Genomic DNA, 72089 nt, shown 5'->3' on the forward strand with positions numbered 1-72089 from the left:
CTAATTTTCATCAAATAAACATTGAATTCCTCGTGAAATTACATGCTCTTTCATATTTCATAAGAGGTTTCTCATTATCTCACCAAAAAATGTTAGAAACCTAAAATTAGGTCTCAACCAAAACTCTACCATCCCTTTAAGTTCTTGGACAACATGTTTCTACCACAATATATCAGGTGTATGAATGGGTACCTGGCAAGGTTGGCTTATAATAGTAACGGCAGGACTCACTAAGAAAGCAGTGGTTACACTGAAGTTATCACCCCGAGTAAATAGGAAATTAAATGATATATATATATATCATTATCACCCTGAAATTCTTTCCTTCTAAACTAATCTCGCTTGTACATCACCAAAATTTGTGTATAGAAAATAAACTGTTGGCGTAAGCCCCTACTGCGGGATAAGATTTAGGATTTTTTTTAAATTTATGTTTCCCATGCTTTTGCGGACAACAAATTACTTGATATATCTTTCCTCATATCCCACATAATTATCTTATAATGATACATATCTATCTCTCCCTCCCCCCCTCTCTCTCTCTCTCTGTATATAAATACATATTTATATATATACATGATATATATATTGTAGTTGTTCCGCGTATTGGCAGTACTAGAAATAGCAATAATAAAATCACAACAGAGGAATGCAGGGAATGCATTAATAGCCAATCTTGATTTAATGAATAATCCGAATTTTCGAGGATCCTTCCTCTTCTTCAGGGAGTGACAGTGCGAATAGGATCCTCGAAAATTCGGATTATTCATTAAATCAAGATTGGCTATCAATGCATTCCCTGCATTCCTCTGTTGTGATTTCATGATATATATATACATATAAATATATATATATATATATATATATATATATATATATATATATATACATATATATATACATATTTATATATACATATATATATATATATATATATATATATATATATATATACATATATATATATATATATATATTTATATTGTGTGTGTGTGTGTGTGTGTGTGTGTGTGTGTGTGTATTATTTTGGGGGGCAGTTGGCTGCTTCAAAATGTACTTTTACTATTAACGAATGGCAGGTTATACCCAGTCATTTCCAAAAGCTCGATTGAGATGAAAATGAAACACATTTTTTATATCCAAGCCATTTTCGATCTTTTGTCTATCAAAATACCCGCCTGACACAGATTAATCATATATATATTCTAAACCATTTTCTTTTGCTGTCGGGAAATTGAATTAAAGTTATCTGGGTTAATGTATCATGTACATTCTTGCATTTCCCAGCAGCGGGTCGGCAGAGATACACTTACATCACTTAAAAATTAAATTATAAAAACAAGGGGTGGGATGTAGTGACCTTGGTTGCCTCGGGAGATGACGAATGCAGACGATGAAGCTGAAATAATAGTATAAGATATCAGGTTGGGTTTTTTTCAGTCATCAGCTATCTTTGAAATTTGCATCCAAACGCACTTCGTGAGATGGCAAAGCAATCCTCTCTCTGTAGTGTTTTTTTTTTTTTTCTTAAAGGGTGCTCCAGAGCAGACTTAGGGAAAACCCCTTTTCTATTTCGTCACGTCCAATCAGGGAAGTTAGGATGATGAGTTGCCACTGTGGGTCTGCCGGTGACACGACATTCACTCCAGCTGCGACAATTGCTCCGGTGTCGTTTTCTCCAAGGACTTATAGGGTTGGGGTTGTGATAGCGTTTTAGATTTAGTTTGATGTGAGGATTAGGATTAGGGTTAGGATTATGTTTGTAGGAAGAATTCATGTTTGGCCTGGCGTGCAGAATTTTCATGGGAGCAATTGTCGCAGGAGCAAATGATACGTGACTTAGCTGACAAATGGCAAGCTTGTGAATACAGAAAATACATCCTTCAGATGTGCTTTCTTTCTTCTCTTTCTGTCGGGGGAAGGGGATGGGGTTGGAAGGAGGAGGATGAGGTGGGGAGAACTGCCCCCCCCCCCCCCGTGTCACACATAAGAATGCTTTGTCCCTCCACTGTCATTTATGTGAACTCCGCTCCGACTGCGATTTTATTCTTTTATTTGTGTGTTCTCATGCTTTATAATTATAATATTCTTTTTCGTGTTTATAATTAGTAATCACGAAAATTTCAATCCCCAACTGCATAATGTGATACAAATTTAAACAATCATGAATGAGATGTTTTTCCCTTTTTTTAAAGTGCAGGGCAATGACTAAAACATACCCACATCAAACAAAGAAAAAGAGTTAATAAAAAAGTATCTCCTCACTGCAATTCAACAAGATGTTACTGCCTGGAGAGTTTCATGCAAAGGAAAAACAAACAAGAATAACAATGGAAGGTCAGGTCAAATGCAATATACTTTATTAGACTTTGTACTGTTTTGTATATATATCCCAGTATTATTAAAATGCTTAAGATTGATTTGCAATGATTATTACAAATAAAAACAAAGAGTGCATCAACATAGATGAAATTTCACAGTCACTTAACACCTATGAGAATACAATTTCCTGGTCAATTTGAACATATTACTCTGCGAAAAAAAACAACCAGCAAGCCAGCAACACATAATAATTTGTTTTTAAAAAATGGATTTCAAAAATACTTTGCATTTCCATTCATTTTTATTTCTGTGTTTGTCACAACTGGTCCCAATTCTCTCTTGATTTGAAAAAAAAAAGAGAGAAGATATTAAAGAATATTGATGACTTCCTGAATGAGTGCAAACCTCCTGCGAAGAATGTTACTTTGTCATGGAGTCGACTCATTTAAGTAACATGGGAGGAGTATGGATGCATGACATACAATCAGAAGAGCTGTCTCTGCTGGGAAGAACAGTGTCCCACAGTGTGAAACACGATGTAAAACACAGTGTGAACACATTGTGAACACAGTGTGAAATCTCTTCACACTGTGAAATTCGAGCGTGTTAAGATTGTGAATACTTTTTGAATCATCAATTCAAAGCGTCAAACAAAACATTACTATATAAAAAAAAACACCAGTGTGAAATATCTCGTCATGCTCATGTATGTCTGTCTCGTAGGATGACCCCGAATGACTTGGCTATTGATGATAACGCGTGAAAAAACAAACAAACAAAGGAGGCCATTCTTTCTTGTAAAAATACACAGAAAGACAAAAGAATAGAAGAGTGATGAAGGAGGATCAATATCATTGTAAAACGATAAATTTCATGCATCAATATCATGGTTACCAGAATGGAAGTTTGGCTTAATTAAGGCAGGAGGACATGATATTATAATACAACAAATATAGTTACAAATTCAAAAGTAAGTAAGGTGTTAAGCTGCGATTTAAAACACACACATATGACATAACTTAAGCCGCTGTCTAAAAGAGCCAAGTGTACCATGCATTTAGTCTGTAGAGAAGTATCACAGCTCCGACGCTGAGGTTGATAGCGCCGTTTATCCTCTGTCAAATTCTTTTTTTTTTTGCTTATACGCTTAAGAACGGATAAGAGTCCTCTGAGTGCCACAGTAGTTATTTCAACGTGATTAATTTCTCTCTTAACATGCTAAGTGCCGCTAAAAGTAAGCCAAGACATAAAAGGATATTCAAACTTCTTCAATAAATCGTTGTCGCAAACGCACGGCTCAGCAGAAATATTTGTATTACCCTGTCGTAGTACAGTAAACCTCGCATGAGTCGAAGCTCTCGGGACTGACAAAAATGCGTCGACTTAAGTGAAATTCGACTCTCGCGAGAGTCGATTTTTTTTTCGACTCACAGTTATGTACATGTAGTATAGGATATTTGCATGCATGTGTGTGTGTGTGTGTGCGTGCTTGTGTGTGTTTGCATTCAAATTTGTCTGTTCTTGAAGATAATGTTCTTATTTTGTTCTAAATTGAACATGGAATTTGTATCAATACTAGTACCTAGTAGTTAAACGTAGTTCGCTGAGAATGTCTGCGCTAATGTGGCAATGTGCATGTGCTATGTCTATGGTGCAACATAGGTAGCCATCTCTGTCAACCTACCCTGAGACAAACACTCTCCCAGGCCCATCCTACCTCCATTGAACAAAACTGTACAGCCAGCCGGGCACGCACAAACAAGCTCCACCCACTTGGCCTGTCACTAAAATATTAAAGCAGCGATTGGTTGACCAAGGAGTTCTGGCTTGACATGGATAAAGTATGGATGTGCTGTGTGTATGGATAAAGTACATGGATCGATGTGCTGTGTGTATACATACATGTGTATGTATTCGACATGCGTGCAGAGCGGTACGGTGAGTGTGCATGCTTACCTGCAGCAGGCCAGGGACGGGGTTCTGCGACATGCCGATTATTTTGTTCTCCTCTAAATGTAATGAGAATGCCAGACAAATCTTCTTCGGCTCAAGTGATGTAAACTACGTGTATTTTGTACAAAAGGGACTGACTGTTTTACTTCGACACAGCCGAAATTCGACTCTCGTACTTCGGCTTATCCAAATATTTCTTAGAGAAAATACATAGGGAAAAATCGGGACTTTTTATTTTGCTTCGAGTTAAGTGATTTTCGACTCACTCGACGTCGACTTATCCGAGGTTTACTGTATATTGCTCCTGATCCCTGAATTGATAATAGAAACTATAACGCCAGACAGTGACAGCATTTGTAAGATAGGCAAAATATACACATATTCATATTACATATCATTCATATGTCTTCTGTGAAGAAACTTAGCTTGTTCTTACAGAGGCTACATGAAAGTAGATCACATAGAATGACAGATTCGCAGAAGTTTTCTAGAATAGTTCTTCAGTTCAATCTATGATTTGGAGACAGGACACCAAGTGCAAGTAGGAAAGAGGGATTCAGACTATGATAATATTCAACCATCTGTTATTAGTGATATATACTCATTGCGAACATCTAGCTATCACCATATCATAATAAAAGCATATTAGAATGGAGAATCATTAATAAGCTTACTTGATATCATGTACGATTTCAGCACTCCAATATCTTGAGGTTACTACATATTCCTTTCTTCGGGCAAGTATGAACACAGGCGGCTCGTCTTTCTTTTTTTCTTTTCCTCCCCTCGTTTTCTTTTTACAACTTGGAAATCTGCCGCATTGCGCCATTAGGCATTATATTGCAAACTGGTATACGAAAAGACAGAGTACATTTTTGGTCAATAGCTGGCGTTGTGCCGTCAACTTCGTCATCTTTTGATAATCACTCGGTGATGTCATTCGAGTTCTGGTCGTTGTTATTGGCGAATCGTTTCAGACGTGGAATACGAGACGGTCGCCTTTCACGCCGCCACCGCGGTTTCGTCTTTTCCGGGGGTTCCGTTTCCTCTTCGTACATCCTGACGAGGGAGGGAACCAGACCTCCGGAACTTCGGGTGTGTCTCTTTTTCTGCGCATCTTCCTCCTCCTGAATGACTGGGGCTCTCGTCTCCTCTGGTGCTCCGTTCGTCTCTACCGTCTCGACGTGCTCTACTTCCACTTCATCCGTCTGCGTCTCCGACGAGCTCACATTTGTCTCATCCGTCTGAACTCCCTGTCCCGCCAAATCCGCTGCTGGCGTCTGTGTTTCGGCACTTGTAACATCCACATCCGCTGAAGGCGTCTGTGTTTCGGCGCTTGTAACATCCAAATCCGCTGATGGCGTCTGTGTTTCGGCGCTTGTAACATCCAACTCCGGTGCTGGCGCCGGAGTAACGTCCATGATCGCTACTGTGGTCTGTGTTTCGATGGATTTTGTTTCTACAGGGGGAGAGCCGACTTGAGCACCGATGGAGTGGGATTCTGGTCTTGGTGCTTGAACAGTAACTGTTGGTCCCACCTGAGGGACGATTCGTATAAACCATGACTCAAGATCCTCGCTCGTCGGGACGATACCCTAAAAGAAATTGAAACGATTGCCTCCTTAAAGTGATTAATAGACCATTTTGAATAACCAGTTATCTATCAGAGAAAAGCTAATACAACGGAAGCAGTGGCGTAAATGTTTAAAAACATCGTTAGCTTGATAAGAAACCACAACCAAAATATAAATGTGGACTGAGTGAAAGCAGCAATATTAGCCGAACACATCGATGAAAGTTTGAGGGAAATCGGACTATCGATTCAAAGTTCATAAATTGCTAAAGTTTCAGGATCGTCATCGCTTGATATCAGAACTAGCACACTTCATGACGTCATGTGTGGACAACCATAAAAACAAAAAAAACAAAAATAGGAAAATTCCCCAAGATTTCATTTTTTGTGAAACACAGTCCGTCAAATTGTATGATCATTAACATGTTATTGGTAATGAATATATTTGCCTGAATTTTGAAAGAGGTAAATGATGGCGTAAACTGTAGCAGAAGTCGGATGTATCCGCATCACACTATGCACTTGCGGTAATAGCAGCTCAAACAGAAGACAGTGTTTAGAGGTTACCTTAATCATCAAATGATAATTATGATTTTTGTCTACATGACAGGTCTTAAACAGAACACGTAAAAAAAATGAATAGGGCCTACTCTCATAAGTTATGCATAATGCATATTCATGAGGGGACTGCCGCCGCGCTCACCTTGTATTTCTCGACGCTCTCGAAGATGTTGCGCAGCGCCGCCTTGTACTTGTACACCATGTCGTCGATCTCCAGAGTTCGGTCAAAGACCACTTTCGCCTCCCTGCTCTGGCCGAAGATTTGATCTCCTTGTTGGTTGCCCCGGGTGAGGCTCTCTTCCATCTGAGTCAGCTGTTTGGTGATGTCGAACCTGGGATTAGAGTTGCATGAAAGATCAATATTCTAAAGACTATGGGAAAATCGAATGATCATTTCCTTGATCGCACTTGACAGTGGGCGTTTTTTCGTTTATATGTATATGGAAAGAGAGATAGACAAATATGTAGATAGAGAGATAGAGAGATAGATAGATAGATAGAGATGGAGAGGCAGATATACAGACAGAAAGATAAACAGATGGATAGATGGATATGAGTATATGAATATAAGAACGACCCAAGTCCATGGAAGATCATTTCGAGTAAACTAAATAAAACTTCATATCTTTTTTATTTGTCCAATAATATTCTATTTAACTGTGATGGGAAGGCAACATTGTATATACAAATTAGAACATATATTATTATGACAATTAACATTTACATTAATTGTGGAGAGGCAATTTTGTGTGGTGGACTTGGGTCGTTCTTTGATTCATATACATGATATTCTGCTATAGAGATGGGAGAAGGATGAGAGAGGGCGCTATTATATGAATGTAAGAATGACCCAAGTCCTTCATTCATACATTAATATAAGATTTAACTCATTCATTTCAGGCACTTCCGGGGGTAATTAGGATTTATCATTTATACACAAGATGAGTCCATGCATAAGCTACAATTTCCCATGTCAAACTGAATTTGGCCAAAAATTGGACTTGGGTCGTTCTTATATTCATATACTCATATACCTTTACCTTTTATATTGCCCTCTTTTGCCGTATTTGATGGTAAAACATGAACACAATTTACAATTTTTATAACAATGAAGTTGATTCTAATTAGAGAAGGTCGAAGTCCTTTTCTATTCATAAAATGTTATAATCATGAATAGTTTTCTTGTCTTCCGAGGGCATCATGGTTTCTCTTTCAGTCTGATCTCTCTCTTAACTTCCGACAGTAAATAATACCGCTCAATGATTTAAAACTAGCATGTCATAATCATTGTTTCAAGGTCAGGCGACCTCACCGGAGTGACGCAACGTCGTTCCGAAGGTCCCGGATGTCGAGCGGGCTGATATCACCGGTGGCGCTTTGTTCACTCGTCAGTCTGTTGGCAATATACCGATCCATGATCTGTGCGATCACGTTCTATATTACGAAAAATAACAGAAAGGTAATCCAGTTCAGGTAAATTCAACTCAATCAAAGCCATGAAGGGTCTGACAAGTAGTCCTCCAGAATATTTGACCACTGGAACTGATTTTCAAAGAACATTAATAATCAGGTGTGAGTTTCTTCACTATGTTTCCCTCTACAAATTAAATTTGTGAAAAACTGCTGATCTGTAAATTAACATTCACAACATTCATAAATGTAAATTCACAATATTAATAATGTTAATGATTTAGATCATTGCATTAAATCTAACTCTTTGATATCATCACAACACCTTATTCTGGTGTTTGCATTTCAGCTTCCATTTTTCATTGTGTACTGGGAATCTAGTATCAAAGGAATAGGATGGAAACGTTACAAAATCCCTCTATCAGTGCCAGCCAGTACTTTTGGTCAGGTAGATCTTCCACATGGAAGTCACTTCCTAATCGAACAATTTTGAACCAATATCATGTTTCCGTTAAATTTCTCATTCGGGGCATTTCAAAATACTTCTACGTTCCTCGACTTTGACGTTAATGTCAAACAGCTGGAGTGATATATCTATATCATTATTCAATATCATATTCGCATAAATGGTTAAGAAGCACTTTACGACTTTGAAACACTATACGTTCAAACAAAGGGCATAAAAAAATCATTCAAAGTGATAGTCTAAAGCTCGCCGCACACCATCTGCACAGAATATGAATTTAGGTCCCACGACTAAGCGACTTTGGATCTGGAATAAACCAGCATGTTTATTCTGAGGCTGTCGTGATTTCTTTCGGATCCAAAGTCTGTCAGTCGTACGACCGAAAGTCGTATAATGTGCGGCAGGTTTTAGTTTTATATCATTATGTTACCTGATATTCTTCCTGATTTACACTTTGGTACTCGTGTCGCATCTGTAAGAAAGAAAATAATCTCGATTAAGACGAAAATTATTTGAACATGATCATAAGAACCACAGTGACTTTGACTTTAAATAATAAATAGATCATTATCGATGGTTAAATAAAGAAAATAACAATAATAGTAGTTATCATAATATAAGTGGTCATATGGGGATTGATGTGGACAACAGTTGTATTACATATTATATCAATATTGAGTGTGACGATAGTAATAGTCATTTTAGTAACATATAGAAATAACGTGATCATTAATTCGATAGTGATGATAATGATGTCAAAGAAATTAAACTTCCAGTTTGAGTATACAGGTGAACTATTATGAGGCAAGATAATTTGAAATATATTTTTATTTTGAAATATACGATTTGATAAGCAAATATTATTTCAGACTTCTACGGCATCTCAATTATTATTACAATCACATTTCGAAATTTTCTTTTCTGGAAGGTATGAATACAGCTTGACAAAGAAAATGTGTATTCCCCTCATATACCCCTGATGGTTCAATCTCACTGAATTCAAGAAAAGAGAAAATTTCTCAATCGAAAGTGATCATTATTTGTACTATACATTTGTGTCAAAACTTGAGATTGTTATAATTTATAGTGATAATAGTAGTAATAGTGATGATATAATGATACGCTTATCCATTTGCCATATAAACCTTCTCTCACTTATCAAGTCAGATACTTTTCCTGCAAATATGCAGATAGGAGTATTCAAATGAGGATAGAAATGACGAGGGTCACTTCCAAGAAAGGGGGAGTGGTACAACTGGCTATGACCACTGATATAAAAGCAACAGAAAGAGATAAGCAGCAGAGATAGATCGCCGCCTAATAGCCACCTGCAGCACGTCCACGTTTTCTTAAAATGCAGGTCGAGCCAACTGAAGCTCCTGTTGAAAGGAGGGAGGTTTTTATTTTGTGTGACTGTATGTGTGTGCATATAATGTGTGTGTGTGTGTGTGTGTTATCTGCTTATTTCTCTGTGTTGTTTATGCTTTTGCATAAGGTATAGCCTTTTTTACAAGTGAAAATTTTAGTGAGAAATTAGAGTTATATAAACGCCCAGCCTTCTGTGTATAATGATATGATTGACGTGGTCCGCTAGGGCCTGCTTTGCGCTAAACCTTGTGAAAAAAAAAGAACTTTTTTCCAAGAAACTGCATAAATCTTGTCTATGCTGGTATTTTGTGACCACCGGACTCGTGATCAAACACACTGACACAAAAAAGGTATACGAAGACCATGGAGAAATCAGATCCCACAGACGTTGGACGATCACGTTACTAAAAATGTCCACAGACAATGGCACACGAGTGACAACTAGTGGTCGAAAACAATAAATGAATCCATTACAGTTGCAGCAATCTTCATAATCATACCGAAAGACAACAACTGCGACTGAGTACAAGATTGGGTGCGATACACACATTCAGTCGAATGCACATATTAGTGATGAATAAAGGAAAGAGTTACTGAGGTGAAATGCAGAACGACACCTGTAACAATACTGACATAAGATTAGAATCATAATGCATTGATATGAAAACATTACAAAGATTACGATGGTTCTACACCAACGGTGTACAGTTGTTTGGTACTCACGATCTGACAGAATGCACGACAGAATTTGACAAAAAGGGGAAATGACAAAAGGAGGAAAACATTTAATCTGTTATCATGACGTCTGATAGGTTATTTGATAATTGTCTAATAGGTACATAGGATTTATCCATGTCCCTGAGGTACATACGTTTATATGAATTAGCTTAAACAATATTAGGTTTCTTTACTAAGTGTTCTTGTCTGTTCCGGGGTTGGGGTGAGAGGGGTTACCAAATGTTCCTCTATACCATACGAATGTTGATATGGAAATTCGTTATCATCTTTTCTTTAAAGAGAGCAAAATATAATCATAGTATAAAAAGGAGAGTTGATATTTTGTGTTTACAGTAAATGTCAAATATATGGTCATCATATTAAGTGCCGGATACATAGGTTGTACACATACTGGTGAAAGAATGTGAACTTTACTATAGAAAAAGGATGATATTCTTATCTTGCTTTATGATATAACACTTTATATTCTTGATATATTCTGTTCATTTACAGAGATAGATATACCAGGTAGTACAGGCTGTCGTTATGTGTATATTGTATAAATACGTGTATGTTGCCCTTCTCCTGTTGGAGTTACAATGACTATAAAGGACCAAGATACTACGTATAATATTATCCAACCTCGCGTAGTAGGGACGTAAATAAGGTTTTTGGCAATAAGCTTCTTTATAACTCTGTCTATAGTCCCTACTGGCCATTTTCATGTCTCACACACGTATGTTTTTAATCCTTTACTTACCAAAGCCTAGTAGTTACTGTATAAGTGTATGGGAAATTCAGAATCCAGTATGAAACGATCTAGTTAGACAGTAATGACTACCAAAAAGGGGGTGGTGGTGCATAATTACACTCCTCTTTTCAATCGATGTTCACTTCATCTCTGCTTTAATATCTTCCATTATTGTCAATACATAAATGAAGTGGTGAGTAAATATACGAGTGAACATCAATACAAGTCTGTAATATTCTGTCGTGAACATTATTGATTATTAGTGTTATTATCACTATTATGCTATTATTATTATCATTAGTAGTAGTAGTAGTAGTAGTAGTAGTAGTAGTAGTAGAAGTATTAGTAGTAGAAGTAGTAGTAGGTAGTGGTAGAAGTAGAGGTAGTAGTAGCAGTAGTAGTAGTAGTACTACTACTACTACTACTGAGTACTACTACTACTATACTACTACCAGTACTACTTCTGTTATTATTCTATTACTCTAATTATTATTATAATCATCATTATAACACGCAGCAACAGCATCATCAAAATCACACTAACGACCAATATGCAGTCACCCTATAGTATTGCCAAGTATAGGGTGGGTTGTTGGTGTTTTTCTCCATTTTCTTCATCTTGTTCAAGACAGGCATAATCATTGTATAAACACTGGTCTCCTCATGGGGTAGACATCGAGGGACTAAGAGCCCGTGGTCTCTACACTATACGACATTGGCATTACCTAACCCCATTCAATGTAGGTTTCAGCTGTATTAAAATGGCGAAGGTCTGCCAATATTATCGTGATTTCTGTATTTGTGTTTGTTTTTACGGGATGATCTTATCATCACAGTATTCCCGAAACCTTGCCAAGAGGTTTGCATAAAAAGGAAGGAGAATTCCTGTGAGATTACGGTGTCTCTGTCACATTAGACTAATCGTCCACAGACAGACAGTAATCAAAAACCTCTTCATTTAATTGGTCGAATTGGAACAAATTAGGCAATAATTTCCCACACAAACCCGGCAATCACTAAGAACAAAATGAACATTTGAAGCACGTCAAGAAGCGCGGCGCGTGCAAGAAATAAACCAAAAAAAAAAAAATAGCAACAGAAAATACGAAAACAGCGCAGAGTTAACGGGAAAAAAATACACAGACTCACAACAGACATTGTGCAATGCGCTGGCTATAACTGTAATAGGCCAACCGGTGCAAAGCGTGCTCACTATTCAAACACAGTGCAAAACGATGAAATCTTCAATCGACTGATCGAGTCATGCAGTTAGGATGAACGTACGTGTCACAGCGAAATGACAACAGAAAGAAAATACCAACCGAATTTCTTTGTTTTATACTTACGAACTGAAAGAAAGTAAGCAATGGAATGAAGGAGAAAATGAAATACAAAAGACATTATTCTACTTCGACATGATCCGGCTTGTTACTGTAAGTCTGGTGGCTTCATGAGGTAAATTACACCTGCATGAATGAACCAACTTAATAATGCATCTACGTCACTCCTATTTTAGTCCCAGAACTTCAGTTATCGTTGCAATTAATTGATAATCATGTATCGTTCGATATTTTTATTCATATCATATCAAATGATATTATAATTTATATATCATTGCTTGGAATGTGAGTTTTGCATAGTTGTTGTGCGACTTACGGCGTACAAAGCCTTTAGCACACTTCCTAATAGTAACGAACAGATTTTAAAGTGTTCTCATGAATTTGAATATTTGATTTGGCAAACCGGTCCTTCGGATGATGTGATACTTCTCACACACTGGTTTATGTCTTAGTTCCACTTGGTCCCATCTCTGTTTAAGACCAGGAAGGATGTTGGCGAGCTAGCGCAATGATGCGACTGTGTTGTGTGCGTTACTTGGGTACCATACAGACATGCGTCCTCCCTGATTCTCTTGAAAACGCCCGTTTAGGCTACTTATTTCAAAATTAGAATATAATTATATTATATATATATATATATATATATATATATATATACAGTGTATATGAGACAATTTGCCATTATTGCCTTCCATGTCCTCACAACTCTCGCTGCTATTTCATGTGCTGTACATCACGTTTAGCATTTCTATATCTTATTCATCTAAATGCAGTTCATTTTACTCTTTGATATTTAGCGTCTATAGTAAAACGAGATATCAGCACCCCTGAAATCACACATTCACCAGTATACATTTCGGACTTAACTTCCACTCTCGTCCGTTTTCGTTTTAAGGGAATGTTTTCAAGACGCATTTTACCAGATCTCGTTTCGACCCGTTCTCAGACATTCAAGAAGTATATCCAGCCAAACTAGACATTTAACGGCAAAGCGTATTACACTATAGTGGTTACTGAACTAGTCAGTGTTGAGGCCTCGGAACACCGGACACGGTAACGTCAACGATCCAATTTTTTACCATGGTGCGCCAAAAGGAACCATGTCTGGTTCTGTTACAATATCATTTCCCCGCTAATAATCTTGTTACAAAAGAGATCTTCAACTGGTGATTTGTTGCTATTGACTTTGAGATAAGAATAAACTTTGGGTGAGTTTATGCCGAATTATTGATTTTTTTTTTCAAAATAGAAAAAGGCATGGTTCCTTTAGCGCACCATAGCAAAAATCGTTACCGTTGCTGTTACCGTGCTCGGCGTGCCGAAGCCTTTAAACAGGAAATCCAGTCCAAATATGAGTTAATCTGATAAAAGGAGGTAAAATCTTATGAGTTAAAAGGTAAAAATTTGATTGAAATCGGATAAAAAAATAAGGAAGTTAAGGCATTTGCTAATTTCTGCTAAGTTTTGCTAATTTCTGAAAAACAGTTCTTGTACAGTGGATATGAATATTTGATCGTGTACAAAAAATAACGAAAATTAAATGTTGCTGACATTGAAATCTAAAACATAATGTTACTCATCGTTGAATAATTTCAGAATAGCGATCAGTTAGATATACAAGGATTTGAGCCTCAGACATAAATGCGTTTGAATGAAAAAGTGGCAATTTCAAAATTGTATGTACAAACTAGATCTATTATTATGGCAAGTTGTGAGGGGATGACATGCTCACTGTGCCATTTGCATATTCATAATGATTGATCATTTAAGAACTGTTTTGCAAAGATTAGTCATACTTCAACATGTTGTATCTTCCTTATTTTTCACCCGATTTCGATCAAAATTTTACCGCACGGTTGAACTCGTAATATTTTACTCTTTCTCATCAGACCAACTTATACTTGGACTGGATTTTCCCCTTACAGATTGTCTCTACTTTACCATTTCGGAGAGCATGATCGATTCCTGATGTTTCTTTCTTTCAAGGCTTTTAGTCAATCTAGAACATAAGGCGCCGAAATCTGGTACCAGATTGAAAGGAGGCGGAACCGTGAAGCTATCGTCCATGAACGACATCCAGAGCACAGTGCGAGAAAACTTCCATTCCACATCGGCGTTTTCCTGAGGGATGCAAACAGTAAAGAACATTTCAGTCTGAATAATAATGATGATGATGATGATGATATTGATAATAGTGATGATGATGATAATAATAATAATAATAATAATAATAGTAACGATATCAATAATAATAATGATATTAATAATAATAATAATAATAATAAGAATAATAATAATAATAATAATAATAATTATAATAACAATCATCATCATCATCACCACAATATCATGTGCACATAGGGAAAGATGGTGGAAACACACACAAAAGCAGACAAACACATTTTTTAATCCAGGTAAGCAAATACCGGAAGGCTCTTTTGCAAGTAAAATGCTTTTGATTTAAGCCCTTTTTGCAAACAAGCTCTTCAGTTTAGCTCAATGACCTTGGCCATTACACCTACCTCTATGGCGTTGTAGACGTTGCTCATGATGGCAATAAGGGCGTTGAGGAGTACCAGGATGGCAAGGATGTTAAAGAGTGCGAAGAGCGTGAGACCGGCCACGTACAAAGACTGCTGCTCGGCGGGCAGCTGCAAGATGTCCGTACCCATGAAACCGTACATCGACCAATAGAGCGTCACCACCGTCTGAAATATGCTATCGGGAGCGTTGAGCAAGAATTTGTGGCAAAGGTTAATGACACCAGTTTATAAACCTCTTTATTACGATTTCTACGTCAAAGTACGTCATATAAAATAGTGTGTAGGGATTACGAGTCATATATCATGCCACAGACTTTGCAGGACGACGTCGGTTATCAGGCAACCGCGACTCGGATATTGCAGAAGTGGATATTTTCGGGAGAGTACTTGCAATGCAACCTAAAATAATTTGTGATACCAATAATACGTTCATATCTAAACACGAGAAATATATAAGATCAAAACAAAAACCCAATTTCATATAATCGGCAAGTCACCGTGCTTTCACGTTATTTTCCCTGCTTGCTTCTCAATCAATTTGTGCATTTCAAACACAGAGGGATTTTGGAGGCCCATGGGAGCACGACTGCAGAGATAGAAAAAACAGAGGGCGCTGTTGATCTTGCCAACAGACATGCAAACGATATGAATCAGCATCAGTTGCATGCATTGAAACATGGTGCTTGTGAGATAGAAGAAGGGGGAGGGAGGGGGAATTGAGAGAGTGGAGTGTATGTATCTGTGTTTCCGTGCATGTGTGTGCGTGCGCATGCGTTTTCAGTTTTTTCTCCAATAAGAGTTACCGTCTGGAGTTTTTCATAATTTCAAATTACTGCCGTGTGATGTCTACAGTGTGACGACAAGTCTTACACGGACTCTAAGAAAACCGATCAACCATCATTGTTCTTACTTGTTCACGCAAAGCATCCATGTTCACATTGAGATGATCTGATAACAGAATGATACAGCTGACAGCTTCACTTACAAACCGCGACCCTAATGCTTAATTGTTGCTTTTGTTCTTTACAGTTTATCCGGCGCAGTTTATATTTGCGATCCGAAAACAAAACGATAAAATCACGCTCTACTGGATAGGAAGAATAACTCTGCATGATGGCAAATGCGCAAATACTGCAACGGAGTTACAAATGATAGTGAGAAAACTCGTTGCCAAATAGTGAACTAAAAGATCTTGTTTGTCTCGGGTTGAGTCGGCCAAATCACAACAGTTATTGATGTTATTTGTGACCTTTAACAAACAAAACATGGCGCCGGAAGAAACGAATCGAAACTATCTGCTCAAGATTGAGGTAAATGTATAGAGTAGGGTGACTTCAAGCGTATCAGGGCAATAATTCCCCCCCCCCCGACATTTACCCCTCCCCCCCCCCCCCCCCCCCCCCCCCGCTAATTGCTGGCTAGTGATAATTCAAGGTTAGAGTAAAGATTAGGGTCAGGGTTAGGGTTTGGGTTAGGGTTAGTATACTAGGTTCAGGATTAGGATTAGGGCTACAGGGTCAGGGTCAGGGTGTGGGGTAATGGTCCAGAGGGAAATTATCCTTAAACCACTACCAGAAAATCGATAGCCCATCGCCTGGCCTCGAGATCTGATAGTGGGGCACCTACTTGTCAAAGTGAACCTTCAAGTCACTGCAATCGCCCAGCCTGTGCTTACAGGCGAGCGCTCGGGATCCCTCGATGGTGTTTCCGTAGAGGTAGGTCATGCCGGTGGCGAAGGCGACGAAGACGGCGAGGAGAACAACGAAGAAGTGCGAGGTGTTGACGATCATGTCGCCAAGGGAGAGCTGGAAGGCGCCCACGGCGTCGTTGGAGATCAGGTATGGCATGATGCGCAGAAACGCCACGACGACGGCCAGCCCGAACAACGTCTTGGAGATGACAGCGAAATCGTTCCAGGGTAGATTGACGAAATCCTCGTCGGTGTCCATGATTGAGCTCCGCCGAATCTAGGGACGGACAATAACATGACCACGTGATAAGGCATGTCCCCCTTACGAAAAACAAACAAACAAACAAACAAACGGATTTCCGCATTGATAGCTTTCAATATGATTAAACTGTTTGAATGCTATTTCAGGGTCTAAAATGTAACATCACTTAGCAGAAAACCCCGTTCAATTTGGTTCAGTGAACAAAGAATGGGGATCGTTGTAAAACATGTCATGGTCGGGTTTGTTTCTTCCAAGTTAAGCACTTGGACATGTTGGATGCTCTTAGAACTGCCATATGTGTGAGCACAATGGACAGAACTTGGAGGGATGGGATTCCTGACATACTCTACAAAGATCCTCATTTCTCTTAGATGACCACTGAAGCAAATCGGATGGGGTTTTCTGCAAGATGTGGGTAACAAGTCATAGTTTCATACCCTGAAATTGTATTTGGATTGATTCAATATTTTTAAGTTATCGTTTTGGGTGGGGGAGTTCCCGTTGTATTTTTTAAATTTCTATGTACGGTATTTTTTATCCTCAACGTGCTCCCCCTCTTTACTTCCTTTCAACGGCGTAAATCCGTACTGAGGAGTGGGGGGATGATTGGCGATAGTCACCATCACCACAATTACAAGCCCATAACCGGACCGGCGCAGCCCTGGGGGGGGGGGGGGGGGGGAGCTTGCCCCCCCCCCACACACACACACACACTTTACAGGGATCAAATGTCCCACTCTTTTCCATGCAAAGTGGGAGGGAAGTGGCAGCAAAAATATGACGACTTTTTGTTCTTGTTTTTGTTTGTTTGTTTGTTTTTTCTTGTCAGCCGACTTTCGGCGGAGAATCAGACCTTAAAAGTATGAAGAATTTTTTGTTGTTGTTTCTCTTTTCTTTTGATGTTCTTTCTTCTTGACTGACAGGCGATTTTGCGCCCCCCCCCCTTTCAAAAACGTAGCGCAGCCCTGAATGATGCCCAACTAAATTCAATAAAATGATAATAAGGATATCCATTTCTTGAATAACGCAGTAGATATTTTCCTGTAGCTATTAATTGTATTCTTCAATTTTCTTGCTTTAAGTCAGTGAAGCAATCATCACAGGGGCATCGTTCCGTTTTAATGATGGGGGGTAGGGGAGGGACTTTGAGTTTGAATATCTGTGCGAGGGAGCGGAGCGGCCTGGGGGAGGGTGTGGGAAATTTGGCATTTTCAGACCTCAAATTCAGCGATCTGGTGCACACTTTTGGTAAAATTTGGGATCTTTTTCCTATAAAAAAACAAGTAAGAAAAAGAAATATTCATAGATAATTGAATGACTACATCGTGGTATTTCAGCTCTTGCTCCGCCTGTGTGACATCACTGTGAAGACCTACTAAATAGTGGGGCCTATCACCGGCGTAGCCAGGATTTGATCTTAGGGGGAGCGGTTAGATGCGAGGGAGAGATGCGAGCGAGGGGGAGGGTGTGTGAGAACTTTTTGCATATTGATGTTGTAAATGGTGCAATTTGATTCATTTTTTTTTTGCGTGTTCTATCAACTTGAAACAGTCCAACATGTTTAAGGCAGCAGTACATTTTATGTAGATTATTATTGAACAATTTTGCCTATAAAATGGTATCATTTAGAGAAACTTCTTGTCTTAATTCTTACACTGAAGATCATGAACGCGATCATGAAATTTGACATTGTACAGTCCAAAAGCGGCCGTTTGTAGCTATATATTTTTTTCGCTTTGAAGTTGGGCGCACGGGGCGCATTTGCTGGCAATTTAATATCATCAGGAGAATGACATAACGATTAAATGAGAGCGAGCTTGAAAATTTTGACATTTTACAGTCCCCAAACTGCTTTTTGTAGCTACATTTTTTTCGCTTGCAATTACTCGGCAGCAACATCAGGAGAATAGCATAGCGATTAATGCGAGCGAGCGAAGCAAGCGAGCTTGAAAATTTTGACATTGTACAGTCCCAAAACGGCAGTTTGTAGCTATATTTTTTCGCTTAAGAAATTAAGGAGGGTGGGGCGCACCGGGCGCAACTGCTGGCAATTACTGGCAGCAACATCAGGAGAATGACATAAAGATTATATGCGAGCGAGCTTGAAAATTTTGACATTTCACAGTCCAAAAACTGCCGTTTGTAGCTATATCTTTTTCGCTTTGAAAAATAAGGGGGCGCACCGGGCGCAACTGCTTGTAATTACTCGGCAGCAACATTGGGAGAATGGCATGACGATTAAATGCGAGCGAGCGAAGCGAGCGAGCTTGAAAATGTTGACATTTTACAGTCCCAAAACTGCTTTTTGTAGCTACATTTTTTCGCTTTGAAAATTAAGGGGGGGGGCACCGGGAGCAACTGTTGGCAATTACTCGGCAGCAACATCAGGAGAATAGCATAGCGATTAAATGCAAGCGAGCGAAGCAAGCGAGCTTGAAATTTTGACATTGTACAGTCCCAAAACGGCAGCTTGTAGCTATATTTTTTCGCTTAGGAAATTAAGGGGGGGTGGGGGTGCACCGGGCGCAACTGCTGACAATTACTGGCAGCAACATCAGAAGAATGACATAAGGATTAAATGCGAGCGAGCTTGAAAATTTTGACATTTCACAGTCCACAAACTGCCGTTTGTAGCTATATCTTTTTCGCTTTGAAAAATAAGGGGGGGGGGGGCGCACCGGGCGCAACTGCTGGTAATTACTCGGCAGCAACATCGGGAGAATGGCATGACGATTAAATGCGAGCGAGCGAAGCGAACGAGCTTGAAAATTTTGACATTTTACAGTCCAAAAACTGCCGTTTGTAGCTGTACTTTAGGAAATGAAGGGGGTGGGGGCGCACCGGGCGCAACTGCTGACAATTACTGGCAGCAACATCAGGAGAATGACATATCGATTAAATGCGAGCAGGGAGGTGTTTCTCTTCCCACCTCCCTGATTCGAGCGAGCTTGAAAATTTTGACATCTTACAGCCCCCAAACTGCCGTTTGTAGCTATATATTTTTTTCGCTTTGAAAAATAGGGGGGCACCGGGAGCAACTGCTGGCAATTACTCGGCAGCAACATCAGGAGAATAGCATAGCATGGCATGACGATTAAATGCGAGCGAGCGAAGCGACCGAGCTTGAAAATTTTGACATTTTACAGTCCCAAAACTGCTTTTTGTAGCTACATTTTTTCGCTTAGAAAATTAAGGGGGGGGGGCACCGAGAGCAACTGCTGGCAATTACTCGGCAGCAACATCAGGAGAATAGCATAGCGATTAAATGCGAGCGAGCGAAGCAGGCGAGCTTGAAAATTTTGACACTGTACAGTCCAAAAACGGCAGTTTGTAGCTATATTTTTTCGCTTAGGAAATTAAGGGGGTGGGGGTGCACCGGGCGCAACTGCTGACAATTACTGGCAGCAACATCAGAAGAATGACATAAGGATTAAATGCGAGCGAGCTTGAAAATTTTGACATTTCACAGTCCCAAAACTGCCGTTTGTAGCTATATCTTTTTCGCTTTGAAAAATAAGGGAAGGGAGACGCACCGGGCGCAACTGCTGGTAATTACTCGGCAGCAACATTGGGAGAATGGCATGACGATTAAATGCAAGCGAGCTTGAAAATTTTGACATTGTACAGTCCCAAAACGGCAGTTTGTAGCTATATTTTTTCGCTTAGGAAATGAAGGGGATGGGGGCGCACCGGGCGCAACTGCTGGCAATTACTGGCAGCAACATCAGGAGAATGACATATCGATTAAATGCGAGCAGGGAAGTGTTTCTCTTCGCTTTGAAAAATAAGGGGGGGGGGCGCACCGGGCGCAACTGCTGGCAATTACCCGGCAGCAACATCAGGAGAATGGCATGACGATTCAATGCGAGCGAGCGAAGCGAGCGAGCTTGAAATTTTGACATTTTACAGTCCAAAAACTGCCGTTTGTAGCTGTACTTTTTTCGCTTTGGAAATTAAGGGATGGGGGCGCACCGGGCGCAACTGCTGGTAATTACTGGCAGCAACAAATATCTCGTAAACACATTTATGATGTAATCTGGGGAAATTTCAATCCCAGAAGTGTATAAAACTTTTCGTACTATTCTGGCAAACTGTTGATAATATGTCTTGCCTTTTCTGTGAGATTGTTTAATTAGGGATTAAAGAATCCATTTTTCTGTTCGTGAGATGAATGTTGTATATCAGTAAAATTGGCTGCGAATAAACTTGTCTTATTAATCTATTGATGTATGTTTGTCAACAGGTGAACTTTCTAGTGCTTTTTGCACATCTCCCATGAAAACAAAAAGAAATCTGGTTAATAGGTCTGAACCATTAATCTAAAGCAATGTTCATTAGACTAAAGGAGGTACTTGCATATGGCAAAATATGGGAATCGACACGCGTTCCTTTTTTTTCTGGAGGCAAACGAATTATACTAACTGAGCAAAATCACTGCCAATATGGAGAGGGTAAATGTGTTGCAATTCCTACGACTGAAACTCGTACAAGGCTGTTCACGAACTCGTTTGTTATCTAAAATTTTAGATCTTTGGGTAATTCATGCGGAGCTCGACGTGAGTCGTATCGCGCACGGCATGGTGCACTCGTTCACGCCTACGTCGATGGCCCTACAGACTGTGTTGCATCAAGGAGGTGGGAAGAGCACCTCCCTGGTTGCATGCAGCTGCTTGCCATCTGGTTGTGTGGCTACCAGTAGTTCAACATCCGAAGCATGCATTACGGTCGATATTGCTCTACATGCATTGGCGTGCGAGAGAAGTACGCGAGCGCTGCTAGCACTGTTCAGCAGTATGCTCTCGTCACGAGGCGGGCGTGCGAACGTCATGGCTCATGCATTACAGTATATAGCCTATAACCTAGGTGGGGATGCAGCTGGTCTGATGCGACGAGACTACGAACAGTGGATGCGCGCGAATACGCCGCCTATGATCCAGTTGTCTGTCGTTGTTTTCTTTTTTTTTAATCGGTGGCAGTCTTCTTACACGAAAAAAAAAACTGCGATCGTGGCGCCTAGCGGACGCGGTAGATGCGTCCACTGTTCGTAGTCTCGCCCCATCAGATGTATCGCTTGGCAAAGACAATTATCTCGCTGCATCATACGTTTCAGCAAATTACAAGGACAATAACTGCATTCTCCGCCTAGATTATAGGCTATGCAATAATCCATCATGCTGAAATCAACATCACCACATTTCTTTTTGTTTGTTTGTTTTTTTGTTCCTACATCTTTTCTTGGGAGAATTTCAGGGGGGGATATTTGTACAGGCCATCCCCCCCCCCCTCCTTCAAAAGTGGGGGGATATATCCCCCCCCCCATCCCCCCCCCCCGGGATTTACGCCCATGCTTCCTTGTCTTCTTTCATTTTTCTTCATCCTCCCTTCGAATGTTCTGTCAACTCCTTCCCAACCCCTTCCGTCTTTCCCGCTCTATTTTCTCTGATCTAATTTGGGCAAGATTCCCTGACCTCGAACTGAGGCAATATGAAGATATACTTCTGCCCATTTTAATTCTATACGACAAAGAGATTCTATCACCGGTTTGACCAACCACAAAACCTCCAAATCATGTGACCAATTTTTTTTGAATGGTCAGCCCCAGCAATGGCTTGAATGGCCACCCTCTCCTTGACCACCCGTTACAATGTTTCGGAGTTTGCCAGAGCTAAAACATCTTATGACTATCACGTGAATTGGGATTTTGTGCTTCTGGGCAGCTTAAAAGCGATGGTTACATGGCATTTCCTCCTGCGACAATTGCTCCCATGAAATATCTGCATACTAAGCCAAACATAGATTCTACCCAACATAACTCTAACCATAATCCTAATCCTAACATCAAACTAAACTTAACACCCTATCACAACTCTGACCCTAAGTCCTTGAAGAAAACAAGACCGGAGCAACTATCATGTTAGGAGCAATGCCGTGTTACAGAAAGCGATACTAGTCGTGTGCATGGATGGACAGGGCTACGAATTGCAGCCTAAACTTGTGTTTATCTCTTGCTCTCAATCAAAGGGATGAATTTTTTTTTTGTCTTCACGCTAGAACAAAATGCGAATATCTGAAATTAATAATTCTTAGGTTAGATTCACTTCTTTCTAGTGGCCAAGTGGTGGGCGGTGTACGAACTTTTTAAAGATTAATTTTAAAGATTAGCAAAATCAATAAGATGATAACTTGCGCGCCACAAATTAACAACATGGCATGGCACAAATGCTACATGCTACTTCACAATTTTCTTCTTTTTTTTTCAAATCTGCAAAGTAGATGGGAATATAGAAACAGCTCCAGATTATACTGGAAGACAGGAAGGGAATCACTTACCTTATCGATGATGATGACTTCTAGTGCACAGTTGACAAAGAGAAGTGTAGATATGATCATTTCACGGTAGTGCGTGAAATTCGTTAGGAACTTCTTCGGACCGAGCTGAATGAAAAACATCCCTTGTCGTACTGCGATGCCTGCGCGCAAAGCAACCACATAAACATACAAAAATACAAAGAGCATAACATAAACAAATAAAGGACAAAATACAGGTGCTTTTATCCGTCTTCACAATAATGAAGTTGTCTTCACAATAATGAAGTTGTCTTACTCAGTGAAGACAAATCCGAATTGCAAACGCGCCAATGTGAACATGACTAACAACATCCACGCCAGAAGGAACACAGTGTCGAACAGTGTGTTCACTGTGTGTTCAATGTGTGTTCAATGTGTGTTCACAGTGTGTTCACTGAGTGTTCACTGTGTGTTCAATGTGTGTTCACAGTGTGTTCACTCTGTGTTCACTCTGTGAACATTGCGTGTTGAACCCTGGACCTTCTGTTTACACAGTGTGCCCACAAAGTCGACTCCATGAACATACAGTGCTGAACCTGGAGCTTCTGTTTACACAGTGTGTTCACAGAGTCGACTATGTGAACACACTGTTATGACTATGAACCCACTGTGTGACATAGTGTTCACACTGCTGACCGCTCCACAGTTTCACACTGTGTTCTTTCCAGCATGGATCATGTACTACAGACAATGAGATAAGAGTTTTAGATTGCCTATAGATGATAATCAATATTGAGGTAGGATGTAAGGATGAGTAGACTTTATCTGCAATTTAATATTCATCGGAACGAAGTGTTAAAATCGTTAGTAAAAATGTAAAAGCATCAACATCACTCAATAATCACGTCAACTTGTCAACTCGGGAGACTGCATGGTCTGTTGTTTGTATACAACAAAAACAAACATAATTCGAAGATCACCAAAAAAAAAAATCCCACGAGAAATCAAGTAATTCAAATATATTCCAAACAGTACCTAATCATAAACATAATTTGACAAAACCTATACACATCATTTCGATTGTATTGTCTTCATAAGTTGAACTGATCATGTCTTGATACGTTATGCGTCAAAATAACGTGTACTCCCGAAATAAGCAAACATCTTCAAATTCATCTGGATGTCATACATTGGTGATTTCTCGGCTTCTGGGTTCCGTTGCATAAAAGTTACTATCATGGTAACTTTGCCATCCATTGGTAACTTCCATGGAATTCTTGATTTTGATTCGCTGTTGAGTATTGTTGCCATGGTAGTTACCATTGGATGGCAAAGTTACGACAATAGTAACTTTTATGTAACAGGCCCCAGTTCATCACAATCCTCATAAATCATTTGGAATATTAGAAAACATCCGAAGAGGATTTGACGAGAGCGTGATAGGGAAAACTAAGAAGGAAAAAAGAGATGGGACGTTTATGATTTTGCCATATTTGTAAAAGAGTCAACAGAAGAAGGTGGGTGACGGGAAAGTCGAGTGTAAACGCAAGGATGTACTGATACCTCCCTGGTTTACCGCTGTACAACACCCATTATTAATCCGATATATGAGGCATCGCCATGTCTCGGAAGTAACCGCTTTGTGCTTTAGTTTTCGTGTCTGAGGCAACAATCCTATACAACTCTTTGCTGCAGAGTAACGGGGCTTATCATAGTAGGGAATACAGAGTAAGCACAAATCATTTACATATAAATGTATATCATTGCAAAGAGGCAGTTATATTGTGATAAAACTCAATTGGAGTTCTTGTACTCTCGCATTGACTCGGTCACGGCACAGTGAACAAACCTGCAGTGGACTGTGTTTACAAGGTCGCATTGCCTTTTAACACGAGGAAAACAACCAAGAGAAGCCCTGTTTATATTTTTCTTGACAAAGCATTCCTGGATTTCATTCACCAGCGTGCAAGTGTAGGTAAAGTTCACTATAAAAGGGACGGTGATTACGTACAAGGCCGTGCAAATAAGTATACTGGAAAGAATGACAGAGGGAAATGACGCATTTTTGTTCATGCGCGTTTAATGCGCACGACACGACTTCAAGAAAATTTGGCACCGCCTGCCAGAGAACGAGAATCCCGTCCTCGTCACACAATCACGAACACATCAGTGACAAAAAAAGCCGGCAATTATTACACGTCGATAAACTGCTACTACGCCCATTACTTTACGCTGAATCTGATGCTTCACAGCACGCAGGGAAGTGAATGTGTTGATATAGCCTCCTCGATCAACGCTCCAAACTATGCAAATCAATGAAGGAATAGCATATCTATTTCCATGCCAAGACTTTTACACATCCCTTTAACTCTTTCCCTCCATCAAACACCAGCCAACACATAACATTATGAGAGTATTCATCGACATTGTTTATCTTATGACCAGTATTTTGATGCACAATAGCAGGGTAATTCAGTTGTGGAAACTGCCAAAGGGTGTGTGTGGGACTGTGGGTGATGTTTTGGCAGATACGCCGATGCTAAAGGTAAGGCGGAAAAACTTTCCAGGAAACATGCGACGTTGTCTTGTCATGTCGTTCTATGAAATCCCACCCTTAAAGCATAACGTTTTAGACGAAATGCTTTGATGGATTTAAACAAGAGCTGGTGGGCAATCAGCTTTGGAATCTTTTTTTTTTAACATCTGCTGTGGTGATACCATAAATTCAACAGTTTCTGGCGCCAATAGTTGCGGCTGCATGGGTTGATGACTTTACATGCCTACTTAACCCATACAGGACAGACATGCTTACACATTAAAACTGCTTGACGATCTGTTATCCTCAGGGAAGAACGTCAACAAGGGTATCAATGAGGTATAGTTACGTGTATTTGTCTCTCTGAATATTGGCAACCAACAAATCAGACGTGGTTAATTGATACACATTCAACAAGTTGTGAAAATGTTATAAAATCGGCAACACATTTGGTTTTCTAGCGAGCTGCTTACAAGGGCATTGCAGATTTTAGTGCAAAATAAAATAATCTGAATCATAAGCAAGTTCTCAGCAAGCATCATAAGTTTATACAAAGACCAGCCCAACTCATCGCGATAGTTATCAACGTTAGTCTGCCCGCTTCACTGAATTACAAAAGTCCTTTCAAACTCGCGAGAGTGTTAAATCCAATCTCAGGTCATGTGACGAAGGCCAATAGACCTCAACCTTTGGAAGGTTCACTGTACCGTAAACAAAATGACAAAAAAGAAAATACTGTCCTCATAAATCCACATTACCATGAATCATGAACAGCAATGGGTTCGGGGTATCACGTGATATTTCACTGACATGGCGAAGCTATACCATGAGTTCACCATTATATGGCAATATCATTTAAAATCGAGAACGTGCTTATATCACACTTTTTGGGTCCAGTATTGTCCTCGACGACCGCCAGTGGAAACGATTGTGCCACAAACTCTAAGGCCGGCAGATACAATACCAAAAAATCGTTAAGCTTACATACCAGAACGTGTACATGTCTGCAGGCACCATAACGAAAGTAAATAAAAGGTCAAGGTACGCACTGCCTCCCTGGAGTCCCAATTCATGATTTTGAAGTCAAATCGTCATTGTTCAGATTACGAACGAGCAACCAGCAATCTAGCAGAGCACCTTTACAAACCACATTGGCATAAGCAAAATTACATTTCAACAACATGATTATTATTTATAATGGATTTGGAGAAGCTGGTAAATTAAATGACTTGTATTGTAGGCACTGAAACAATACCACTCTTTTAATAGCGGAATACCATATTTTGTTTGTGTCTTGATCTACTGAGTATAATACCAAATCAAAAGATATTCGTGAAATGAAAGCTCACATGGCAAGAATCTACTACGTTTGGCGGTGACATAACATCAATATGCACCAGGTCATATTCTGCAAGCCCTCTACGATAGAACAACAGAAAAATTCAAAGTTGCAATGGTCTCTAAAGGTCGGGATATTAGAACAATAAGCCAGTTCGGAGTTAGCTCATGGACAATCATTAATGAATTATCATTCCATCACAAATGCTGATCTCAGTGACTTTAAAACCAACGCACCTGTTGGTACGAATGACCTTTTTCTGCTCCTGCGAAAAGTGGAACTGCAAACTGGCTTATTCACGTAGAAGATAACGATATCATTTGGAACTGTTTTGTTCATGAGAATATTGATCTGTGATGACGCAATAAATGGCGGCAACAGGTTAAATGATACACACCTGTGGCATATGTGAGGAGTATGAATATCTCTAGAGATTTAATCTCCCACGCGGGATGGTTGATAGAGCTACGGGCCATCATGACAGAAAGAAGGAATATGTCGGAGCCGAACTGCATGACGAACTTGATGAACCTATAGTGAAATGGGGACATAAAGGAAAAAAAAAAAACTCAGAGACAAGCGAAAACAAGCGAAAGAATATTCTTTTGCACATAACAAAGATCATGTCTAGGGGTACTTACACTTAAAAACAACGCACACGCAAACACATAAAACACACACACACACACACGCACACACACACATTATTATTATCATTCCCAGATGCCGACGAGACTGTGTGTGTGTGTGTGTGTGTGTGTGTGTGTGTGTGTGTGTGTGTGTGTGTGTGTGGCGGGGATCATCCCCCCCCCCCACCAATCTCTTTGGCATCTATTCGTCGGAGACGGTGGCGTAGCAATAGGCAAGAAGTTTGTATCTCGTCTCACCTCCCTGATCTCGTTGAGTAGCTGAATAGTCCCACTCTTAAATGATGTTATCTATTATGTTATGTCATTACATGAAACAGATGATTATTATTATCACTATTATAACTATTATTATTGTTATTATTATCCTTATTATCATTACTATTATTATCATCATCATCCTCATTAGTAGAAGTAGTAGCAGTAGTATAGTGATAATAATACTAGTATTCGTTTATTTATTTATTCAGTCATTCATTCATTTATTTATCTATTTGACCAAACAGACAACATAGTATAGCAGTAAAAATTAACACATGTACATATACAATGTACATTACGTCACATTACATTACACATAGGATGGGCACATGTAAATAGATTAAAATGGTTTATGCTGGGTCTGGGCTGGCAAAAGGAATCTCGTATCTCGCAAAAGATGAAGATGATATTATGGAAAGGGAGATGAAACTTACGGTATCTGTATAAAGTCCTTCACATTCCCGCCGATACCAATCTTGTAGCCGATGGCGAAGATCGGATGGAACAGGATGACCCCAACGATTAGAAGGAGCTGCATCCCTTTCGACCAGTCTGTCATGGAAACCAGGTGCCGGTGGAACTGGGTGGATACGGCTTGCTGGCAGTTCGGCGACGCCACAAACTGGCGGGAAAATCGGTAACAGTTCGTTATTCCAAAGGTTCGTTACTCCGAAGATTCCTTAGTCCGACAATGAAGTAAGGTCCGTTATTCCGAAGGTTTGTTATTCCGCAGGTTCGTTTTTCTGAAGGTTCGTTCATCCGAAAATGAAATAAGGTTCATCATCTGAAGGTTCATTTATCCGAAAATGAAAAGGTTCGTTAATCGGAAAACGAAATGTGGTTCGTAATTCCTAAGTGTTTATATTCAAAATAACGAACCTTATTCCATTTTCCGATAAGCGACCCTTAAGAATAACATCACGAATGTCCGGACTTTCATTTTCAGATAAACATATATCTAGCACGAAAGGAATTTCGTGTGTTTCGGAATAACAAACATTACCCGGAAAATGCACAGATTCTTGTGCTCACCGTTAACTATTCGAGATATGGTCAAGTCTTAACATGGTAAATCATTACTGTTTTGTGAGGCCATGATGGTATATAGCTCCATGTTGCAGCCCCACATGCATGATGAGACCTCGGACATAGGAGGCGGGTTAGTTCATTGACTTCATCACAACATTTTCACGTTGCTTTCACTCCCAACTGAGAATGTTTGAGTTCTTGATATATTAGCCTCAGGAAGAAAGCAAAAGTTTTAGCATTGAATTGTCATGGGAGAAATGCACAAATACATCGCTTTCAGCACGAGATATGATAGTGGCTTGAAAAAAAAGAATAGTACAGCAGGTATTGGTGATCCTCATTATCCAGGCACTAAAATCTCAAAAACTGATATATATATATATATATATATATATATATATATATATATATATATATATATGCAAGGTATCGACCGATGCAGAGTGAATCTTGCACCCCTCATCCAGCATACCCATTGACCAAAACATTGGCAGCATCCCCCCCCCCCCCCTCACACACACACATGCACGTTTCCTCCCCCACCCCCCCCCACCCCCAATTACGCGGCGCCCATAAGCCGCAAATGATCACCGAATACATTACTAGTATAGGCCAGTATAACATTGAAGGTTTTTTGCACACTTTCCACATTCTCATTATTGCAATTCATATCTACTGTAATCTTTACACCTAATTTTGCTACATTTAGATTTTCCTTAATTGCTTTGAATACTTGATGAGATTTTCCCCATAAACCTCTCCATGCTTTTTTTTTTCAACTTTTGTCATTTCCATTCGGACAGTTTCTCTCCTATACAAACTTTAAAAGCGAACTTAGAATAAGGACTTGCATGAACACTCTTCAGCATTCGATAGGGACGCAAAAATACTTACCACAACTGCAGTTGCGGTCGTGTTTGGAAGAGAAAAACTTGGATTTATTAGCGCTGCTTTTGTTAGAACTGAAAATGTGTATCGTGAGAAAATATACATTTTCTTCTTTTTTGGCAATGTTACCGTGCAAGCAACGGGGGATATCACTCGAAATAGACAATTCAAAGTTAGCTTGACATTATATTTCTTCGTGTGTAATTTGCACATCTAGATTTCAATGGTCCACCGCCATTATACTCATCCTATATACTAGCAAGGGTTATTTAGCGCTTCCGTGTCGGGTGGGGCATCACTTCTGAAATAAAAGCAACCAACGGAAGTTGTCGGGGAATGAATTGTGAGAAATGGTCCGTTCTCTTTTGTGGTTGTCATAGCTCTTGCGTTTTTCAACCATTGTTGGATATCCAATCAGTAGAAATAATACCGCGGAAATAATTAGCCATACCTTCCTTGCACATCTTTTCGTCGTGCTTCAAAGGCGGAAAAATCACAATACCGTAAATGTACAAGAATACACACAGGTCATGTTCTCAAAAAAACAACAACACAACACAACAACAACAATAGAAACAAAGAAAACATAAAAAAAACAACAAGAAAGAAAAAGAGGATTATACAAGCCTGTCTATTTGGGTTTAAAAAGATATGCATGATAAGCTCGACATGCTCATGGCAGACTGAACAATGTCACCACATCATTGATAGAGTCTCAATCGCGTGATTATTATTGTGAACACGTTGAATACACCTTGCACAAAGCACATTATTCAAGTAGAACTGCATACACAAGGCACATACGATCAAATGTCTGGGTTCAGTGAGGTTACAAGAACTGAATTTTGGGCAAAGCTATGTACTCCGAACATGTGGTTATAATAGGACGACACGTGAACATCTTTGCAGAGGCAGCTGCCTAAAGTATTTGTAGAATAATATGATATCCACACGCATGCAAACGCACTATACGCATTCCTACTGCAAAGAACACAGTGTCCCACAATGTGTTAACAGTATGGTCACAAAGCGACAATGTGAAAAAGTTCGAATTTTAACAGTGTGGAGACTGATGATTTCACACTGTGGTTTGGTTTTCACAGAGTGTTCATTCACATGGCAATGTTCTGTGTCACACTGTGAATTGTTGATTCACAATGTGTTCACACTGCTAAAACGCTCGTATTTAACACTGTAACGAGGTTTCACACTGTGTTCACATTGTGTTCACACTGTGTTTCTCACACTGTGGGACACTGTGTTTTCCCAGCAGGGAAGAACCCACCGTGACAGTATAAACGCACACACCAAATTTTAATGATCTTCCCGACCACAAATACTATGTACGTATAAGGTACATGGATTGATAAAACTTTTACCCTCTTCTGTCCAAACTTGACAGCACGTTCTATCTTGGGTAGAAAAGAGTGTACTCTGTTGACAGACACGCCTTTCTTGTCATCCTTCTCCAAGTACTTGAGGACCGTCAAAATCTGCAAGAAAGATAATGACATTGCATGTATTCCCTCTAACAAGATTAGTGTTACTTCGGACGAGCCGATGGGGGCAGATTTTGTTTATAATCAGTTTCAAAGTGGGGGAGAATCAAGCACCTGTCAAACTTTCAAACTTTCATTGAATCTCACCAATGAGGTACGAGATTATGAGGAGGGGGCGGAGGATCCATTCCATTTAAGGCAAAACTGGGCGGGGCCACTGTTGATCTCGGAGACGTACCTTGGGAAGATACGACTTCACAACTTCGCCAAAAAAAAAAAGATGGAGTACCAGTCCCTTCGCTACAGGAAGGGAGTTGTAAGCTAATTGGCTTCGAAATCCTTATTGACAGTCCTATAATCACAACACACTTTTGAGCAAGACATTCTAAATATAAAACCCTAAAACAATAATCACGATGATGAGACCGCAAATATTTCATGTTTACTTTGCGGTTACGTGGATGAGGGTTTTGTATTCATGAAATTGTGGCTATCCAATCTCTGTCACCACCCTTGAAACTACCTTGGGCATATCATCATTATTACAATAAATATCATTTCTATTATCACATGGAATTACACTGGACTGTATCAATCTTCTTTTCCTCATTTGAAACGTGTATTTATACCCTACAATCGACTGTCTGTAAGAAAAGTAAATGCTACCGCTACCAATTGCTCATATTCAATCTACTCATTCGAAGTGTCTATCCCATGTATATTCATTCTATATAGGCCAAATCTCCATTTCAATTTTGGTCCTAGCACGCTTGGGTGCAATTCAAGAGCAATATTCCACAATATCTCTGAAGTATGAACGCCTATAATCATTATAACGCCATCATACACCATGCCGAATTGTTTACACATAACAAAGAGCGCCCCCCCCCCCCCCACACACACACACACGAATCGGGTCACAAATTTGAGGAATGTAAAATGGCGTATCCGGGCAATAACACCTCCCCCCCCCCCCCCTTCCTCTCCGGGCAATAAATCCCCGCCTACATACTAGTTAGTGATAAGTAAAGATTAGGGTCAGAGTTAGGTTAAGGTGAGAGTTTGGGTTAGGATTAGGATTAGGTTCAGATTCAGGATCAGGGTTAGGGTTAGGTAAAGGGGGTGGATCTGACGGGGTAATTGCCTATGGGGGTAATTGCCCTACACCCGTAAAATGGATGAGCACTGCGCCGGTGAGTATGATAAAAGACTGCGTGGCAAACAGGATCTTTACATAAAAAGCTGTTCAGGTTTTTGAAACGGGAATGCTTCGCTCTGATTCTTGAATACTGGTAGCAGAATTGTTTCCCCAGTCACTGCCAGTCCCTCAACTGATAAAAGAGACCTCATTGACTGTGTTGTTCTTGTTCAAAGCTTGATTGCTGGCGTTGTTAATAATCGTTGACTTTAAAGGGACTGTACAGTACTGGTTGAGGTAGGGATTCATGTTTTGAACATTCCTAAGTGAGATAATAAAAAGCCTCTTATGAAATATGAAAGAGCGTGTAATTTTAAGAAGGATTCAACGTTTATTTGATGAAAATTGGTTTTTCAAATGGCTGAGATATCCCAAAAAGTGCTAATAATAAAAGGCGACATGCCCCAACTTTATTATGATCTCTTTGTTTCACGTTGTTTTTGGATATCTCAGCCATTTCAAAACCGATTTTCATCGAATAAACTTTTGATACCCCTTAGAACTGCATGCTATTTGACATCTCACAGAGTGGTTTCCGAATATCTCGCAAAATATTAAAAGCTAAATCTACACCTCGACCAGAACTGTACACACCCTTTAATCTAGGGCATGCCACGTTTATACTCGAGCAGGTGAGGATATCGAGACCAAACGTCGAATTTCTCGTGCCAATGGTAGTGCTCAACAAGTGTGTAATGTGGATTGATGAAAGAGTCAGGAAATACCTCTAAGCAGTCGTCCCGTCAAAATAGAAAAACTGCTTACAAAAGGTAAGAATGAAAGCCTTCCTTCCCTTTAAGTTAAGGGTAGAGTTTATGAGGGTTTCTGAATGTGCTGAGGGAAACTCATCAGGCATGTTAACATTTCGGTAAAATCTGTTACATTAATAGCGAGCTTTACTTCTGCCACGCGAACACTGTAAAGACAACGCTAACTAGGCAAAAAGTGGTGTTCTGCACAAGCGCGAGACAGCTGTTTCAATTGTCCGACCCTGGAGACTGCGTCGTCTTAGAGTTCGCGTCGCATATCTTAAAGCTCGATAATAATATACATCATTTATCATGGACATTATTATGAACAGTCTCGTCACTACTTTCACTGAAAACACAGAGATCACAAAAGGCTTAATTCTTGCTCAATACACCTCAACTAACTCGACGTCTCTAGCTTGCAATAACGAAGTTTTTCGAGATGTCGTTTTGATAGTCCAATGTATAGGTTCGTAACAGTCCTAGCGTATTCATTTTGAAGGAGGGAAACCTATACATGCTTAACGCAAAATACTTGAACCCGTGCCCATCATTCCGTTAGTGCTTCATGTGCACAGTGTCAGCTGTGATACTACAAAAGTTTACCTCGTTGCTGTTCCTTGCCTCCGAGATCAGATCAGCAGCGAGCTGTTCCATCTTCTTCGCCAAGTCTTGGAATAAAAGCTTATTTTCCACCTACACGATGATAAAAAAGAATATTTCACTTGAAGCCCTTACCTATTATATGTTGGTATCGTCATTTCGTTAAGTGTTTCAGAATGGCACAAAAAGGCTAGCAATAACACAATCTTTCAAGTGAAGAGAGCGCGGTCAATATTGAAGAATGTTCATTCCATATTTTGTCCACATCTTTGTATCCATATACTGATATTTTGATAGGCAAGGCATATATAATTATTATCTCCATTGAAATCAAACAGATGGACTCAGGTGCGTCTCATACATCCTGAAAAAGACGAATCGCTGCTATGCTTCTGTGGATGGCAATTGGAATGAGAGACGATAGAAGAAAGTAATTCGTGAACTTAGCAACTAAATTGTGCACACAAACAAAATCCACATCACAGAGTAAACAAAAGTTAATCTTTCTGGTTCTAACTGTTATTTATGGGTATGAGATACGTTGAGATGTATTGTTTCATCCTTTGAACGGACAATATTTCCTTTTCCATGGTTCAATGCAAAAATGCAAACATTCTGTGGTTTGTCGAAATGCAGCGGAGTTGGTTCACCATGTGATCAAGGCCGTTCTCGTGTTTATAGTAGCACATACAAAATATACACGTGAAATATACAGCTTCTCGTCTATTTTCGTTAATGCAGCTTTAATGGTGGTTGATTGTTCACCTCGACATAGCTGAGCTGGGTGAGTTCCTTGGTAAGTTTAAACGCCTTTTCGATCGGGTCAACGTATGCCTGTGTGACATAGGCCGGGGTGGCGATGGCTTCGAAGCGTTCCACCAGACCGACCGATTGCAGCAAGCTGTCGGTGGTGGATTCCGAGTTTCTCTCATTCTTGCTCTCAGAAATCCGTGCCCCAGCGTCAAGCAGCAGCTAACCAGGAAGTAAAGCAGTCATTGATATTATTATTCATTTTCAGATTCATATATATAGGGCCTATATATTTATTCCTTACTGGAAAGAACACACTGTCTCCCAGTGTTAAACACAATGTAACTATGCTGGAAAGAACACTGCAGTGTTTCACAGTGTGAGGAACACAGTGTGAACACATTGTGTGAAATTTCTTCTTACTGTTGAATTCGAGGGTTTAACAGTGTGAACACAATCTCAGTAATCAATTCACAGTGTGAAACAAAGCATGACTATGTGAACACTCTGTGAAAACCACGCCACACTGTGAAATCATCTCCACACTCTTGAATTCGAGAGTTTTCACATAGTTGACTATATGAACACACTGTGAACACACTGTGGAACACCGTGTTCTTTCCAGCAAGGAAAACACTGTGTGAACACATTGTGAACATAGTAAATCATCAATTCACAGTGTGAAACAAACATTCCTTGTAATGTGACATCTCTGTGAAAGACCATACTACAGTGTGAAATCATCTTCATATTGTTAAATTCAAGAGTTTTCAGATAGCCTACAATTTAAACACTTTGTAAACACGCTGTGGGACACTGGTTTCTTGCCAGCAGAGTTGATATCAATATTTAAGTACAATGTAAATCACATCCATGTGCACTACACACACACATGATTAATACATTTTTCGTTTTGTACCAGTGAAAAAAAAAAACACACACACACACAAACCTACAGGATTGAACAGACAATTAATACTCATCAAATTATCAAGTCACGTGTATGACTTTATTTTCACATCTGCCCCCTGTTTTCACAATACTGCCTTAAGTTTGTTTAAAAATAAAATGATACTCTACCCACCCATGTACAGAAAAAACATCTTCGTCATGGTTTCAACATTTTCCCGAAAATATATATTGGGCAGTGAGCTATTCATCATGGAAATTACAAAAGAAAGGTAAAGCAAATTTAGTCTGATGTCCCCCCCCCCCTAAAAAAAAAAAAATGATACTTTGTTGATTTGGAAACATTTTACCACACAATTGAGGCGTGTAAGCATTAAACTGTGAAGTCTCTTGGGAACATTTAAGGGCCCTAGAAATTGCATAGTGACAACAAAATGAAAAAAAAAAAATAGAATGTCAAGCGTATCAGTTCCTTATGTTTATTTCACCTGGTGTAAAATGATAGGCAAAGGAACACAGATTAAAATCTAGCCTTGTCGACAAAATAAATGCGGAACATGTCGTTCGTATTTGTTCGGTTTGTGCCTCGCTCTTCACCTTTACTATTTGAAACACTGATTTGAACACTCCTTTAAAAGACTCACAATCAAGAGCGCACATACACATGGGAAAAGAAATATACGGAAGCGTCTTGTGCAAAGCTGCGAGACTTACCTTCACAATACCGTAGTTGTTTTTCTGGGCCGCTCTCATTATGGGCGTAAGGATGGGATGGAAGTCGGTCCCATCGCAGTGGCAGTTGATGATGCGGTCTTTCTCCTCTTCCGGCTGGCCGCCATGATGATGAGAGAAGGGGAAAGATAAAACACACACATCACGCGTTAACCCTCCGTTGTCGTATTAATCGTCGCCGTTGGAAATAGCAGACTTTATGCCCTCTTTCTGGGTATCTTGACTATAATCACCATAAACTTTTATAATGAGATAACCTTTCAGAGAATTCTTCCCCTTTAAATGTTTATCACGCACCACCAAGTCCTACCGAGACGGTAGATTAGGTGGGAGTGATGGTAGCTATAGGCTATGGTTGTCTTCATATTCCCCACTCCCACCACACTTCATAACTTCACAAGGAAAAGGTCAAATATGGTACCGAAAGGCCTCGAATATCCCTGCTGGAAAAAACACAGTGTCCCACGGTGTGAAAAACACAGTGTGAACACAGTGTGAAATCTCGTCACACTGTTAAATTCGAGCGTTTTAAGAATGTGAACACATTGCGAATCGTCAATTCACAGTGTGACGTAGATCACTACCATGTGAACACTCTGTGAAAACCAAAATACAGTGTGAAATTATCTCCACACTGTTAAATTCGAGTATTTTCATATTGTCGACTATGTGACCACACTGTGCATACACAGTGGGACACGTGTGTTTTCTCCAGTAGGGGTGGTAAGTTACCAACTAGTAAACTCATGATTATACATGCATCATAAGTTTCGATTGTGCTCCACATTCCATACATTAATGGTTTAACAAAGCTTGGGGAAATCTGGGCGTTCTGCAGCAAACACCAAAGATTGAGTTTTGTTTTGTGTGATTTTTTTTTTCCTTAGACTCCACTGGAATGTCAGGATTCAATTATTGAGCTACGGATGCTTAAACCTTTATGTGATTTGAATTCCGATTGGTACAGAAAGTCACTTAGCGTTGTCCACAGTGCCCAAAGTCGCTGATGATGGAACAAAAAGGATTTAAGTATATTCTAGTATGCGAATGAAGAAAATACACCTTTGCCCTGGTGACGAAAAGAGAACGATGCGATCGTTTAACAAAATGCAAACCTTATGGTTATAGATATTCAAACTTACAAACTAAGAGAATGTTAACAGAATAAGGCCTCGGCACTTTGGAAATTAATTTATCCCAAGCTTCTAGAGAACAAAAAAACAAAACATGCAGTCGTGATCTACAGTCGATGACAATCACAGCTTCTATTCAGAACATCGTACATCGTCAATGGCGTCACACAATAACCATAATTCGTTTGCACAATAGTTTATCTATTTCTATTTTCAAAGGGGAAAAATGACACAAAAATATTATGAAAATGGACATGATATACTAAAGTCAACTTCTATGAAACATTTGTGCCAATAACAGTGATAATCAACAGAAAAAAGTGGATTATTCATAATTATTATCAGAAAAGGAGTTTGGGATCTTTCAGAATAAATATCAACCGAAAATAGATCAGGTTAACGTCATCAAGAAAATAAATCTTATCTTCAGTATTGACATATCTCACATAACCACAAGCGAGGACATTCTTTTATATATATTTCTCCGCCCCCCCCCCCCATCTCTCTCTCTCTCTCTCTCTCTCTCTCTCTCCCTCTCTATCATGTCTTTGTCCACCCTATGTGTTAGATATATAAGTATGTCAAAACAAGTATTGTCCTTTAAAGAGCCATGTTATTCATGGAACAATCACCTCAAGGAGGTGTGCCTGAGGATGTTTTAAAAAGCGGGTCTTATCCACGACTATAGATCACACCCATCGGCTTTTATCCAAAATCGCTCTTTTTAAACTATGTCTCAAGGTCAATTATCTCATCATGAATATCAAATGTTCTTCAATCGAGATGCCATGCCTCATCCCTGTTTAATAACAGGTGTGGGTTTGTCTGGTTATTTTGTTGCTCGCAGAGATCCCCACTCAATGTTACTACAGGGACTTCATGTGTCTCCGACATCCCTTATCATTCCACGATGTGTATAATACGCAACTAAGAGTACGCAACGGTAAAAGGTTGTCACTATCTTTACAGCTCTCTACGTTTACCATTCTCTCTTAAGCTCACCTGAGCCTGGAGCTCAACTTGTCCAAATGTGTAAACACCCCTCCCCCCCCCCCCCCCCGAAAAAAAGAGGGTTGCCAAACACCCCTGAATTAAGGAGTCTTTGAAAATCTTTTTTTTTTCCAGAACAGTTATTTTGTTGTTCGAAGATCCCCACTCAATGTTAAGTACGTCTGTACTGCACAGATTTAGGTGTCTCTCCAACTCTCCAAGCTCCCGTATCGTTCCACCATGTGTGTATGCGCAACTAAAAGTACAATGTAATGCGGTAAAAGCCGTTCACAATAATTATCTTTGCACAATTCACAAGTTCTCTACATTTGCCATTCTGTCTTAAGCTCATCTGAGCCAAACCTGAGCCTGGAGCTTAACTTGTCCAAATGTGCAACATGTCCCCCCCCCCCCACCTCCCCTCCCCCCCCCCCCAAAAAAAAGGGAACTAACACCCCTAAATTAAAGCATCTTTGGAAAAACACCTTTTTCCAGAACATTAGAACCAGAAGCAATACGCGCAATGACTACCTGCATTGGTGACTGCATTTTCAAATTTGTTCATAATGGTTCCAAATGTACCCTCCCCCTCCCATTCCAAACTTGACAGCTATTACTGGCAGTGTGGTAGAATAAAAAAATGGACACCATGTCCCCTAAAGTCCCCAAAAGTTCTCCATATGCAGGTTTCCTAAGAATATGTTTTTCTTAGGTATAGGAACAGTCAGCAAGAATGTGTGGAAGGTGAACTTGCGATGCTCAGGTGAGCGCGGGACTCCCCCCCCCCCCCCCCTTTGTTGTTGTTTTTTTTCTAGATTTGTTGTGTTTTGTATTGTGGGGAGTTTGTGTCTGTACTAACATTCTTCGTTTGTTTTAGAACCATCATGTTCATTGTCGAGAAAACTTCGAAGGGATAGATTATGGATATCATCTATCATGCATGCTGACATCACCTTAATGGGATGATGTTTTCTTCCATTGATTCTGTTATGAATCTAAAACTATGGGAAGCAGAATAATATCAGTGTTAATTAGTTCCCACTTTGTAGATGTTACGTTATGATACGCATACCTCGCCTGTAAGCTCTTCATTATCCACATCTAATGCCACACATCTGAACATCGTCCAACAATTCACCCGTTAAAGGGAACCCAAACCCAAAGAGCAATGTGGATTGAGTGAAACATTAGTAGAACACATCAGTGAAAGTTTGAGGAAAATCGGACAATCGATGCAAACGTTATGAATCTTTTAAGTTTTGGTGTTGGAATCGCTGGATGAGGAGACTACTACGTGTGTGGGCAACAATATAAAGATAATATAAAGGGAATTCCACACACACAAAAATAACTTTTCTAGCATAATGAAAGAGCACTTGACTAACCGCTTTCAGAAAGCTGGGGGAATAATTGCTACCCTTAACATATGTCAGTATCAAGTTGATGGAACGTGTAATTTTCATGAAAAATCTAATCTTTTGGTTTTGGTTTCCTTTAAGTCCGAATAACGCGGCTACTCAATTACTCAAAACACACACAAGCACGCTGACACACACACACACACACACACACACACACACACACACACACACACACACACACACACACACACACACACACACACACGCACAAATAAACACTGTTCTCCAGCAACAATAGCACGTGAATAAAGAAGAAAAACTCTGGAATAATTTCACTCTAAAAGGACACAACCCATTGTGTATTAATCCAAATAGCAGACTGCTTCACTCACCTTCTTCAAGGCGTGCTCCAGAATACATTTCACGGCCAGTTCGAACTCGACGTCGGCCGCACGGAGGAGAGCGTCCCCGACCTTGACGTCGCAGGCCAGGAGCTCCTTGATGACAACTAATACACCAAAAACGACAACGACAAACAGAAGCATTATTTTTTTCTCTCTCTCTCTTAAACAGAAACGTACTAGGACCTACACGTATAGACACATTTTTCATATTTCTCTATCTTTGCTGAGGCAGCCATCTGTGATATATTGTACTGTAGAAGTCTTTGAGTTCTTTACAATTGTATAGTAGTTATGGTGTACAATACAGTTTTTCTTTTCTCTCTCTCTGTTGAGAAGTACCGTTGTGAGACAATTCAATATTTCCGCAGTATCTCAGCATGTACTATGCTGACATTGGTTGAAACCTTTACCGGCGGAGAATTGCAAAAAGAAAATAATATCAATTGAAAGGATCGATCTTTAACAATCTTTATAACGAAATCATATAAGGTATGCTATCGTAAAATATTGTGCAGTGTTCTTCATGGTCATTTTATTGATTCATAATCCCAATCCTATAATCATAATCATACAGAGCATTACTCTATATATATCCATTCGTCAGTGAAGGGTTGACTTCTGTGTTTATAGTTTGATTTCTTTTCGCTTTCTTATAAGATTATTACGTACATTGCCAACGTTTCGGTATCATGAAATACAGAGAAAAGCAATCCTGTCTTTCATTCAGTGGAAAATTACGAAGGATGTCTTTCATTCTCCTCGAGATTATAAGATTTTAAAAAAAAAATCCAAATATGTGAGTTGACTGGCGTGTGCTATTTCAGTAGCAGTCATGGCAAATCACTGGGATTCAAGTCTTCAATGTAAGTCGACCTACACTTTAAAAATAAAGAAATAGGAAAGGAAAAAATGTCAACTTTACACATTTACCAGTGTCACACTGGGAGCACTTTTACAGTTGTAATTTTGTACCTTTCAGACCAGTTTTACTATGGGAGCACCTTTACAGTTGCAGCTTTGTACCTTTCAGACCAGTATTACGATGGGAGCACCTTTAAAGGTGCAACTTTGCACCCTTCCGGTCTGAAGGGTGCAAAGTTGCATCCGTAAAGGTCCCCCCCCCCCCAGTGTGAAACTGGTAAAGCTGCAAAGTTAAACATATCTTTATTAGAGTGTGCGTGATACTGAAACTGAACGCATTTTGTGGCATTTTTTAGGCCTTTTGACATTTTACTCCCAACAGAAGACTTTCGCTGTTAAAGTGTTAAAGCTGCACAGTACTTTCGCACACTTTGGGAGTGTCTTCTGATATCATTTTGAGGAACAGCAGGCTACTGTGGCTTACTTAAGACCAATGAATCCTAATCTCGAGATTCTCAGTTCGACTTTCCACAGAAAATGCTCTCCGGACGCTCGATCACCATTGGCTGCACATGTTAACCTGCGTAGCGACCGCTAAGACGACGCTATTACGCTAACATGGTGTTCTGTACATGCGCGAGACAGCTGTATCCATGTATTGTTCAACCCTCAAGGCTGCGTCGTCTTAGTGTTCGCGTCACAAGTCTAAGCTCGCTATTATGTTTATGAGGGGACTTAAAATCGCCAATCCCATGATTATTTGATTATATAAACGCTTAAGCCTTTCCTCCAGCCAGTCAGTGGCCATAAATAACAAACAAATACTAGAGAGAATGTTAGTACGAGAAAGCACTTGATCCATTAACAAAAAGATAACAATAAGATCTTAACCTTTCTACGGAAAGCAAAAGGCATCAAAACCTGGAGTGAAAGGGTGGATCACAATGCAGTTACTTTAAAGACATTGGCCCGAATTCACGAAGGTGGTTTAAACTTAAACCATGGTACAAATTTAGACCATGGTCTAAAATAAGCGTTAAATAGGCGTACCAATACATGCGCGCATCAACGCACGTTTTTTACTGGATGCCTGTTAGCGTACGCAATCTGTGAATCACAAATACGCAAAAGAAATATACATAAACCATGGTTTAAATTTAGACCACCTTCGTGAATTCGGGCCATTATGGTCAACAGATCAAGATACAATCGTATAAAGTTGTTTTTATAGTGTGGCGTAACACAGATCCATCGGCATTCCAGGGTTTTCGAGTCTTATGTCAGGAGAAAATGCGACTACGTCGAATCATTAAATGGGCATCGCAGACGATTTTCATGATTTCATATTATGAAGTACATAAATCGACAGTTCCATGTATAGATTTGTGGAACTTATTGTGGTCCTTTGGCAGAGAAACAATACCTTAAAAAGCCTTGAACAATTTAATTGGGCCCTACACTGAACAGTGATGATGGCATAGGATCGTGCTCGGCTATATTATTTCAGAAATTTGGCAGTGTAGTTCCATTACAAAACCGCTTGCTTTGCAAATCCACCTGTTTATTATTATTGTTATTATTATTATTTTGTTGTGATTCCTTAAAGGGACTGTACAGTACTGGTTGAGGTAGGGATTCATGTTTTGAACATTCCTAAGTGAGATGATGAAAAGCCTCTTATGAAATATGAAAGAGCATGTAATTTTAAGAAGGATTCGAAGTTTATTTAATGAAAATTGGTTTTCAAATGGCTGAGATATGCAAAAAAAGTGCTAATGAATAAAAGACGACATGCCCCAACTTTATTAGGATCTCTTTGTTTCACTTTGTTTTTGGATATCTCAGCCATTTGAAAACCGATTTTCATCGAATAAACTTTTGATACCCCTTAGCACTGCATGCTCTTTGACAGCTCATAGAGTGGTTTCTGAATATCTCGCAAAATGTTAAAAGCTAAATCTACACCTCGACCAGAACTGTTTAAGCCCCAACTCATGCATTCTTATGGTGAGCGTGCCATGTAATCATCCTTGTTTACTGCAATTTGTTATGAATTTCAAGAATGTTCTCATTCTTCATCCCATACATTCTGAAACTCTTTAGTCGGTATTAACTAATTTACAGTTATTCAAATGTAAAAGTTTGAAAATCATGCGGAGGTCTCCTTCAAAGGTAACCACTTGGCAGCACTTAAATCAAAAACATCAGTGAAAACGAAGACCGCAGTGTCAATTGAAATATTGCTTATTATGTGAGTAAATTCAAAGGACAATTTTGGCTTCTACGGGTAATTCTCAGTCACGTTAAATTACTATCTCAAATCATTTCTGCAAAGTGAGTTTTCTAATCTGGAAATGCATGTGGATCTAGCGATGCTCACGCCTCCACACACGTGTTTACTCATAGCCACTGTTTGCATTACAGTTTGATGTTGTTGTTTTTTCGCTGTCCCTCACTACTGTGTGTCTTTCGTTGAAGTTCACTTATATGAACTAACAACTAGTACGGGTCAATGCCGTATATAAAGAGATTCTGGCCAACTCGGTTTTTTACTGATTGGTCAGAGGTGGCCCCATATGGTCTTTGAGGAGCCATGTCGTTACCAAAGTGCGCTCATACGCAGTGCCTATTGTTCACTTCATTTTATTTGGTAGATTTTCATTATTACGTCTGAGCGTACACGCTAATCCTGTAACGCGTAATACGCTGGGCAACGACATGGCGTCCAATCTACTAGTTGGCCAGACTCTCTTTATAATATACAGCACTGATACGGGATACCGCCAACAGGCAGAAGCACAATACTACTAGTATTTTGACCTAAATTTTCCATCGGCATCGGAGCATGAGGTTATCAGGTATAAGCCCTTACAAATTGCCTAGTTAGTTCTTCGATAGAATACCACAGGGTATAATAGCCAATTGTTCCTCTTCCATGAAGGTCATTTTTTTTTCTTTGCAATATGGGAAGGCATGCAGAAGATATAGGCCTACACATACAAATAAAAACACCCACGAACAAAGCGAACTTTTGCCTACAATCCTTTATCATATACTATAGGACTCTATCATGTATTGTAAATATAGGCTATGAGTTCCTGCTGATTATCCTAATAAGCGACATATTTTGCATCGTTCCCCATGACAAGCTGTGCAAGCGACTGAGCGACGGTACGTGACAGGTAATGCATATAATAGTATAATGTGATCACAGTCCGTTTTATGGCTTTAGATTTTCCCAATGCGTTACTAAAGTGATCGTTTTAAAGGAGGTACCTGTATCAACGTTTGTCTTTCTGCTGTCAATTTGTTGTACGGTATCATTGTCGTTTAGGGGGGGGGGGGGTGGTTCCCTCTCTCTCAAATATTGATGCTGCTAATCGTAGTGTAGGACCCCTTGCGCTCCCTTCTCTTACCGTATGTACATCTGCCGGTATTAAGACTGCGAATGTATATATCTCGCAGTACTACGCATGAATGATCTTTCAAATGCTGATAAAAGTAATATCAGTTACATGTAAGGCATTGAAAAGGAATACTCAAAGAAACAAAAGGCAACAAAACAAAGGCAACGACGACAAATCACGGGGGATTAAGATTACACCAACAGCGTTCGAGTAAAGTCAATGTTGGTCTTATGTGACATTCTTTTCTCACTGGCTGGGCTGTTACCAACCGAGGAAAGTCTCCGTTCTTCTGTTAGTTTATATACCCTGTCAGTTATTTGACAAAACAGCAGCAACAACAACTTTGACTTTAATATAGACGCTTTATTTCACAACGAAATACAGTTTCATTATAGTGCTTTCCGACTGATGGACCACATGTGAAAGCACTGAATTTATCTCAGTGAAATGATATCTAAAGGGATGGTACAGTATTGGTGGAGAGGAAAATTGGGCTTTTAAATTTTTTCGAGATACCAAGAAAACACTTATGATATAATACAGAGCATACAATTTTAAGAGGAATTCAAAGTTTATTTGATGAAAATCGTGTTTGGAATGACTGAAACATCCAAAAACAAAATAAAACAAAGCGATCGTAATAAAGTGTGGGTCCCACACTTATTGGAATTGCTCTCTTTTGGATATCTCAGCCATTTCAAAACCAATTTTCATCAAACAAACGTTGAATTCCTCATAGAATTACATGCTCTTTCATATTTCATAAGAGGTTTTTCATCATCTCACCCAAAAATGTTAGAAACTTTAAATTAGGTCTCAACCAAAACTGTACAATCCCTTTAACAAGCAAACAATAAATAAAGGGACAGGGAAATTTGTTCTGAAGGAGGAAACAGTCACAAGGCACCGATATATTCGCCAAATCAACACGGGGTGTATCTAATCCCTACACTGTAAACGTAGTGTTTAGGATTTAAACACTTTCATAAACAGTTATCTGTAACACTTTATAAACACATAAACGCGTTTATATATTATATAAACACTATTATGGAAAACTTTCATGAAACTTAAACACTTCACAAAGTTCATCAGAACACTTTAATAAACACCTTAACATGTTCACTCAAAGAAAGACATCTAAACACATGTTTAGGTAATAAACTTCATGTGTAGTGTTTAAACACGTCAACGTATTTGATTTATAAGGGTGCTTTGACACGTGTATTGCTAAACGCTTTTTTGTAACACTTTATAAACATTTAAACATACAGTATTTCTGAATCTAAAATAAACATTTCCAGTGTAAGTTGTTTACAACGACATACAAGTTATGTTAACATCTGCAATTTAAGGGAACGTGTTAAAACTGTGAAACCCATACATGGTGCTAATCAAAAGAAATCAAATATAACAATCATTTTTACATCTGGAAGCAGACGCTTTATCAAAAATGTTGATTTTAGTCTTTACCCTTAAAATTGAAAAAGGCTGAATTAAATATGAATGCACATTTATGTATCACGAAACCAATGAAAAGTTATTGGACGGAAACCTTGAATGAATTGAGACATTTTTATATATCGGATGAGTGTAACATATATTTGACATAATGTATCATAAAAACATAAAAAATTATTGATCAGAAACCTTGACTTTATGCGGTTCTTGAATAAAAAGATATCATGTCATGTGATCCTCCTCAATATTCGATTAAGAATTAAGGTGAAGGCCCCCTGCATTTTCATTTATATTTGCTGATAGCTTACCCTAATGTACATGCATTATATATGTATGCATATGATTATATGACTGTTCCCTTTAACATTGAAAGAATCATTATTATATAATGCATGTTCAAATGATTGTTGCATTATATTAAAGGAAGAAGTCAATACATTCACAGGTTATACCTTACGTTTACTTCGCTCAACTGTATAATCATAGATTAAAGAAGTTGACCATCGATAGTCTCTTGTATGTTTTAAAGTTCAATATCAGTGCATCATGGTGTCGCTTTCTTTCCTTTTATTTCCATATAAATTCGGTATATCACACTAATGAAGAGAATAGTGACAAAAAAATAGAGAAAGAAGAGGTAGAACATAATAACTTCACGACACTATATAGGTTTGGCTCTGCGACATGTCTGTTCTGGAATTAATAAAACTTTTGTATCATGAATGTCAGACGAGCTAGACAGACTGATAACCATTCCCCGACAGTATACATCTTTCTCAAAAGCCTCAATTTCCATGCTCTAACAAAAAGCAAACCACATTCTTTTAGCAATTTTTGATGGGGAGAATATAAAAAAAGGAATGTCAAAGTTCACCGCCATGTCTGTGCATAGAGAATAAAATGCTTTATCCATGGCTGAATGGGAAACTGGCGAGAAGAGAGGGATAGCAAGGAATAACTAAAAGCTTCGGTCTTATGTGCTTCTGTGTGTTTTATTTTCTCTTCCTTTCTCTTATATTGCAAATCCACAGTTCTTTTGTTGTTGTTGCGCCGTTGTTGTTGTTTTTTTCGTCGTAATTGTTTGTACGTACACAATATCTCCCAAGGCAATGATTCACATTCCCCAATTCGACTATACAGCCGGTAAAATCGCCCCCGGCCCCAGCCTATCTATAGACCCCATGTCTCAGATAACATTCATGTGTACAGACGGACAGACAGACATACACATAACAACCCACAAGTACACACACACACACGCACAAGCACAAGCAAACAGCAAACATACATGCCTGCTAAAGAGACACAGACAGTGTATCATGTTCAAGCAGATACGTTTTCCCCCATTAAGTAACCTGGCCACACATTGTTTTGGGGTTTTTTTTACCTTCAAGCTGGGAGACTTAAAAGTGTTTTCTGTAGTTTTTTTTTTTTCTTGTCCTTTCTTTTGACTATTTATATTTCGGTCTGTTTATCCGTGTGTTACCTCTCTACTCCACTATTTTCCTTCATAGAAACTTCAAGCAAGGCATGATTTCAGTTTTGTTTTATCTTCTTACGACAAGCCGAAGCTGGTACCTCACTGAGCGGCGACCGTTTGCGAACGTAGCGAATTTGAGATTCGCCAACTTCTCTGACGAACGTTTGCGAAAAGTCAAGGTTCGCTATTAGCGACAGTTAGCAACTTTTAGCGATGTTTAGCGACAATTAGCAACCCTTCAGCGAATGTTTGCGAAAGTGTTTGCGAAACACAGATGGCGACTATTAGCGAATGTTAGCAAATGTTAGCGACAATTTTGCAAATGTTAGCGACAGTTTTGCAAATATTAGCAACTGTTTGTTTGGGCGGTGAGTTGGCTCAGGGCGGTGAGTTGGCTCAGTCGGTAGCACGTCTGCCTCACGATCACGCGGCCCGGGTTCGAACCCGAGTCTGGACTGAGCAATGTTGTGTGTAAGCATACCGTCCCCTCTAGCAAGAAGCAAAACACTGTGTCCCTCGGATAGGACATAAAATGGAGGTCCCGTGTATGAGAGAGTAACAGCTCATGCACGTAAAAGATCCCGCTTCATTCATTCATCGCAAAGAGCAGGGTGTTTAACCCGGTGAAGTGGTCCCACCTCACATCCAACTGGACCCCATGGAAGACCAGCTTAATAGCTGAATATGGGCTATCCAGACATCTCTAGATGGAAAATGAACAAACAAACAAACAAACAAACAATCCTTTGCGACTATTTGCGAATGTTCTTGGACCTAGAAAAGTACCAGGCGATTACGTATAGTCAGACCCATAAAACGAACGTTAAAACCTTCCACTGAATTCAAATCTCTTGTAACAACCGTTCAAGATGGGTTTCCAGTATATGGAAATAAATTTCTGCCAAGAAGAGGCTCAACGTGTTGCTATCCTTGAAGAGCTGCTTTGTCAGGCTGCTGCTACAGCTATCGTGCGGCATAAGAGAAAAAAGATAAAGAAAAACAAGAAAGGAAGAAGAAAAGAAAGACTGTTGCGGTCAGAGAGTGGTTGTTGCAGAGGACAGACTTTGGTCAATATGAAAAGCTTTTGAAGCCATTACATGATGGAGATGTCAAGAGCTTCAAGAACTTTCTTAGAGTGGAACCTTGTCTGTTTCAGAAGCTTTTATATAGGAACCATATGGTTACTTGTTCGCTAGCAGTGGCGAATCAAATAAAAAAGTTAGCGACACCGTACTACGACCGTTTGCGAATTCTTACGAGTGTTTTGCGAATGTTTGCAACTGTTAGCGAAAATACAAACTGGCAAAGGTTTGCAAAGAAATTTTGAACATGTTCAAAATTTCTTTGCGACCAGAAATACTGTTTGCGACAATAAAAGCCGTTTGCGAACTTTCTTGCGACTGTTAACGAACCTTTTGCAACCCTTTACGAACCCTGGCGAAATCCCAAATTCGATACGTTTGCAAACGTTCGCCGCTCAGTGAGATACCCCTTTAGGAAGTATTATGTTACTAGTATTCCAGACTAAATTGAGATTACAAAAATAACGAACAAATATGCCCCAAAAAATGGGGATAAAGGGACTGCTAAACACGGTAGCCACATGCAATGAAGGTTGCACACAGGCAGGTATAAAATGGATACAGTCAAAGCTTGGCATGCTTCGTGGTGAAGATTATATCAATCAGGGTAGGTCAAAAGGTATGGAATAAAGGCAGCGCTAAACCAAAGCCGAATTCTCCCAATAAATTTGGACCGATTCTGCCCGAATATGGTCTGAATCAGATGAATTCGGTGGATTCGGAACCTAGTCGTCTCTGATTCGAGGGGGCTCCCCGAATCAGAGACGAATAGGTTCCGAACAGGTTCCGAATCAGAGCAGAATCGCCAATCTGGCTATATTCGCGAGGCTATTCGGGTCATTCCGGCCCCTCATTCGACCTACTCGGCTGTTATTCGGCTATATTCTTGTCTATTCAACTCACTCGCCTGTATTCTGCTTTGTATTCGGGTACCGATTCGGATGGATTCGGGGAGGTATTCGGGGCATTCTGTGCAGATTCGGCTCTATTCGTGTTATTCGGGTCTATTTGGCTAGATTATTCGGGCCGTTACTCCCCTTATGATACGAATAGGCCCGAATCTGCCCAGAATGCCTCTGCGAATCCAACCGAATTCCATCCGAATACATCCCGAAAGTGTCCGGAATGAAATTTGTCGGGTCCACATTTTGGAGTAGTTTTGAGGGTACTCAGTTGGTTTTGAACATTTCAAAACGAGCCGAATCCCTCCATGATTGTTCCAGAATCCCTCCCAAATTCTCGCCTATTTGGGGAAGGAGAACAGAATGCTCCCGAATCCGGGTATTCAGGTGGATTCGCAGCTGACTCGGCTCCGGAGTAACCGAGGCTTAAATGCAGAATACCATTTTGGTAATCGATGGTTCATATTCTTCTTGATACAGAATCTGCTTCACCCAGTTACTGAAAATATGTTCGATCAAATTAAGAGGGGGTATTACGTTTTGCCTTAGTTTTCCCGATATATAATGTGTAAATTACAGTCAAACACACATACACACCCATGCAAACATAAGAGATGTCTGTACAAAATGATCACATGTGGGCACGGTGGGTGTACAACAGTGTGTATGGGAGACAAAATATAATGGGTGATTTCAAGTTCGGTGCTAGTGCTAGTGCTAGTGCTAGCCCCCAAATAACAGCGTTAAATCGAGCTCCAACACCGACGGTCAGATTAACGAGGCGATACCGATCAAAATTATCGATCACCAGCACTAGGTGTTGGAATCGCAGCACCGCGAGCTCCGCGGGAATTGCGCGACGAAAACAGTGATGGCGTGTCATTACAGTCAAATACTGAAAAATGTAGCTAAAATTGCTTAGTTTTAGACATATAGTGAGGAAGATGGATTAAAATGCCACAAATTTCATCACTTCTTTAAAACACAATTATCCTTATTTTGCTCTTAGGCTCAGATTTATAGAGCCATGTCGAGGGTGTTCGTGTACGTTACGTGGGCGACCACTGCATTAGCATAGACTTTGCACGTAAAACGTGCATCTATTACGGACGTAAATAAGAGTCTCGCACTGGCAACGCTAACACCAGCACCGAACTTGAAATGACGAAAATGTTAATCCCTAGGGGCTAGTGTTGGTCAATGGCGAAAAAGCACGTAAATCGCTAACACAAACGGCGGAGCTCGGTTCAGCAGACGACATTCAACACCGAGCCCAGCACCAGCAACCGGAAATACGTCATAATTTTGAGGTCAAATCCCAACACCGACGTGATTTCAAGTTCGGTTTTATCGCCGGTGCTAGTGCTGAGATAGCACTAGCACTAGCACTAGCACCGAACTTGAAATCACCCACTGATAGCACGTCTTTATACTATTATATTTAGGTCTCCATTATACGAACATGTTATTGAAAAGTTCGCTCAACCAATGCACTTTTATCAAAGTCCTGAAGACTATGAGATAGATTTCTTCTGTCAGTCTGTAAGCTGAGAGGCTTGTCTCTACATAGAAAAACAAAAACCTGAACGTATTTCTGATTTTTCTTTCCTTGGTGTAATTCCCATATTTTGCTTCATTCAGTAGTAATGTATTATTACTGGTATGAATACTGCCTGAGGGCACAATGTGTGTGAAATCAACAACTAAATTTTCCCCAATGTTTGATTATAGAGAGGAGGCGGTATATTGCAGAGTCCCTCATACCAGCTGCATACGATTATGTTGGTTACTTGCTTCAAACCCCAAAGTAAGAAGTTTTCAACAGAGAGCATGTTAACCATTATAACCGTGACATGTTTAAAAGACTCGTCACCATTTTATGTTCATACGAGGCTAGTCTTTCCTCAAGTCTCATTAGTTCTTTATGGTAATGGGAGTAGATATACTCTCTAAAAAAATATCGAGTGAAAATATTCACTCTTAAAGGAGTGAATACAAAAAGAGTGAATTTAGAGTGAAATTGGAGTGAATTTTGAGTGAAAATGTTCGTCTTCACTCGTTTTAGAGTGACCTCAGGGATCACTCCAAAATCTTCGAGTGATCCCTGAGGTCACATCAAAATGAGTGGAAATGAACATTTTCACTCGAAATTCACTCCAATTTCACTCTAAATTTACTCTTTTTTGTATTCACTCTTTTAAGAGTGAATATTTTCACTCGATTTTTTTAGAGAGTATATTCATAGATAAATAAGGTTGGTTTTTCGCAAACTGTTGCTCTGGATACGTTATATGGTTATACACATGCATCAATGTAAATTCATGCAATTCTAAAAGAAGACATTCTCAGAAGAGATGAGTTTTAAGTTTACTGAAATCAAAATTTCGATAAAATGAGGGTCCTGTTATGAGCGATATGTGAACAGTATGGTGTGTCGGGGAGGGCTCGTGGCTTTCTAACTCGAGGTTCCGAATTCGAGTCCTTGACTGCTGTTCACACATTTTTTTTTGACACGGGCGTTGGTTACCCTGCTGTATTACGGTCATCTTTGTACAGTTGTAAAATGACAATACTGGAAATACTAAGGTTTAACACGGAAGAGACTACTACGACGCAACATTTGTTTTAATTTTCAGCCATGAGTCGGCCATTAGTTTCGTTCCTCAAGTGTAACGCTCACCTGAGCAGTTATTTCCAGAGTAGTGTTATTCCGTATGGAACAAATATTCTTTCCTGTGTCAAAAGGTTGTGATCAATAGATCAGTGTCTTGTTTCTGTGGATCGTCTTGACTGACAGCTTACCAGTTGAGTTAACACTAAAAATAGTCATTTCATAAACAACAAACATTCAAATGACATTAACCTATGCTATTCAATATATTCATCATAAGGCAATACGGTCACGGGTCCACGTCGAATGGAAATCAAGCGAGACGACTCTTTACATAAGCACACTTTATAGGCAGAAGTAATGACCCTGGCATTGTTGACAAAAGAAAAATACCACCTAACTACTTAGGAAAAAAATCACGAATCTCACCTTTCAAAGCACGTCTTTAACGGTTTCGTAAACATACATGACTTTGTGACCCGCAAAGTGTTAATGTCAGAGACTCTATTGTTTTGAAAAATCGTCCGGACTTCTCCTTTAACTGTCTGTGTTGTGGACCAGTGTACAGATTCATGGCCAATGCCAGCAAATGGTGATGGTAATGTACCCTTTTGACCAGACATCGTGCGCTACGGCGATATACCGGTGACACGACTTGCTCCTGCGACAATTACCCCGGTCTTATTTTCTCCAAGGATTTAGGGTTGTGGTTAGAGTTGTGCTAGGGTTTTAGGGTTTATTTTGATGTGAAGATTAGGATTAGGGTGAGAGTTATATTTGTGGGTATAGGTTTTATGTTTGGCTTGGTGTGCAGATATTTCATAGGAGTTATTGTCGCAGGAGCAAATGTCGTGACACCAATATACCACTCTGCGAGACGAATAATAATTATACACGACCACCACGTCACAGAACTTGACTGTGACGTAAATACTCAATCCTGAGTGATACACGCCATTAAAACGTAAACAACAACAACAACAACACGGCTGACAATATTTGAGAACCCCAAACGCCACATTGAACATCACGTTGACCGCTCGATGAACTTTGCAGTCCCTTCAGCCAAAAAAGCTGAAGCCACTCACTCTTTGTTATTGTTGTTGTATAATGTTTGTTTGTTTGTCTGTTTTGTTTGTTTATTTTGTTTGTTTGTTTGCTGTTACAAGGGGATTCTTCTCTTTTTGAAATCCTCGAGGGAATGTCAGACATAAATCTTAAATTAAAATCTCTAACATTGAGGCCTTGGCCAGACGGTAAAACGAAAATGACGCATCGAGCTAATTGTAACTCCGAGATATAGAATGCTGAATCCAACCAGTATTTTCCCATGAAGTGATTCAGGCGAAAAGATAACACACGGTAACCCCAGCCTCTTTACTGGCAGAGACGATACCTTTTGTTATAGCCCAAGTCTTAATGATGTCAACTAGAACATTTAAAATTCTCGGCCTTGGGGTATTTTCATGTCATGCTGACATTGCCTATAAGAAGGGTAAATAGCCCATTCTACTTTTTCAATCATTGTCCGATTGTGCACAGCACTGACTGAAAGAAATTCTTATTCCCTTATTATGTTTACGTACAGTATGCCAGAATGTTAAAGGGAGGGGGTTTCATTGTCTGAACAGTTTGGAGGAGGAGGAGGAGGAGGAGGAGGAGGAGGAGGAGGGGGGGGGGGGGTATTTATTCTCAACCCCACACCGTCATGTGTCATGTGCCTTCATATGTCACGTCATCTGTCATATATGTTACCATTGTAGATATCACTGACTTCTTCTTGAAGTGAAGTATGCTACTCACGAAATATACCATACACTCACACTTCTCAAATGATGGAAAGTTTATACATGAATGTTTCGTTAATGTACTGTTATTCTTGCCAGTTTGTACCAAAGTTAATTGTTTTACATTGTACTCGCATAACACAGGATGGTGATTGAGTTTTAATACACTTAAACTAAACTAAACTGTTTTAACCGAAAAAAAAATCAGACTTCAGAGAAACTCGCGTAAGCGCAAAAGTGTGGCTAAAATATGCTTGAGACATTTTGCCGCAGTGTCATGGGAAAGTCAAACAGCGCGATTCTTAATGTTATGATATTTGCAATGGGTGTTAATTCTCATTATCACCGTTGTCATACTTTTGAGCTTGTCTCATGATTCATCCAGTATAAGAGAAAGGTACAATAATTTTTCTCATAGTTCACCCTCATTCGTTCTCTCGAAAAAAAAAGACAATGTCCATTGGTACATTAATGCAGCATATTCTTTTCTTCGCGGTACTTCATGCAACTCAATCGATGGCCATGAGACATGGTTTGATATAGGCCAGGTGGCTAACCTTCTCTGAACTAATATTGGTTTGAACTGTGGGAAACAACGTTCCACAAACTGACTCAGACCAAACTGTGAGAAAGGATGTTCTGTATATATACAACTGACTTATACACTGAACTATCGGAAAGAATGTTCCACAAAAATCTACCTTTTGTGGGAGGCAAACCTGAGCTAAATTCCCATGGAGGCCGTCAGCCCCATCATGATAATTATAATGCTTGTGCTGACGGTCTCCTGTTTCCTCCATAAGTCACGTGTACTGCTTTTTGATTTTATACAACCATAATATCTTATAATAACCATACTGTTGCATTTCATAATATTGTACTTTTGTTTGGTTCCTTTGTAATGTAGTTGTGTTGCGTGTAATTCTCTACAAGAATTTAGCTGTATTTCGTGTTTATTTGAGAAGCAGAATAAAACAAACAAACAAACAAACAAACAAGTTAACACATTCTTATTCTCACATGCGCTGAGTCCTTCAAACACTTCATGCGATATGACCAAAAAAAAAAAATAAGTATAGCACAGGCATATACCGTATACGCACTAACACAGACACAACCCTATCCAGATATAGTGATCCGACTTGCCTTGGATTGTATAATAATCTGGAGGGGGATTAATGCTTACTGTTATAATTCAAGTGATCAGTTGACTGTTCAACGTTTTCATGCTACAAGACACGACGCACAGTTTAGGACTCTGATGCCTCATGAATACACAACGCCGCCAAAACGATTACAGTTTGTTATTCCAAAGGTTTGTACACGGTGTAATTCCGAAGGTTCGGTAATACGTACATTTCCCTCCCACCCTCTTCCCATTTCAGATTTACGAACCTTCGAAATAATAAAACTTTTCATTTCATTAACAAACATTTCAATTTCGCTTTCGGATTAACGAATCTTTTTATTGTGGAACCTTTGGAATAACGCAATAACATTATTGTTCGGATCAACGATCTCTATTTCATTTTCGGATTAATGAACGTCTAGATAGGGAATGTGTGTATTTCGGAGTAACAAAATTCATTCCATTTTTGGCCAGGAAAGTATCCTTAACACGGATAGGATTTCGCGTACTTATTGCTGTAGGACAGATAATGTTGTCGTGTGTCAATCCAGGAAGGTGGTCACTGGTCTGACGAACTTTTGGGGGTCATAGGAATCCTGTAGGGGACTACAGCTGGCAAAAAGTCTGAAAGCCAGGTTTGGATATAACCTAAACTTCACAAATCATTCGTTTTTGAACGGATCGAATTCGACTGATTAACTTTGAACTTCATTCATCATCGTCGTCATCATCATCATCATCATCATCATCATCATCATCATCATCATCATCATTATCAGTATGCGGAAGGAATAGGTATATAGCGCTGTCGAGGCTTCCGGGCCGGTCTCTCTTCGAGTTGTACGTGATCCTACCTAAACTTATAGTGCACGTGTGTGGCATGGGTAAACGGACAAGCACATTCGTTATAGGGAAGAGATTGGTGTATAGGGAGGACCAGTACACGTGCTTGTCCAACCTAGATTGACGTCTTCACCATCCTTTTCTGCCACTTATGTGTCTGCGATAAAGTCCATATCTCAATAGATCTTAGTAATGCAGTTTGAACGCCATCTGCCGACCCTTTCAAAGAAGCATTGAAAGGAAGAGGTACGCAGGGTCTACTCCAATGACATTGGAAGAAGAAGAAGAAGAAGAAGAAGAAGAAGAAGAAGAAGAAGACGACGACGACGACGAAGAAGAAGAAGAAGAAGGCAAGAAGAAGAAACGGTACCAGATAAAGCTGCTGCCTACCTTTTATTTCAAGCAGTCACAGCTTACTTTGTAACTGCCTGTACTGAAAATCTAAATGGACTTACACCAACTTGACTCATAAAAGGTGTATTATAGCAGGGAACTCTGGACGTGTTTCCCAAGGATGGTTCGTATTCACGGGCGAAGTCAATAAAAGTCGCTTTTCAGGGATAACCCCCAAGATTAAGATTGGCCAAGCCTGGGACTATTTCTTCTTCTTCTTCTTTTCTTTTTAGTCAATCAGACAATCTCACGCACAATCGTTTATCGATCGTTACTGTCGTTCGGACAGCCAATTTAAGATTCAAAACCCACGCGTCATTTGAGCCGGGCAGCTCGGAGTGCAGCGACGCGTCGGTGCGACCAGAATAGGGTCCGGTGCGTCGCATGAAAGGGATAACCCGGCTGCCTGAAGGGTTCAGTCCACTTACACAAGCACTGATTTGTATGACTCTTGTGTATTGTGGAATTTTCCAACAATCCTATGTGATGTGATAATCACTGTCATTGGGCTGCTGAGTACGCAGAAAGACTTCCAAGTGTACCCCCCCCCCATTATTGGACACACCTGAACTTACATTGTATTTGTGAGCTTCCTCTGAAGTCCGCATTTCCCTAGGATCGGCACCAAGATCAATGTTACCCTAACTCTAACGAACCCTAACCTTAACCCTAATCCTAAACTGAGTAAACTCTAATCCTAATCCAAAAGCCACCTAAACTTATTCATGTTAAATACATAACGTATAGCGGGGGGTACATATGGAAGTCTTGCCTCGTTGTACGTTCACATGTCTGCCACTTAAGGGAAATTTCTATGAAACCACTCTGCATTTTTATCTGTCATTTTATTGGGAGTGTAATATATATTTTCCTTAATCAGCCTATGACAAAAAAAAGAGAGCAATCACCTTCAATATACGAATGTAATATGAATGTGATTATGTGTACTTGATTAGACAAAAGTGTTGACGCTTTGGTGCATTACATATTTCTCTGTCAAGAACGAAAATCGACGTGTTTCATCCCTTTATATTTGTATGTCAAATGCGTGATCTCCCTCTCTTGATCTTTCTTCTCTCTCTTAGAAATGATATAGCTGACTGACCTTGCACAGTTTCCTAGGCTATTATATGCAGTAAATGCGGTAAATACACTGTAACGGAAGGTCGCGACGAAGGTCATCACCAACCACCTGATTCATTTTTCGAGAAAAAAATAATCGACACGCGTCTTGGCGCAACTACGAAAAAAAAAAACACCACTGGTCACGAAGGTCTCTAGTGGTGATCGAGACACAGTGAATGAGGGAAGAAATCAAAGCTTTTCGAGTCTCCAAATCCGCCATTCCTCTTCCACATCTACATCGGTACTCAGCAAAGTCAATTCTGGATAAGTGTGGTGCTTAGGAAGAAGCTCGAATCTACGTGAAGTTGGTCGACCGTTGTGCAAATATATTTACATGGTGCATCTTGATATTATCTTCCGTCTACATGAATGTCTGATCCTGCCCTGAATATATTGATAGAGATGGATATGACTACCCACCCCCCCCCCCCCATCCTTGCACCCTTCTCATCCAACCTCCCCCCTCCCATTCTTTCTTTTCTCTTCTTCCACGTCTTTCCTCTCAAACTTAGGAAGGTCCAATGTCTGAAAAATCCCAATACAACAGAAAAAATCAGCAAAATATTTAGGCTCGAGAATATGAATAATATCATTCACTCCTGATTTGGATATCGATATTACGTAAGGGTATAGCAATGACCGAGTTGCAAAAATGCAAACTTTTTAAACAACTATATCTGGATATTAAACGTTTACATACCAACGTAGCCTTCCAACACGGCCAGTTGCATGGCAGTGTAACCATCTTCATTCTTGGCGTTCAGGTCTATCCCCAATTCGTTCCTCTTGTCCAACAGTGCCTTCAGCGTTGCCACCTCGCCCGACGCGGCGGCCTGGAAGTAAGCCTCCTGCCCGCTGAGGGGCTCTTCGTCACTTGCCATGGCGCGCACTGATTCCGCAGGATTTTTTGAATTCGGCACTCTCCGTGTAGCTTGAACTGTCTCACCACTTGCAGACACCTGTTTAGCGATATCAAGTATTATTCCAATGGGTGAGATAACAGGTTGTAGCCATTAACAAGCCAAGTAAATGGTAGGGCTTGTTAAATCGTTCTTGCAGCCACGGCTTCACTGTTCCTTCTCACCGTCCGCAAAATCGTCCGATATCTCATGGTTGCGCAGCACCAAAGACGCCACTCAACTGTAACCACCAGCTTTATCGTCAGCCTATCAAAATCTCTTCTTCTATTATGGGCATTGTTGTTCGCGTGTGTGTGCTCCTATTGTTGCTGTTTCTGTTTCCTTTTTGCAACCTCCGTGCTCCAACCATGCAAGGTTTGCTCGCAGATTTCACCAAAATACTTCTTTTTATTTTCTTTCTCAAACAGATCTATCTGATGGCCTTCCAGCAGACGAAATGCGACGCATTTGTGGAAAAAAACCCACCGTTATGGTAAATAATGCATACCCGTAATTAAAGCAAGTCGAGAGAGAGAGACATGGAAACAAATGATTAGGCAAATTTAGTGATGGTGTCCTATAAGCTCCCTCGGCCTCTTGACCTATAATCCTTTTGGCTTTTTATTAAAATGTAAGCATCATATCCCGTATACAAATGAGAGTCCTAATGGGGACGCAAACATATTCATTATGTAATGTAATACAATTACAGACACGCGTGATAGATGAAAGAGACAACTAATGTTTATTTTGTACTCATTTCGTTCTTTCTTATTAACAATTGCCTGCCATTTAATATGTTTGTAAGTAAGTATCAAGCACGCATAAATATGTAAGTACGTACGTAGGCCCTATGTATATAATAATTATGTATGTATGTATATATGTATGTATTCGTGTGTATATGTGATTGTGTGTGTATGTATGTATGTATGTGCTTACAGGAAGGTGGAAATCTCTTCCACCTACCTTGTATGTATGTACGTATGTAGGCCCTACTGACAGTGTAAGTATTTTTGTAAGTATTTTTGTGTATAATTATCTGTCTTTTTATCCTTCTCTTTGTCCATTTGTCGTCCCTTAATCTGTGCATAATATGCATGTTGTACATATTATTTCATATGTTTATGTGTAATTATAACAAATTACACTTAATGTATATTCATTTTGAATCTAAATTATCCAGTCGGGACATCAAAAAGATGGCCAATTATTGTCACACAGTATAGCTGAGATCATCACTCCAGAACCTTTGGAATGCTGACAAAGAATGCCTGGAAATTAGACGGAAGTGTCCAGTAGAGTTTTCTAATGAAGTCACCCAGTTAATTGAGAAGACGTGCATTGGACTCCATTATGGTTAAAATACTGGTAGGTCTCTCGGACTTACAGTCGAAAGAATGTACCCGCAAGCCCGTATGGGTCAATGAAATTAGTCCATTTCTTCCGCTTTCCATTTCACGCGCAATCTCATGCGATTTGGAGGGATTGGTGTATCATCATGAAAGAATAAGTACATGAAAAAAAAATGTTAACACGTATAGATGAATGATGAATAGCTCAGATTCCGGTAAGCACTGCAATTACAATATGTAAAACAACCTGCACTTTATAAAGTTCTATGTCCGCTGATAACCCAAAAAAAGAGGGGGAGGGGTAGCTAGCCATTAGGAGTGGTTGCGATCGCTGAAAACCGTGAGTGCGTTATGTCTACACAGGGAGTTGTTAAAAAATGAGTGGTAATCAATGCTCAATTTGTGCAAACGACCCGTAGGTTCTATATACTGTATCAAGATAATTCTTAAATGTTTAGTATAATGTACCACTTGCTTTGATGTTCCATGCTCTGAGCCACTCTTCCATATACTTTACAGTTTTGATGTGGAGATCGAAGAAATGGTTCTTGATTTTGAATATTTCAAGCTGAATTTACTATTCTATGTTGAAAATATTGGAAGGTACAGCGAACTGTTGCTCGCACGATTTGTTGTTAAGGTATGACGAAAGCAACAGAAGTGCTGTCTTTTGCCGAAGCAATTTATCAACACCTGCAATAGAGCGAATAACTTCCACGCGGCACCGAACATGAACGCATGGGTACTAATGACTAAGGAGAGATTATAGTTTTCTCCTTCTCTAAAAAATTAATCTCCCTGCATTAAAGGGTGTGTACAGTTCTGGTCGAGGTGAAGATTTAGCTTTTAACGTTTTGTGAGATATTCAGAAACCACTCTATGAGCTGTCAAAGATTATGCAGCTCTAAGGGGTATCAAAAGTTTATTCGATGAAAATCGGTTTTGAAATGGCTGAGATATCCATAAACAAGGTGAAACAAAGAGATACTAATAAAGTTGGGGCATGTCGCCTTTTATTATTAGCACTTTTTTTGGATATCTCAGCCATTTGAAAACCAATTTTCATCTAATAAACGTTGAATCCTTCTTAGAATTACATGCTCTTTCATATTTCATAAGAGGTTTTTCATTATCTCACTTAGGAATGTTCAAAACATGAATCCCTACCTCAACCAGTACTGTGCAGTCCCGTTAAGCCATGACAGCACATCGATTAATCGAACTATTGCACCTTTTGTCTTGACGGTTCAGCAATTAATGGATATTACCTTCCACTATCATTGGGAGGTGTCCGCCGTGGCACCTTGATACATTTCGTGGATTGACATCATGGTTCTTGCAACACGTCCAGGGATAGAAGAACTTGATGGGTTTCTATTTCATCACAATGACATCCAGAGAACTTCGAACTTTACAACTGAGTGCTTCTAATTATCATGATGTCCCCTGGAAACGTCTATACAGTTTCAGCGTGGCGTGATACGTTATAACTCTGCGCCGGAGAAAGATACACATTCCTGACAAATAAAAATGAAATCAAAGTCAAATCTGAAAAAGAAAACACTGTACATAAATTGATGTATAAAAACAGGTGACGTCAATTTCTAGTACAGTTATATCCATTTACATAAGATATACCTTAGATGAATTTGTATGTCCGTTTCTTTATCGATTATCAGTGTTAATTCATTACCATCTGCAGAACGCTAATAGAAACACTTGTAAGCGCTGTATGACTGTCTAATGTTTAGTATTTTAATTACACATTAAGGCCTGTGTGAACTTTGAACTAGTGGCGCTCATTTAGAGGCATCGTTATATTACCACAGGAAGATTAATGTTGAGGACTGTGTGTTGTTTTTTATCATTCTCTTCGCGCCAAAACTTCGTGAAAATAGACCCTATGACAAAGGTACATCTCCTTCATAACCGTCAGTAGTAATCAGTTCTCTTCGCTCGATTCAACGAGATGCTTAGCCAGATGATTTGTTCCAGTGAGTGTTGCAGATAAGGGTCTTGTAAGTAGCGTTTTGAGAGAGTATTGTATCTTTGAAAAGAAAAAAGAGACCCCAGGGGTGAGAGAAGAATTCAAGATGACAAGCTTGGGGACGCTCAATCGTTCACATTGATACAGCAGTCTGTTAATTACAAGGATTATTGGTCCAACACAGGCGACATCTTTTCAGGGGAAACCGGAGTTCACAGGTAGGTACTGAAGCAAGGATAGGCAAGCAATGTGAAGGAATTTCAGTTGACTAAAACAGATTAAAAGGTTACGTGCTAACTGTGTCACGATGGCATCTTTGTTGTCCTGAAGAGACTCGGTTTTTACCATCAAAACACCTCTTTGACAACATCAAAGTACGACTAACAGGACAGAATTGTGTCACCTTCTCTTTACTCGTTGTACTTCGGCTCATAGCATTGGAGACATGCAATTTTCTCAAACTGCCTTTTTCGCGGCAAGAAACTTTCGCGAATTTTCACGGGCATTAATGCATTCGCGTGGACGCGAACCTGTGCTCCTCGGGAAATTCGCTAACATTTCATGCAGACGATCATTTCTAGTTTTACGGGAGTCGGAAAGTCCGTCCATACTGAGTAAAGGACATGCGACATCTCAAGGAGCGTGTTTTCCCTTACTGCCTGCTTATACAAAATACTCAAAACGACTTGTAGAAACTCTATGTACTTGGGGTGCATGATGCTCTATGCTGATCTATTGGAAGCAGTACGATGATTTAAGCAATGGCGGATCCAGAGGGGATGCACCAGGCGCGCGCCCCCATACATGTAGGTGTAGACAAAATCTCCTATATGAGTTCAAATTTTACGTGCCGGCTTTAATCATTCTGCAGTTATTACACAAAAGTATCGTTAATCCTATCTGCCTGCCTAATGTCCACCTGCCTTTAAATTTTGAATTATTACAGACACAGCAATGTGAGGAAAATATACAGTGAAAGCATAATGAGACAGTTTTTAAGTTATTGAGCATAATGAGTTATTTTTTGTAATTTCTAGACCGAATTACATTATCTTTTTTTTTTCTTCAGTTAATGAACCGTACGTGGTGATATGTTGTGAAATATCGGTTATACTGAAAGCGCAGAAAAATTTCTTCGAAAATATATATATATATACATATATATATATATATATATATATATATATATATATCCATCTATCTATCTATCTATCTATCTATCTATCTATTATACTTAGTACAGTGGTTTAACGTGGAGGCGATATAATGCGAATGGGGGGGGGGGGTCTCCTTTGTTTAGCTTCAGTTTATTTTACTTTGTGGTCTTCATCCAATATATAAGGCTTTTTACACTTGTACATTTTTGCTTAGCCCCACCGTTGGTACGGGACTATCCTTAGCCCACTTTCTGTTTACACTCGTTTTTGCCAAAGTGGGCTAGCCCCACCGATAGTATACGGTACTATAGGGCTTTTTACACTTGTAAATTTTTGCTTAGCCCCGGACCAACGGTGGGGCTAAGGGGGGGGGGGGGGGCCTTAGCCCCACCGTTGGTACGGGACTATCCTTAGCCCACTTTCTGTTTACACTCGTTTTTGCCAAAGTGGCTAGCCCCACCGATAGTACGGTACTATCTGGCCCTGCAAAATAGCAGGGGTTAGCACCGCAATTGCGGTGCTAGCACCGCAATTGCGGTGCCAAGCAAGTGAGTGTAAACAGAACGAAAAAATAATCCTGGGCTAAGCGGCGGAGACGTAGTCCGACCCTCACTGACCAATCAGAAATAAGGTAATCAAGTGCTGCCGGTGCGTGCGTGTACGTGTACAGTACACAGCGTAATTATGAATATTCAGTGGTTTGGAAAGTCCGGGGCTAAGAAATACGAGTGTAAAAAGGTCAGTTTTCTCCTTAGCCCCGGACAAGAGATAGTACGGGACTAATTGGCTAGTGTAAAAAGCTGAAAAAATTGGTACGGGACTAACGATAGTCCTGGGTCAGAGAAAGTCCGGGGTTAAGAAACACAAGTGTAAAAAGCCCTTATATGGCCCTGCAAGATAGCAGGGGTTAGCACCGCAATTGCGGTACCAAGCAAGTGAGTGTAAACAGAACGAAAAAATAATCCTGGGCTGAGCGACGGAGACGAAGTCCGACCCTCACTGACCAATCAGAAACGAGGTAATCAAGTGCTGCCGGTGCGTGCGTGTACGTGTACAGTACACAGCGTAATTTCCAAAGAATATTCATGTGGTTTGGAAAGTCCGGGGCTAAGAAATACGAGTGTAAAAAGGTCAGTTTTTTCCTTAGCCCCGGACAAGAGATAGTACGGGACTAATTGGCGAGTGTAAAAAGCTGAAAAAATTGGTACGGGACTAACGATAGTCCTGGGTCAGAGAAAGTCCGGGGTTAGAAACACAAGTGTAAAAAGCCCTTCTCGTGACTATAGTCAACTTTTTTTTTTTTTTTTTTTTTGGCGTCATCGATCTTTCTCTGTTATGGAAAATCCCCAACAACAGTAGAAAATCTTACTGGCAACCTCATCTTTTTGTGTGCAAGTTTGCCTGTTACGAGGTAACCAACTTAAAAGAAGTATTCATGAACTTTTGATGTTTCCGAAAGAAAGAGCTTATCCACAATACCGCATTAGCCTGGCGTTACCTCTGGAAACCCATGACTTCTCAGGTCACGCGTGTAGCACTTTTAATCTACTTGAAAATCTTGCGTGACATTAATCCAAGGCCTTTGATTACACGCTTCTGATTCGGGAGCGAAACTAAAAAGTCAGACAAAATGAAGCAAAACAAAAGGATTATACCACTCGTACAAAATATCGCCTCAATGTTAATCCACAAGAAACGCAGATAGAATGCTTGCTTTTGATAAATACGTACTATGTCATGTTGTTGCGACAATACCGCTCACCTAAACAAAAGCGAGGGGCATATGCATAGCATGAAGAAAACATAGCAAAGACTTGATAGCGATTATTATAATTTGGCAAGCCATACATCACATAAATCGAGGAACACAGTCGTCGGTTTTTTTTAGTCATCACACCCCTCTAGAATAACACACTTCACAAGTAGAAGCCGAGCCCTACTGGTCCACCGCCAACCGCAGTAAAGGACCCTTGCCAAACAATGATCCTACACGTACCGATTGCTATATACGACAAAAATGATAATACGACAAAAAGAAGGCGAGCTATATGGGCAATACCGCACAATAACCATATACGCAACGGTTTTTTTTTTCTTTATCAATTCATAGCGCTACTGTTTTATGACCTGTGTGAGAAGAATATGTTAAAAGGAAATGATTGTATGTTAAGACCGTATAATGTACGGGTACTCAAAGAAACTGCCCTGGGCACTCTGGCAGTGTCGGGCAAAACAGTAATACATGCACTGCCCTGTGAACTGAATTAGATATTGGGGCCATTGTGTTGACAGTGAAACATTTTCCCTTTCCTTTCTCTCTCTCTCTCTCTCTCTTTTCTTTATATTACCCTCTCAATTTTGTTCTGGGAAAGACGCGGGCATTTGGTGACATTTCTATTGGCTGCAAAACAAACGAGAGCAGTAGAGTATAAAACATGCCTGTGGTGCCTCGCGGGGGGGGGGGGGGGGGGGGGGGGGGGGCAGGGGTGCCCGCGGGGGCAATGTCCTCTAAATCATCGCGTTGCGGGACTTTCCCCGGCGTTTCCTTTGACGGAGTTAAAAAAAAGATACAAACAAAAGCAGGCAACAATGATACCAACTACAAAAAAAAGCAAGGTCTGCAGGCTATGGCTAAGGAAAGCCCCGAAAATACAGCTTGGTCAAAACGACAGCAAGTGTAGCATATCACTCTGTTTACTCTGACAACCAACTGGTATCCGTACACATCATGCTTCATATTCAACCGACAATACACAAGATACAAGACAAATATGTTAGCTGCAACCTTGATAATAGATGATGAGGCCTGACAGTTTTTGTAGACGTTTTGAAAGTCGATAAAATAATCATATGAATGGCCTCAGGAGTCTCTGCGAGCTCTGCGATGCGAATAATAACAAAAAGCGTACAGTATTACAAAAAAAAAAAATGCAATATTAAGTATAATACAAGACCCTGCAGTCAAATTCATTTATTATGAACGTGATGATTATGGTACATGTATCTCGTTTCTTTTGTTTGATGTTTGGAGTATCGTATCTAATGATATGTGATGAGCCTGGCCCGCCAGCCTCCCCCATTCGTTGCCAAAACAGCTTGCTGTAAATATTCATAACTGTTAATATCTCACTGTGTTATAATGTGTGTGTGTGTGTGTGTGTGTGTGTGTGTGTGTGTGTGTGTGTGTGCGCGCGCGCGCGACGGCGCGCGTGCGCACGCATCACATACCCTTTTGCACGTATTTCTGTATGGGATTAACTTTTGTTCTACATGGATTATCATTCAGAGAAATTTCATTACATTTTTTGAGTAAACAAAGAAAGATTAAACCCGACATTATGTTTGAGTTCAAAATGTATCTTCAGATGGCTAAGAAAGATGGAGGCGTCAAAATATAGTGATTAAAGGCTCAAAGGCGCCTTTTGGAATTCTTTTTTCATTTCATTTTTTCATTTCAATTTATTTTCATATTTCTCACATATATCACAATAAAGTATATAAATACGAAAATTATACAAAACATAATTCAGATGAGACTTCATCAGAATGTACAGAAGTTTGATTTGGTATAAACACGAGGTCTGTATGCATGCGAATTACACTGTGGTCATAATGCGAAAAAAATATGATGGGGCCTGCGTAAAAGTATTAGCTTGTACAGCCGCAGGTCCCGTGAGTAATCAGATTAGGGGAAGTTTAAAGTACGGATGTTTTTTAAGACCAACTATATCTGGGGAAACCGATTAAAACAAACAAAAACAAAAAATCCAATTAAATATATGTCACTAAATAAAAATACAGAAAGCTGAAAGGTCACATGTTGCAGCAGTGAACAACAACTGCAGAGATTCAAGGGGTGTGTTGCAGAGTATAGAAAATGGCGTAACTGTATGTCATAAATACATAAGTAGAAGGTGGGATAATGAGATTTGTCGTGAATGTAAACAATACCGAAAGCTCAGGAGTAACATTCCAGCATGGGTCCTAAAACCAAGCATTCCGTGTGACCATAGTAACCGACAGCTGTCACGCGCGAGAGTTTGTTGTTGTTGTTGTTGTTGTTCATTTTCCATCTGTGAAGATGGCTGGATAGCCCATATTCAGCTACACTAAGCTGGTCTTCCATGGGGTCCAGTTGGATGTGCGGTGGGACCACTTCACCGGGTTAGACACCCTGCTCTTTTCGATGAATGAATGAAGCGGGATCTTTTACGTGCATGAGCTGTGACTCTCTCATACACGGGACCTCCATTTTATGTCCTATCCGAGGGACAGAGTGTTTTGCCTCTTGCCAGAGGGGACGGTATGTTTACACACAACATTGCTCAGTCCAGACTCGGGTTCGAACCCGGGCCGCGTGATCGTGAGGCAGACGCGCTACCGACTGAGCCAACTCACCGATAACCGAGTGGAACAATAGGTGCATGAACAGCGCATCCCTAGAAAATTGTGCATCCCTAGAAAATTGACAGCTGTTTGAATTATCATACAATAAGTCATAGCCAGTAAGTGTGAGTTTCTGCAATTTGTCTTCCTCTACAAATGAAATTTGTGAATGACAGTCTGGTGGTTGTGTCACTGCCCAGAAAGTAGTCTGGGCTCCGTCCCCTTTTCCTTGGTGCGACCAAGAGAGGGCGCAAATTTTCTTATTGCGATAATCGAGAGACTGCGCGCCCAACGACTCGGGTATCGCAATCCTCGGGTGTCACGCCCTCATACGGCTTGTCGCGTACAATCACGGCTACGAGTAAAAAGAGTCCAGAAGCTAGACTACCCAGAAAGAAGTAGATGACCGGTTCGAGTCCCACTGGTTCCTTGTTTCCGACATGTTTGTTAATTTGCATATCAGCAGTTGCAATCTTAACAAAAAATGTCATTTGTAGAGGGAGACAAATTGAAGAAACTCACACCTGAACCTTTACCCCTTTGAATGATATCTTTCTTTCATAGCAAGGAATATCTTGGAAGTGAAGCTCTAAAATATCCTTGCATGGCCATCACACATCACTGCATGGGTCTGGCAGTGTGTATGCACGTCGTATAACTGCTGACTGATCTCTTTCCGTCCAACACTAAAATCCTCTGACCGCCACACGAATCTCCTGTCCGTAGATATGTGTGTGAAGTAAATTGGGCAATGTGGACTCATCGGCACAGGTGGGGTTAACGTTATTGAAAAGGCGTCTATCTCCACGAGGTCACCAAAATATAGGGCAGACTGAAGACAAGAAGATAAATCTGGTAGGGGGAGGAGGGTGAATTGAAGAAGAATAGGAAGGAGACGCAAAAAAAAAGAACAAAATTAAGAAGATTGAGAAAGAAGATTGAAGAGGATAATGGCAACGAGAAGGAACACAATCGCTTAAGAAACTTGTATACGAGGAGAAAGAAGTGGTAGAAGAATCAAAAGAAGAAAACGAAGGATTACTCTCTTTTGTTATCATGTCACACTGATTATGGCAGTCTCACTATATACAGAGCCCGAAAGTTTCCACTTTCTCGGCTTTAAGATTGATCCAACAATCTTAGCTCTCACAATTGTTGTGTAGAACGCAGGGTTGCCCATGCGTGACAAACTACTACTCAAATTCTATTTTAAAGCGATTGCGCGACTCCGAAGTCTGCAATTATGTAAGGTCTCACGGGATAAGCGGGATATATCTTTTAACGAGAAGAATAAAGACATAAAGGTACATTTTCTTCTTGCTTTAATGCTCATGGTGATTGAGATTCCATCATCGAAATACTTTTGATTCTTATCCTACGCCGATTTCTTCCACTTTTCTCATTTCAGTGTCTTATATCATTCGTTTACCCGCTACTTCAACCCGATAATCATTATACTGTCTTGTTTTTCCTCTTTCAGTGGCGGATCCAGAAGGGAGCTACCGGGTGTGCGCCCCTTTATTTTATGTTAAAACAAAAGAAATCAAAAGAAAAAAAGGGGGCGCGTGCCCATCCCCCTTTTAATATTCCTAAGGTGCCCCCTCCTCTTTACTGAATTCCTGGATCCGCCCCTGTCTTTCCAGTATTCTTTTCCTTACTCATTCCTTCCTTAAATGTTTTTTTTTTTATCTTGTATCAATATTGTTCCCATAGCTGTGGGAAAATCATTATCAAAGCATTGCGAACACAAACCGTGGATTAAAAGAACTAAACGCGACGCGATATTTACTGTACCATTATAAAAAAAAAAAAAAAAACATGTTTTCGTTCTCTCTCTCTCTCTCTCTCTCTCTCTCTCTCTCTTTGTAGTTTCACATTGTTGCGACCTTTTCACAATACCTATCACTCGAACAAAGAAAAGCCAAAACAAAGTCGTATGACATGAAAAAAAAGCATCTGCAATGATTTCCTTAAATAAAAGCAAATGTTTAACAATCTTACTGCTTAAAGGGAAGGTACAGTATTGGTGGAGATGAAGATTGGGCTTGTAACTTTTTGCGAAATAGCAAGAAACTACTTATGAAATAATGCAGTGCATACCGTCCTGAGAGAAATCAAAGTAAAACAAAGAAATCCTAATAAAAGGTGGGTCCCACCTTTGATTTGGATCGCTCTGTTTTGGATATCCCAGCCATTTCATTCTAAAACCAATTTTCATCAAATAAACATTGAATCCCTCTTGGAATTACATGGTCTTTCATATTTCATAGGAGGTTTCTCATTATCACACACACACAAAAAATATATATATATATCAGAAACCTGATTTTGGTTTCAACCAAAACTATTCGATCCCTCCAAGCATTTTGAGTGGTTACACAAGTCTACACATTATGAAGGTTGACATGCTACTCAGGCGGAGAAACTCTGCAGCAAACTAGCTAGCAGTGGTTCTCACCTACACACGCACACATGTACACACACGACATTAAGTTAGATTGCGAAATGAGTTATTTCCATTATTGTTAATTCATATATTTGTGATTAAAGCTGCTAAAACAGAGAAAATAATATGAAGACTGTGATACTTGTAATCACAACTCCAAGAATAAACCTTGTTGTAGAATCATCAAGTGAGATATGACTGGAATCTTATGGTGCTCGATGTGATGATAAACTTTAAATGGCACTTGACCCGTTTTACGATCAAACTCTTCACATAATGTATGTATGCTATAATGGATAGATAGATAGATAGATAGATAGATTGATTGATTGATTGATTGATTGATTGATTGATTGATTGATAGATAGATAGATAGATAGATAGATTGATATAAAACGATATAATCGTATATATATATATATATATATATATACATATACATGTGTGTGCGTGTATATATATATATATAAAGATAGAGTAGGAGAGGGAGAGAAGAAGAAGGAGAGGAGAAGAAATAAAGTGAACTAATAAGGAAGTCTCACAGAGATGTCCTTTCATAATCCCTTGCTTACGGATTAGTTCAACTTACTTGCTCCAGCCTGATCATTGTTAGCTGGTCCCACGTATTAACTGGGTAAGCCCACAGGGGTTGAGGTCTCGTGTTTTACTACATCACGCCTTCCTGACCCTTATCTCTCGCCCTATCATACCAAATTACAATATCACTTGCGAGGAATCCGGATGCTTCAATTTTCACAGCTCTTAATTCACACTTTTTGTGTTTAATGGCTTCTGAAATACCCGCATCATCAGAGTGTCTCCAACTGATGAACAGAGGAGGGCGTTCTCTCGTGGAAGAAATGAAAATGAATACATAATAAATAAACAAATAAAATGGTTTAATAAGTAGGTAAATGAATAAATCAAAATGTATTAAATAAACAAATACTGCTCCTTACATTGATGGTGTTGGTACTGTTGCTGAAACACGTAATACAAATAAAGACACTGACTCCACAAACGATTTTCTGCAACATTTACATTGTATATTAAACGTTCTCATTATAAGTACAAAGGTGTGTGACACAAGGCAAAAATTAACATTGCACAGAATTGATATACATAGCACATGAACTACCTTCTAACAACCTAATAGTACCATAACAATTATCATAACAACTTATAAATGCTCATGATTCCTTTCTATTCGTCCTGGTTGCTGGCATAAGAATGATACCGGAAAAGAGAGTAACTATGAACTCTGCCTTGTTTTCCATTTGATACCATAATACGAGTGTAAAATGGTTTTTGATAAATCATGATACACCAAGCAAAATAGGTGCATGAAGAACATTCCAAAGCGTAAAATAACGACGAATGATCAAAAGAGGGCGCTACTTGGCTGCAAACAGTCTGTGAAATTGTATTTCAAGCACTCACAGCTCACGGCATTTTCCGTTCTGTGGCATTCTATCAATGTTGTAACAATGAACAAACATTTTCCATTGCCTAAAGGAGACCTCCGGATAATTTTCAGACTATTGCATTTGAACAACATAAACTGCTTATACTGGGTGCAGACTCTCAGAATGTATAGCGATTGGGATGAGGAATAAGTGTGTAGTCAAAATTAACAACAAATCATGATGAATAAGGATGATGACAATGACAATGTCACCATAATAATGCATGAGTTGAGGCTCAAGGAAGCAGAACAAAAGAGGAAAGCGTGTATGAATTCTACACATGTGAACATGTTAATCACGAGGTATTGTAATGGAAATTGCTACGTTTCTTATATATCTCATCCTCTATGTCATCATCCTTGTTCAGTATAATTTGCTTGGGGTTTTTCAGAGTATTTGTTTTTCTACTCAAGGACCACAATAAATTCCAAACAAATTTATACATGGAACTGTCGATTTATATACTACAAGATGTGAAATTACGAAGATTTACAGGCACAAATCGAAGATGAATGACTTAAACACAGTCTAAGGCACAATGAGAGGTACCCATTTCGAGTGTTGATATTGATGAATTCCTTGGCGTCTTCTCAAATGTGGATTTGTGTTTTGTTTACGTGTTTGTTTATTTGTTTGTTTGTTCGTTTGTTTGTTGGGTGCTTTTGAGGAGTTTTTGGTAATTGTGTGAGGCTGTGTGTATATTTTAAGATTGTGCAATTCGGTAGTTTCCATTAGGAGTCCAATGAAAACCTTTGGGGAGAGGAAGATAGATGTTCAGAAATACATGTATGATGAAAATTATTCTCAAGTTACTGCTCATCTATTTTCTTCCAAAGAACAGAGTCATTTTGATCAACAGGAGGTGCAAATGTAAAGCTCTCTACATTAGGACTGTCTGTATAGGACTTTTTGAGATGAGAAAAAAAAATGTGATACATGTTTATAAGTGTTGCATGTATCTGTCATAATCATGTAACATGCAGCTTCCTTCCCGGCGGTAACCAACCTTTAAAGGACAAGTTCACCTTCATAAACATAAG

At 39.7% G+C, this 72089-nt stretch overlaps 1 protein-coding gene across 1 annotated transcript; it reads right to left on the reverse strand.

Moving 5' to 3' along the window:
* Positions 1-5198: 5198 nt before the first annotated feature.
* LOC139709290 (short transient receptor potential channel 4-like) lies at positions 5199-58234 on the reverse strand. Its single transcript, XM_071621240.1, has 16 exons — positions 58054-58234; positions 40261-40376; positions 36367-36480; positions 34759-34965; positions 33997-34086; positions 31324-31437; positions 28462-28649; positions 27517-27650; positions 23287-23426; positions 16631-16971; positions 14984-15179; positions 14403-14582; positions 8716-8757; positions 7722-7843; positions 6552-6741; positions 5199-5870 (listed from the first exon to the last, which is right to left on the reverse strand). Exons 1-16 carry the CDS (start codon positions 58232-58234, stop codon positions 5199-5201), a joined length of 3027 nt encoding a protein of 1008 aa, XP_071477341.1.
* Between the last annotated feature and the right edge of the window lie 13855 nt (positions 58235-72089).

This window comes from Diadema antillarum, unplaced genomic scaffold (genome assembly GCF_040938485.1).
Source record: "Diadema antillarum isolate AM-2024a unplaced genomic scaffold, OU_Dant_1.0 seq00001425_RagTag, whole genome shotgun sequence".
NCBI lineage: Eukaryota > Metazoa > Echinodermata > Echinoidea > Diadematoida > Diadematidae > Diadema > Diadema antillarum.

Coding starts and splice junctions, on each gene's coding strand:
- LOC139709290 (XM_071621240.1), bottom strand. CDS start 58,234: ATGGCAAGTGACGAAGAGCCCCTCAGCGGGCAGGAGGCTTACTTCCAG. Junction 34,966..36,366: donor ACAACTACGGTATTGTGAAG/GTAAGTCTCGCA, acceptor CTTCCTGGTTAG/CTGCTGCTTGACGCTGGGGC. Junction 5,871..6,551: donor AGAGCGTCGAGAAATACAAG/GTGAGCGCGGCG, acceptor AATTTCTTTTAG/GGTATCGTCCCGACGAGCGA.